General features: G+C 37.8%; 2 protein-coding genes across 3 annotated transcripts; one reads left to right on the top strand and one right to left on the bottom strand.

The window, feature by feature from the left end:
- Positions 1–14104: 14104 nt before the first annotated feature.
- RPP30 (ribonuclease P/MRP subunit p30) lies at positions 14105–47821 on the top strand. The gene is made up of 11 exons (XM_079138266.1): positions 14105–14229; positions 18156–18211; positions 18838–18894; positions 19532–19606; positions 21708–21779; positions 32944–33033; positions 41419–41535; positions 42075–42104; positions 42501–42538; positions 43050–43129; positions 47630–47821. Exons 1-11 carry the CDS (start codon positions 14148–14150, stop codon positions 47737–47739), a joined length of 807 nt encoding a protein of 268 aa, XP_078994392.1. The 5' UTR covers positions 14105–14147; the 3' UTR covers positions 47740–47821.
- A 12303-nt stretch (positions 47822–60124) lies between these two features.
- Positions 60125–68831, bottom strand: ANKRD1 (ankyrin repeat domain 1). Of its 2 annotated transcripts, none has more exons than XM_079137477.1 (9): positions 68560–68831; positions 67724–67903; positions 66695–66832; positions 66437–66544; positions 65309–65407; positions 64117–64215; positions 63821–63919; positions 63586–63684; positions 60125–60989 (listed from the first exon to the last, which is right to left on the bottom strand). In XM_079137477.1, exons 1-9 carry the CDS (start codon positions 68584–68586, stop codon positions 60879–60881), a joined length of 960 nt encoding a protein of 319 aa, XP_078993603.1. In that variant the 5' UTR covers positions 68587–68831; the 3' UTR covers positions 60125–60878. The 2 variants fall into 2 exon arrangements, with proteins under 2 accessions (XP_078993603.1, XP_078993604.1); XM_079137478.1 differs by lacking the exon at positions 68560–68831 and adding an exon at positions 68057–68083.
- Positions 68832–72089: the final 3258 nt, after the last annotated feature.

Genomic DNA, 72089 nt, shown 5'->3' with positions numbered 1-72089 from the left:
TTAGGAAGTAGATGAACAGGAAAGGGAGAATGGAGGCTACTTCAAGAGTGAGAAGTCCCTGCTTGGGTTGTGGCTCCAATATTTATAGAGGACCAGTAGTTAGAGGCCCGAGTGGAGGTAGAGTCAGGTGGAAACACACGATCTTACACCAGTTTTCCCTGTGTTTGGGCATTTCCCTCATTTTATAAAGATGTGAGCCAAGAGCATGTCACTAAGTTACAATTCTTCCTGAATGCTCTCTGCATCTCAATGGCTCATGACCATTTCCTCCAAGACTCAGTATATCTCTCTCTGCATCCTAAATCCCTATCTCATTTTACCTTGTAATTTTACGTTGCATGCGTCATGCAACATTATCAAATCTACAACAAAACTTATATCTGAAGTCATTGAGCGTTTGAGGATAGTGGTTGAGTGGGATTCTTCTCATTCTGAAAATAAAAAATCAATCTTCCAACTAAATTTGAAACATCAAAATAAAACTTTACCCCTCCTAAACCACTGAATTAATATATGGTAGGGCAAACCAGGATAGTCAACTTCTGTTTCTGACAAAAAAAATCCATGGAACTGATAATGAATGAATTCATGGTTGGCATTACTTGTTATATGACATTAAAAGTATTTTTCAACCATTTAAAAATGTAAGAATGATTCTTGGCCTGCAAGCCATAGGAAAACGTGGCAGACTGGAACCCTTGGACCCTTGGACCACAGTTTGCTAATCTCTAATTAGGGTAAAGATAATGCAAGATATTGGTAAAATTCTTGTATTCCAATATTTTTATTTTTATGTACTGCAATTAAAAACCTCCCTTTGCAATTTTCATTCACACTAATTGTAGTAATTAAAATACAAAATTAAGCAATCTGATCATAAAGTTCAAAGGGTCAAATCTGAGTACTTTTTTGGATCATAGTCTTTTTTTTGTAGTTTATTTGTTTTTTCTGTATATTCTTTTTTGTTGTTCTCTTTAATTATACACAGCAGTAGGATGGATTTTTGTAACAGTGGTCCACTTCACCTTTTTTTTAATTAATTTTTTTTTTATTTTTACAGACTGCATTTTGATTCATTGTATACAAATGGGGTACAACTTTTCATTTCTATAGTTGAACGCAATGTAGATGCACATTCATGTAATCATATATATACATAGGCTAATACTATCTGTTTCATTCTACTATCTTTCCGTCCCCCAACCCCTCCCACCCCATTTTCCTGTATACCATTCAAAGTTCCTTCATTCTTCTTATCCCCCTGCCACTCCTCCTCGTTATTTATCGTCATCCACTTATCAGAGAAAACATTTGGTCTTTGGTTTTTTGGGCTTGGCCTATTTCATTTAGCATGATATTTTCCAACTTCATCCATCTACCAGCAAATGCCATAATTTTATTCTTCTTTATGGCTAAGTAATATTCCATTGTGTATATATAACACAATTTCTTTATCCATTCATCTGTTGAAGGGCATCTAGGTTGGTTCCACAATCTAGCTATTGTGAATTGAGCTGCTATGAACATTGATGTGGTTGCATCACTGTAGTATGCTGATTTTAAGTCTTGTGGGTTTAAACTGAGGAGTGAGATTACTGGGTCAAATGGTGGTTCCATTCCAGGTTTTCTGAGGAATCTCCACACTGCTTTCCAGAGTGGCTGCACCAATTTGCAACTCTACCAGCAATGTATGACTGTGCCTTTTTCCCCACATCCATGCCAACACTTATTATTGCTTATGTTCTTGATAATAGCCATTCTAATTGGAGTTAGAGTGGTTTTAATTTGCATTTCTCTAATTACTAGGGATGATGAGCACTTTTTCATATATTTGTTGATCAGCTGTATATCTTCTTCTGTGAAGTGTCTGTCCAGTTCCTTAGCCATTTATTGACTGGGTTCTATGTATTTTTGGTGTAAAGTTTTTTAAGTTCTTTATAAGCTTTGGAGATTAGTGTTCTGTCTGAAGTGTGTGTGGAAAAGATTTTCTTCTCCTCTTTAGGCTCTCTTTTCACATTATTGACCATAGTCTTTAACTCCACAATTTAGTGCTACAACATGAAGTTAGTCCATAATTTTCATTATGAACTAATTTGATAATTAGTACATAATTTGCAAATGGTTTCATCTAGAAACCATTTGCACTGCAGAAAATGGGTTAGATTATTCCTAATCAGATGAGTTTCCCAAAGATACAATTTTACTATATATAAACAAATCAGTTTGTATATTTCTTTGAAAAGGAGACTATTTGGAGTATTTAAAGGGGTTATATACCATCAACCGAAAGAATCAAATCCTTCATTCATTCTTCAGAGGTTTGCTGAGCTGAAGATTTTATCTTTGATGACATTTATAAGTAAATTTCTTTCAACTGTATAGACTTTGCTCAGCATCCACTATAGATATTTGGAACATGAATTATGTGTGAGCTGTGGTTAATGCCTTAGCTCTTTATTTGTATGTTTTTTAAATTTAGCGTAGTTTTTGGTCAGTGGTATAATAAATTAGCTAAAATTTGTGTCTTAACAAAATCTGGACACAAAAATAATCTGGACACATTGTGCTTATGTTTCATAAGTCTGATGTGAACCCTGACTCCTGTAAAAATCTGATCTGTAGTCATGGTTACCAATTCTGACAAGTGTACTTTAGAATTCTCAAAACTGTTCTCCCTACACAAAAATAAGCTGCTTCCTAATGTCATGCCTTTTTGGAGCACAATTCCCAAAAGATTTTTAGTCGTGTTAAAATTCTCAACAACACAAATCGCTTTTAGGTATCTATTCACTTACCAACTGCAATGAAAAATGCCAGAAATAAATGAGCTTTTTCATGTAATTTTTCCAGCAAGTAGTAAGCCATATTACAATACACTAAGCAATAGAACTTAAACGATCACGTTTGTAAACGCTAGTTTCCATTTGGGACCTATTCTTTCTTTTACCTTCAATAAGCATTCTTTGTAAGCTTGTCTGCAGTGAAAAGCTTTTGTTTTCTGAGCAATATTTTTTTTTTTCACTTAATACACAACAGTATCACTGTGATGGTTAATTTTATTTGTCAACTTAACTCACCCCTGGAGGCCCAGATACATAGCTATTATTATTATTCTGGATGCAACTGTAAATGCATTTTGGGATGAGATTAGCATTTTGATAAGTAGACTGAGTAAAGCAGGTTGACCTCCTTAAGGTCTATGGCCTTCATCCAATCAGTTGAAGATGAGTACAATGAAAAGAGAATTCCCTCAATAAGAGGGAAAATTCCTCCTGCTTGACTGCCCTGGAGCTGGAATATTAGCTATTCCCTGCCCATTAGACTTCAACGGAAATGTCAGCTCTTCCTGGGTCTTCTGCCTCCTGCCTTGCCTGGACCAGAACTGCACCATCAGCAATCCTGGTTCTCAGGTCTTTGGGCTCAGACTGGAGCTTGCACCATCAACTCTCTTAGGTTGCCAAGATTGCTGACTACAAATCTTGGGATTCATCAGCCTCCATAATAACTTCAGCTAATTCCTTATAACACATACACATGCACACACACATACACACACACACACACCCCACACTACTGGTTCTGTTTCTCTTGAGAATCCTAATATCATTACTTATTTTACTTGCATCAAAAAAAAAAAAAAACTGTTAAAATTTCAATCCTTTTCTCTTCACCCACTAAGATTATCATCATATATCTTTCCCACATACCACCATAGTTCTTCCTTTGATTTTCTCTTTTTAAGTTGTATTTTTTTTTAATCATGAGTATATATACTATGCATCTTAAAGAAGTAGGAATCACCTCTCTTTTCATAATCATAGCATGTTCTCATGCCAATTTTTTATAACATACAGGTCTTCATCTGTCATTTTCCAAGTTTTAACATTAACATAGGTATAAAAATACTTTGCTTTCAAAAAATACTTCACTTTCATCTTAATCACACTTGGGCAAAAAAGCCTCTAACACTATAAACAGGGGTAGACTACTCCAGCACATAAAGTGAGAAAATTATCACTGACCTCATTATTAATGACACCAGGTCAATAACAGAAGTTTCTGAGGGAAGGCAAGAATGTGAAGGAAGAATTACTCCTTGAGTGATGTGAGAGTCCCAGCAGGGTTCTAGGTTTAGGTCTCAGGGCAAGTCCTCTGATAGCTTTTTCAGGGTCTCTGGGAAAGGTTGGGAACATACTTGACTTCACAGACTTCCCAGCTATGTGGTAATTAGATCAAATGTAATATCTGCCTAGAAGAAAGGAATCTTTTCTTCAGCCTCCCCAAGAGCTCCTATAAATGCCCCATCATTTGGGATAGAAGAGGATGATTTTGAGTTGCTGCACATCATGCCAGTGCAGCATATGCATAGTTCAGTGACTTCCTGGCTAAATCATTACATAATTTAATAATCCAATAGTGCTGCAATTGTACTGACATGGGTATGAAGCTGAACAGAAGTCTTGGTTTTGTTTATTCAGTTAATGATTTTTGACTAAGCACCACCTGCTTTGATGCACCCTAGACCTCAGCATCATGTAACTTCTCAACTCCATGCAGTAAAATTTAAGCATTACTTTTTCCAGGAAATCATCCTTTTCTCCATCCAAGTCTTCCAAACTTCCTCCTCAATCTGGGACAGAAAACCCTGCCTAGTGCTCCCAACATGCCTGGCAAATCATGTTAAAATGGTGCTTTCATGCCTGGCTCCTCCTCAGCCTTAAGCCACAAGAGGACACTGAACTAGTGGCTTCTTGGCCCACCCAGGAAGAATGAACCATATGAAAGGGGAAGAAGACTAAAGACTAACCAACATCTATGGGTCAGTCCAATAAAGCAAAGTCTTCAGGGAAGATTTACTTTACTTTTTTTGTTTACTTTGGATACAAAAAGAAGAAAGAAAGAAAGAAAGAAGGAAAGAAAGAAAGAAAGAAAGAAAGAAAGAAAGAAAGAAAGAAAGAAAGAAAGAAAGAAAGAAGGAAGGAAGGAAGAGAGGGAGGGAGGGAGGGAGGGAGGGAGGGAAAAGAAAAAGAAAGAAAGAAAGAAAAAGAAAGAAAGAAAGAAAGAAAGAAAGAAAGAAAGAAAGAAAGAAAGAAAGAAAGAAAGAAAGAAAGAAGGAAAGAAAGAAAGAAAGAAAAAAGAAAGTCGCCTTCTTTCTAAGCTTCCATGGAAGAGGAAACCACCTGATAGTCATCTTTTCTGAACCTAGGAATTCTTGATACAACAGAAATAACAATATATTTCTCATGGCCTGTTGTGAGAATACTTACAGTGATTGTATGGTACTGTTGCCTTGCAGTCTGAGGTTTCCCGGGTTGTCTTCAAACTCCAGATCCCCGCTGTCTCAGTCACATCTCCAGGATGATTTCTGACCCCTCTCCCTTGCTCACTTCCTCCTTCTCATCCTGTCTTTTTCCTCTTCCTGCTCCTGCAAGGAGCTCTTCCACCTCCTTCCTTTCCTTCCCTCTTCCCCTCTGCTCACCCTTTCGTCTCCTCTTCTCTGGCCTTTAGTCCTCCCTTATCTTCTTCCTTTGTTTCTCATCATTCTTCCTCCACAACTCTTCCTCTCTGCTAACTTTGCTCAGAAGTATACCAGGCAAGAACTGAACCAAACTCCCTCCAACCACCTTATTACCTAAACTTTACATTTTTTAGATTGGATGTTGATTTTTTAAAAAATGGTACTCAACACCTAGATGCTTTGAAAATTAGTAAGATGTATACACACATGGTACTTTGCAGATTGGTTGACCCTTAGTATAGTGTGTAATGATTTTTACTATTCACTTTATTTCTTGATCTTTCTTTTCTTCATTTAAGTTCAAAGGAAAAAGAAAGCTAAAGGGTGCAGTCCACAGCAATAGCACCACAACTTTCAAAGAAAGAAGGCAGCTTTAAGTCTAATGCTGACATCGAATAATTAAATTGTCATCTTAAACACTTTCACTACACGTTGGTCCTATTTATGATTTGCCTAGATTTTGTGATCATATGGGCAAATGCCTGTACATGCCCACAAAAATTTACACTATATTTTCGTCGCTGGCTCTTTGTGGTTCCAAAATCCGTGGATATTTGTCACCGCCTGCAGCAACAACTTGCACGGGTCTTATGGGTGGTGGAGTGGAAACTGAGGCACTTCTATCTTTCTCTTTGGTGCGCTGCTTTCTTGCTTGTTCATAGAGGATAGAGGAAATGAGGTTTACTTGCTTTGAGAGGAGAGAGAGACCCCGCTTATCAGAGAGAAAGAGACTTTGCTTAAGAGAGAAACTTTGAAAGAAAGACAGGCGTCTCTCCGTTCCGCGATCTGCCTTCCGCCGCTGCCCCTACTCGCACGTGTGTCCTTCTCCTGCTTTTCTGCTAATGGCAGCTGTGGCGTGTCTTCTTCTCTGGCTACTGCCGCGCCACGTGTCTTCTGCTACTGCTTTTCTGGTAATGGGCTGCTGTGCGTGTTTTTCCCTCTGGCTGCTTCTAATGGTTGCTGTGTCTGTCTAGCTCTGCCTACGCTTATATCACCTCCAGGAGGCGGAGAGCAGGGCCACACCTCTTACGCAAAGATTAGGCGGCGATCGGAGCAGGCAATTAGGGCTCGAGAACACATGCGCATACATTGTGTGCGTGGACGAGAAAATCACCTGAGTGTGCTTATGTCAATTAACCTCCTCGCTGCCAATGTGATCAGGTGCCATCCTGGGGCCGCCAACATGGCACAGCCCCCAACATATTTTTCTGACAAAAATCAATGGGTGATCTTTTCCTCATCCTTCTCTCTCCCTACTCACTTTCTCTATCCTCCTGGCTTTCACACTCTTTCTTGCACGTGCCCTTTCTCATTCCCTTTCTTTTCCTCTCATTTTCTCTCTTACGCTTCAGGGAGACACTCTGTTTGCTTAATAAACTCCCTTATGTGATGTCCTGTGTACAGCATGGTTTCCGTGGGATCCCTTACATTGGTGCTGCGACTCGGGATGGGATCTTCCACTGTCTCTTAAGCTAATGGAACCCCATCTGAGCCCCAGTGCCCCCCGGACACAGCCCCACCTTCCGTTCACCTGAACACTCAGCTTTTTGCATGCAGCACCTGACTTAAGATTTTTAAGTTCCCTTAGACGGGTCCCCACTATAGACCACTTAAACACACCTCTGTTGACCTGAGAAGTGACCGTCGAGTGTCCGGGGCTCTCGAGGTGGCTGAGGGGTGGGGGTACCCCCAGCCACAACTTTTATAATTACAGTAGGCCCCTATAGTTGGTCTTATCTGCTGGGTGGATTCCTGATTTTAAGGTGGAGATCTCTCTCAGGGTTGAGGCTCATCTCGTACTTGCATTCGCAATTGAAAATCCTGATATCAGGACCTCAACTCTTCTTGGCTTTTGCCTGGCCCCATATTGATGCATATTGATGTTTGTGTGATGACACCATCTATGTGCCGCCTTCTCGTCTCCAGTCCACTACTCTGTGGCCTCGGGACGCCCTGGCCACAGACTTGGTTGTATCAGTCCCCATCATGGAATCTGGGTCCTCCAATCTGGCAGATTCAACCCTGGGAACCCTTCACCCGACCCCGGAACTTAAAGCCATCAAAATCCGTTTGTGTAATGGCACACAGCTTCCGTGAGCGAGTGGGCAGATGAAAAGGGATTCCTTATCTTCAAGTCTCTTCTTTCTTGCTTCTTGGCTCTTCCTGCAGACTCAAACGCCTCCAGACCCTGCTTCTCCATCTTCCCCTGCTTCTCCATCTCCTTTACCCCTTTCTGTTTCTGCTTCCATTCCCCGGCTCAGCCCACCTAGTCCTCCTGCCACGAGATCCCACATACGCCGGTGTGGAGGGAGTAACCAGCCCAACCATCAGTGGCATGTCCCAGTAAGAAGTATAATATAAGCAGCCCCATCTCCCCAAGTAGTGGGAGATAATTGCTTGACAATTTTCTGCATCCAAACCTGAATTAATTACTAACTAGGAAAAAGGGTTAATATGCCCTAAGCATCAAGTTTCTGCTAGAACATTTTAGCCCCTTTCAGATCCAAATCTCAGTTAAGACTTACATTAAAATGTAAATGGAGGAAGCCAGAATACTCAGTGGGAGGCCAGCCTCAAACCCAAGGAAAGAAAGTGTCCATTTTGAATTTCTCCTGGGCAGCAACTCAGAATACTTTTCTCCCTTTTACCTCTTCTCTCTTTCTCATTTTCTCATGCTATAATTAATGACCATTATCATTTTTCTTTCAGGACTTTTGTTTTTCTTAAGTGCTATATTTTTGAGCTCACAACTTTGATCCTACATACCTAGGTTAATGATTTTTGATCAGTTCTTTTTATCCAACTCTAGAGTTATTTTTGAACATCTGTTACATTGCAATGGATATAAATATTACAAGGCCTTTGCTTTTGTGTTAAATATAAGCATGCATAAAAATTAAAATTTTAAAAATGGATCCAAATATTTTTAATTCACGTGATTTAAAGAGGTTCAATTTAAATTGGGTAAACTAATAGAAGTAAAATGTTTTTAAAATTAACTCACAAGTCTCTAGGTGCTCACACTAATAAAATTTGATGTTTCTAAAAAGTCTAACATCAATTTTTCTAGGACTTTTCTTCAATAGGAAAGAGATGGCAAATACTGTTGGTACACTTGTCTGATATCTTGATTTTTTTACAGTAAGATGAGTAAGTTAGAGTTGACATGTATGGGATTACTCAATGTGTTTGTTAGAGACATCTAATTAATTTACAAAGTTATTCCATGGAGTAACATACTTAAAAACATTATTCTTTGTATATTAAATGTGTTCATATTTTCCAGGTATATAAGCCTTTAAAGCAGAAAATTTATCAAGCTGCTATTCTCCAAATTAAACTTGTCTGTAATGGTAATTTTAAAGTCATCATTTAATGTTCTATATAGGACCTGTCATCAATAGAGTATATATAAAATTTGTTAAATGTATTTCTAAAAATTATTGAGAGCCTGATTTGTTTACAGGTTAAGCATGAAAGCATTTTACCACTTTGCCACACAAAAGGAAACTTAAAAGCGCTCTCAGCCTTTCTTTAATTCATGTTTTAGATATAATGTTAAATTGTGTTAACTAGTGTTCATATAGACTCAGGAGTCAATATATGTAAACTTCTTAAAATGACATTTAAGAAAGAGTGTAATGCGCAGTAGCAAAAATGGGACAACAGTGACTGAGATTGGGGTCTCTGATGACCTCATGGCTGTGGCATGCCTGGTGCCTGGGAGTGCTCCTGGGCAGGGGCACAAGATGCCTAACTGTGTGGCAGTACATTGATCTCAGGCACACAGCTCTTCGGCAGACAGGAATTCTTTTGCTAGATAACCAGTGTTTCATCAGCTCCCTTCTCTGGTTCCTGCCCACCTTACAGTAACTTTGAACAGTGGACTTCCTTGAGAGCTACACAGAGCTCCTAACATTGCACTTTGCAGCTCTGAAAAAAGTTATGTTAATGTCCTAGTCTCTGTAACTTTCCTGAAAACAAAGAATAATGCTTACATACATATAAAAAGATTGCTGACATAACTCTTTAGATCTGCATTTCCAGCAGAGAACAGAGCTCCATCTGATCTCAGCTTAATCTTCAAAAATCTGTGTTTATAAACCTTTATTTTCTAATACTCCTTTGCCCCTCACTGAACTTGAGAATTTGGTCATTGCTGGTCATGGCAAAAGAGGAAAAATTAGCTTCAGGATTAGAACATTTTACCTAAGATTTGTGAAAAGTCCCGCCTTACCTGAGATAAGGCTCTGCCTCACAACCCTGCTGCACGTTAGAATGGCTCCAAAGTAAGCCAGACTTTAACTCATTTAAAGTTGTGTTCAAAAGTTTGATGTTTGTTGTAAAGATTACTGTGATCTCAAACAGAATATAACTCAGCCAAAATTCAAGATAGCTATTGCACAAACTGAATGTTTTACTGTTGGTGATTCCATTTTGTATTTTCCTTGTAAACTCTAACTGTTGCCTGATTAATATTTGGCAGAAGTACACCATAAATTAACTTGAAATAGTAAGCCATCACCTATAGGACAGATAATGTAGACCCCAATTAGATAAAAGGGGGTAAATAACTAAAGTTATAGATATTGAAGTTAAAGCCCAGTACTCTTGCTTTATGACTAGTGAGACTGGCTTGCTTGATGATTAAGATCAAACTTAGAGATTGAGATTAAATACAGAGGTCAAGAAAAGTTCATATTTGGGTCTTTCCCTCAAAGTCAGCCTGAACCCAGGGAACAAGAGGATTTCTCTAAGGAGCTTTGCAATCCTGGTTGGGTCACACAACCCCCTGATCAAGGAGATTGATGAGGCCACTAGAGAATGAAAAGCCACTCAGTGCACCTGCTGCAGAGGAGGGTCATGGAAAAAGGGAGACACCCCTAATGCTTCCAAGGGAAGCCACCTCATTGGAGACCCTGCCTAAACAATGGCACTAATGGAGCTAAGAAGTTGCTCTTAAGTTCTCTATGAGTGACCCCTGTGGGAACTCAGCTGACTCTTTAACACACAGGAGCAGGTCACTTTGACCAGCTTGATCTTGAACACCTAGCAAAATAGTTAAAACCAAAATATAGCCATTCTTGGGCATTTAAAAGAAATGATAGTTAAATGTAACTTAAGATGTACACTTGTGTTAGCCCACTAGAATAAAGACTAAAAGCTACAATAGAGAGATTCTTAGGCAAATGTGCCTGATAACTACCAAGAGAAACTGCCAGAGTCAGAAGTTTTAGTCAATTTAAGGCCTACAGAAACAGGTAGGCTTATACAGAGTGGGAGAAAATCTTTACCAATCATACTTCAGATAGAGCACTAATCTCCAGAATCTATAAAGCACTCAAAAAATTCTACACCAAGAATACAAATAATCCAATCAACAAATGGGCTAAGGAAATGAACAGACACTTCACAGAAGATCTACAAGCAATCAACAAACATATGAAAAAATGTTCAACATCTCTAGTAATAAGAGAAATGCAAATCAAAACCACCCTAAGGTTCCATCTCACCCCAATTAGAATGGTGATTATCCAGAACACAAGCAACAACAGGTGTTGGAGAGGATGTGGGGAGAAAGGTACACTCAATACATTGCTGGTGGGGCTGCAAATTAGTGCAGCCACTCTGGAAAGCAGTGTGGAGATTCCTTAGAAAACTTGGAATGGAACCACCATTTGACCCAGCTATCCCACTCCTTGGCCTATACCCAAAGGACTTAAAATCAGCATACTACAGAGATACAGCCACATCAATGTGCATAGCTGTTCAATTCACCATAGCCAGATTGTGGAACCAACCTAGATGCCCTTCAATTGATGAATGGATAAAGAAGCTGTGGTATATATATGCAATGGAATATTACTCAGCCATAAAGAATAATAAAATTATGGCATTTGCAGGCAAATGGATGAAACTGGAGAATATCATGCTAAGTGGGAGATAAGCCAATCTCAAAAAACCAAAGGACGAATGATATCGCTAATAAGTGGATGATGACACATAATGGGGGGTGGGAGGGGTTAGTGTTAGGGTTAGAGTTAAGGTTAGGGAGGGGGCAAGAATGGAGGAAAGAAGGACTGTATAGAGGGAAAAGAGGGGTGGGAGGGGTGGGGGGAAGGGAAAAATAACAGAATGAATCAAACAACATTACCCTATGTAAATTTATGATTACACAAATGGTACACCTTTACGCCATGTACAAACAGAGAGACAACATGTATCCCATTTGTTTACAATTAAAAAAAAAAAGAAACAGGTAGGCTTAATCTATGTTTGCTAGAAACAGAAGTATAGAGATCTCTACTAAATGATGTGTTTACATTCCTGATAACCTGGACAATGTTAAAGTTCCCAAATAAAGGCCTTGTCCTCTCCAGCTTTTGCTAGGCCTTGTTATGGGAACAACTTCTCAGTTCTTCCACCCCCCTGGTGAGGAATTATTGACTTCTGTCATCTTTATGATATTCATTGGCATGTTCCAGATTCTGCAACATTTACATTGTATCAATCTCATTTCAGTACTCATGTCTTTTTGTTCTTCTCTCATAGAAGTATCCATCCCCTGATGCCTTTACAACCTGCTCTTCCCCATCTGGACTTCTACCATGGACCCCTCAATTGACCTGATTTCTAAAAAGGGAACTCCAAACTGCTTGCCCCACGCTGCCCGCTTCCAGCTCAAAGAAGCCAGATTGGTCATCACCCCCTTTCCCTATAGCAGTGAAGGAGTTCCTAAAATTAGAGGGGTGAATGAAGCCAGAATTGGGGACAGGCAGTTAATGTAGAACAAGGGATTAGTCAAATTGAGGAAATGAAGTCCATGAAAACCATCTGCCTTGGGAAGTCTGGAAGGAAAATAGACTTTTTACATCTCACCTGCAAAACCAGCCCCAGTCACTTAGGCAGGAAGGGGAGAGAAGGCTTCAGAAAGAACTGGAGAACAAAAGATTTTCTTATAAAAACAGAAAAGGGGGGAATGTAATGTACAAAGCTGCTACCCCACCCCACACCTTTCCAGTGCAGCCATTTTCTCCGCCTCCCGACTACTGTCAGTCTGTGAACATCCTACCTAGCTATTGGTTCATCTGTCAGCTTGCAAGTATCCTTCTCCGTTATTGGTCCCCTGTTAGCCCAGCGCAATTCAACTGCTTCACAGTAGCTACCCCGCCATCTTTTCCTCATCCTTCTCTCTCCCTACTCACTTTTTTTATCCTCCTCACTTTCACACTCTTTCTTGCACGCACCCTTTCTCGTTCCCTTTCTTTTCCTCTCATTTTCTCTCTTACCCCGCAGGGAGACACTCTGTTTGCTTAATAAACTCCCTTATGTGAATAAATAAATAAATGAATAAATGGGCTTGTTTTTTGATCTTGTTCTATTTGTGGAAGTAGTATTTTCCTCCGTTCTTACTTAGGAAATATCAAGTATTGGAAAAGACAAAATACTACTTCTTTACTAAAGTTATTCAAGAGGAAAAAAATGTTTCCACAAGAGACAGATTCCTCTTTAAACTCTCTTCTGAAATCAATAAGGAAATCAACTGAAACCAATAAGTAAAGGAGTACTACATCAATGTGTGGTCCACAGACAGAAGATTACTTGTGTACTGTTTGTGATCAGTAAACAGAGAATGTGAAAATGTTTAGAAGCGTTACAGCTCTGATGCATCCTCCCAACATACAAGTTGGCTGCTCTTATTTCAGCCGGGTAGCGGGCAGTTCAGATGATGTCACATTGAAGAGTCGCAAAAGGTTGGAACTGCATACTGGTAATGAATAAAAGACCACAGACTTGCAGGGGAGAGAGAAGGAGACTGGCCCTTTGTTGCAGAGAGTCTGTGAAGCACTGACAGTAAACTATACTATAGTTCCACACTTTTATGTTGTCGGATAATTGATCTACCAATCTTCAAGAATTCATTTACACGAAATTCAGAAAAGTGGAAGCATCAATTGTGTGGGATATACCTTGTACCTTTCTCAGATGGAAAACTGTAAAAACATTTGAGTTTTGTGACTGTCAATCTTGTCTGGCTAGGCCAATGTTGGCGCTAACCGCCCATCCCAGGGAGAGCCCTGCCATCTTGTGGTGGAAATTGGTAGCGGTAACAGAGAAGCGCCTGCCAGTTCTGCCTGCAAAAATACCCTTCTCTGCGCAATCCTCTTTTGAGGTCTTATGATTTGTCACACACACATACAGACCTTCCCATGAAGTCTATTTTAAATTTAAAATTCCGTTTTATAACTGTGGACTTTGGAGAAAGGAAAGAAAAACGGATTCTTTACTACTCTTTAAAAGGCGCTTCCGGTCCGTGGCAGAAATGTAACGGGTTCATTTCGAATGAGCCACTTTCTACATGGTAAGAGGGATGTTGAGAGATTTGAACCCCTCCAGAGAGAAACAAATATTCTCATTCACAAGACAAAGAAGGACTGAAGTGAGGCTGTTGATTTGAACACGCTAATTTTTGCTGGGGCTTGAAAGCAAAGAAAGTCCCTGCACATCATTGAAGTAGTCAACCCGAGAGTGGGGCGGGCGGCAGCTGTGAACCACAACTCCCAGCATGCCCCGGGAAGGGCTGGCGGCTGCGCAGGCGCGCGCGCGCGGGGCCTCGTGGGACTTCAGCATGGCGGTGTTTGCAGATTTGGACCTAAGAGCGGGTTCCGACCTGAAGGCTCTGCGCGGACTAGTGGAGACAGCCGCTCACCGTGAGTCTCCCTGGCCGCGCAAGCCACAGCGCCTACCCCTCGCTGCCCCCAAACCATCAGGCCTTGCTCGATAATTCTGCCAGTCCTCGTTCAGGTCTCCTAGGGTCTCTGGGATGTCACTAGCCTGATGGCAGCCCCATGTTGCCCTGATCCCAGGCACGAGAAACTCAGAGATTCTAGAGAACTTTTAAGTGGTCCTGCTCCTTTTTTCTGAATATTGAGGGAACAAGCCCAACAAGGACGAGGGATTTGCGTAGGGCCCCACAACTGATGTATGCAAATACCAGGGCTTGAGTCCGAGTGTACCTAAGTTACCTGAACCAGTACTTTTAGTTAGTCCTTTCTGACTTTCAGTACAGGGTCTAAGCAAGTGCTGGAAACTGGGGCACAGTGAGTGTGGAGATTCAGGGAATGGGAGGGACATAGGAGTTTAAGTTTGGAACAATTATACATAAGAGGGAAGGTAGGTTGGGCGCAGGACATACCTGACAGGAAGGAGTGGGCAACATGGCTTGAATGTCAGAATGTTATTCATGTTTGAATCAAAGGGCACCTAAAGCCCAAGAGATGAGACTGTTTTAATTATTAGAGTTTGTCACGGATTTGGTCTCCCTTAGACTGTAAAGTATGGGCATAGAGGAGACAAAGAATAAAGAGGTTGATGCAGTAACATCCGTTCCTAAGAAAACAGTCTCATCTTCTTGTGAGAGCTGATTATTGATATTTCTCAGAGTTAATGCTAGAAACAATCACACATCCTCCTGCGTACTGTAAATTTTCTTTAGATTGCTTATAATAATATAATGTAAATGCTATGTAAATAGTTGGTATATGTATTGGCTAGGACATTATTATAAGGGGGAAAAGTCTGTATGTAGTACAGTCACAGTCCACCCCCCACCCCATTTTCTGACCATAGTTGAATCACAGATGAAGGACCACTGTATCCACAGAAAAAAGACCATCTCTTTCCATTGCAGCTACTAATTAACATTTCTTCTCTGTACTTTGCTCATCAGTAGAATGAAGAAGGTATACGTGGTGACTGGGACCATTGAGCACTGATATTCTTTGGAAGTTTCTATAAAATGAATTTTCGTGGATGTAACTCCAAGTATTACCTTCTTAGTGAAGCTTTTCCTGATGTTCTCCACTTATTGAATATATGAGCTTCTTTAGAAATGGACCATGTGTTCTTCTATTACCTTATTATGCCCAATACTGTCAATCAGCAGGCAGTGAGACATGATGGCTACTCAGTAGTACTAGTGGAATAAGTAAACTGAATATCTTTTTATAAAAATAGACACATAAAAGTTATTATTTCTTTAGAAAATTACTTGGTTTAAAATATGCTTGAAAGACATGTCAAGTGTATGCATTGTTAGTCTCTATGTCTTTTTATTTTTTAATGTTTTTATTGGTGGCTTTTAAGTTATAGTGGGGTTCATTTTGACATCATCATAAATGCATAAAACAATTTGCTCCATTTAAGTCCTCAGTAATTCCTCTTTTCCTTCCTTCCTCCCTCCCCCGATATACTTCCTCTACTCCGTTGGTTTTCCTTCTATTTATTTATTAGTGTTTTTTTTAGTTGGTGCATTATAGTTTTACATAAAGTGGAGTTTATTATGATTTATTCATACATTCACATATAGTTTAGTCAACTGCAGTTCCTCCCTTTTCTAATCCCTCTTCTCTCCCTTTGATCTCCTTCCTTCCTTGACTCCAATGTTCTCCCTCTGTCTTCTTGAGATCCTTTTTTTAAATTCCTTATTTCTTTCTAGCTTCCTCATAAGTTTTTTTTAAAAATGAAATGAAAGACTGGGTGCAGTGGTGCACATCTGTAATCCCAGTGACTTTGGAGGCTAAGGCAGGAGGATCACTAGTTCAAAGCTAACATCAGCAACTTAGACCTTGTCTCAAAATAAAAAGGGCTGGGGGATGTGGCTCAGTGGTTAAGCACCCTAGGTTCATTTCCCAGTATTGGAAAAGAAAAAATAAAGAAATACAAAGTCATCTCAGCTTATGAGTCAAAAGGCAAAAGACTGCTTTTTAGCCAGTGGAAAGCCCCCAATTTTAGTTTATGCTGTGATATAAGAAACCAATGATAAGCTTCAGATATATGCGATATGAATTTTTAAAAATACACCAAAGACTGATTAGAGGTTTACTCCTAAGAGACTGGATGAAGAGTACTTCTAGGAGAAAGTTTTGTGGGAAAACAGTCTTCTTGACATTTCCGAAAGACAAGGACATTGTTTAGTAGCCAAATGATATCCTAAATATCAAAACAAAAAAAGTTTAGCATAGACCTGGGAGTGGTAAAGAAAAATGGGAAGGAAGTATGGTTGGTTGATTTGACTGGGTGAAAGGCAAAGACCAAAGTACAGGCATATTTCTCTTTTCTATTCTGTTTTCAAACGTCACCTTCTCCAGGGACTCTTTTCTGCTCCAGTCCTGCAACCACATTTCATTCTACTGGGTCTTCCACAGAATCTTTCCTTAATGACAACAAAAAAAGTGTTTATGTATGATAACTTGTTTAATTGCCTTAATTCTCTAATGAAACAAGCTCCTTGAGGATGAGGACTGTTTTATTTACGTTTTGTGTTCAGAGCTTGGCTTAGGGCTTGTCAAGTAATGAAAGTTCGATAAATACTTGAAGGAGGAAGGAAAGAAGGACATTAGACAAACTGATATTAGGGAGGACCACAGTTCTGTCATTGCTGTGCCTTATCTTTGAATATTAATAACTTGTTATCCCACTGGTGTTTAGATGACTTAAAGATTAGAGGTATGATTTAGATGCATCTTTAGTGGACCAAATGTCCAGAGCAGTGCTAACTCTGGGAAAGAAGATAAATCAAGCTGCTGGCCTCAAAGAGTTCCCAATGTGCTGATGGCGGGCAGCTGCTCAAAAGGAGAAGAGGGTGGTGGTGAGAGGGAGTTATTACTCCATTTCTCCTTAGGAAAGGGAGGAAATAGGGTAAAAAGCAAAAAGAAATTAATGATAAGTAAAGGTAACAGTGAAAGGTATTAACTTGGTGTGATGAAAATTAACATAGGGACATCAAAGAGAGTGTTGATTAGAAAGAGCACAGAGTTAAGAGGCTTTAGTGTCATGCCACCAAGAAATCAGAGTAAAGCCCTGACTATGTGACTGGCACTGTTATTAAACTCTTTGCATGTATTATCTCATTTAATTCTCATGATAGGCATATTAAGCAAGTGCTACTATTATCACTATTTGACAGATGAAGAACCTGAAATTTACTGTTAAGTAACTTGTAAGAGGTAGTGCTTAGATTTGAAAGGAGACAAAGTTCCCACCCATAATAGCTCTGCTAAACTGCCTTCTAGTCTTTTCTTTTCCTTCTCCCATACCCAACCCTGGGGCTGAGATTCAAACCCGTGTGTATGACCAAGTCTTTACTTTGCATAAATGAAGAGCTGATAGATGTTTCAAGGCAGTTTTTCATAGAAACGTATACAAGTTGAATATCCCTTATTGGAAATGCTTGGAATCAGAGTGCTTTCATTTTGGAAGAATTTTGGATTTTGAAATATTTGCATAAACTTTACCGATTGACATTCAAAAAGTTTCACATTTTGGATTAGGGAATGTTCAACCTATAGTCTCTTCTCTTTTGTCCTCAGCTCTCAACCCCCATACCCTCACTAAAGAGCATTGTGCTTTTAAATTGTGACCTTCTCTCCTAGTTCTGCCTCCAGTTATGGTTCAGCATGTGTAAACCCATCACCTACAATATAGACCTGCTCAAGGCAGCAACCAATTCATTTGTGAACAAGTTGGATCCCAGCAATGTGTTTAAGAGCACTCCTAGTCTTGACATAGAACCAGAATGGACCTGTATGTATAGGAAAGAAAATACTTAACAAGAATATTCTGTTTTTCTTTTCAGTTGGCTATTCAGTTGTTGCCATCAATCATGTTGTTGACTTTAAGGAAAAAAAACAGGTAAAATAAGATTTCTGAAGTTAGTAAGTTAATAAATTATTTGTGTTCACACTGGAAACATGGAAGCTGCAAATTGCATTTTTCTTAAATGCACTGTCTTCATGCACTATTATTTTGTGTTAACAATCGAGCTGATGTTTATTTGTACAAATGATTGAGATTTCTGTGAAGTATTTTAGCATGGTGTAAGGATTCATAAACTTGATTTGATGTTATTTAAGTAACTATCAATGTTTAAAAGTACATTGTTATCAACTGAACTGTAATCATAATATTTTATCTTTTATTGTCTTAAATTATTAAGCACACTAGTAAACATGTATATTTCTCTTTAAGCCAAAAACTGTATCTTATAGATTGATTACTTCTATCTAAAAGTTAGTTTTTATCCCTTTTATTCACTGATATTCTTAGCTGCTTCTCTGCTCTTTTGTTTCCATTTAAGAAAACAGACTAGGTAGTCTTCCTGAATACAAGAAATCAGATTTCTTTCTTTAAAACAGTGTGTGTGTGTGTGTGTGTGTGTGTGTGTGTGTGTGTACTGAGAACCCCATGGCAGGTTTTCCATTTTGCCCTGTACTTTTTAACATGTGTAATCTAAGATGACTATTTGTCATTTGTTGTAGGAAATTGAAAAACCAGTAGTTATTTCCGAGCTCTTCCCAACTTTGCCAATTGTACAGGTAGGTTTTTTGTTGTTTAAGAAGTATAACATCACCGGCATGCCTGTAATCCTAGTGACTCAGGATCCTGAGACAGGAGAATTGCAAGTTCAAGGTCAGCCTCAGCAACTTAGTGAGGCTCTCAGCATCTTAGTGAGACCCTGTCTCAAAATAAGAAATAAAAATGGACTGGGGATGTGACTTAGTGGTAAAATGCCCCTGGGTTCAACCCCTACTAACGAAAAAAAAAAAAAAAAAAAAAAAAGAAAAAAGAAAAGAAAAGAAAATTGAATATGACAAAGAAGTGTATCTATTCAAACATACCCAGTTAGGGATGCCATTCCCTAACCTGAACTGTGCCTTCCTTTACCTTTGCATCAAGGCTCAGCTCTTCATGAAATGTTCTCTAACTATCGATTTGGTACTTCTTTCTTTGTTGATATTCCTTCCTGAAGTTGTAGAGTTTTAAAATTATCTCATTATGTAGTTGGATATGCATACATCATATTTTTCTCTTTCTGAATTAAACTCAGAGAAAGAGAACTAGGTTCTATTAATCTTGGCAATTCCTTACAGCTAGTCCCTTCTAATCAGTTCTTTCTACTGGTAAGGAGGAAAATCAGTTTTACTTTATACTTTTTGATATTTTTATTTATAGGGAAAATCAAGACCAATTAAAATTTTGACTAGATTGACAATTATAGTTACAGATCCATCTCACTGTAATGTTTTGGTAAGTTAATTATTTCTTCCTTTTCTTTTGGCCTTGTAAGCTGTATTGATTAACATTCAACATTGCTGCATTTCATCTTACCCCATTCTTAGATCTCCCCACCACATCCATGACACCTACCTGCTTTCCTTATTCTTAGAATTCACACAGTATAACATGTTATATGTTACTTGTGGTAAATGTATGAAGATAACACAATTAAGAATTCCCTGTCAGCTGGTAGTCTTTGAACTCATCATATGAACCAGACATAAAGTGGGTGCTAGGGATATTATTATGAGCAATACAGACATAGTCCTTGAATTTATAAAGCTTATAATTTAATTGGCAAGACAAACACTGAACAAGTAATTATTACAGATGTGAGGAATGCTGTTTAAAGGGAAGTGGCAAATAAAGATACTCTTGGAGTGTATAACCAGAGTAAGTTGATGTTAAAACTGGAGCCAGAAGAATCAGTGTTACATAGGTGCCAAACAGGAAAGAGAGTTTCTGCAGACAGCATACAATGGCCATAAAGCAAAGAAAAACTTTGTTCTAAGAAGTGGAAAAAGATCAGTAGGACTGAGCCTTGTGAGCTGGCTACCTGTTAGGGAGTTAGGCAGGTAGGCTTAGGTGAGGATTCCACAAGCAGCGGAAAGTCCTTGAAGCTTTTAACCAAGGCGAACAAGATTATGAGTTTTGCTTTACAGAAAATATATTACAGGAGGTGAAGAGGGGGATTTGAGAGGCACCAAGAAAGGAGGATTGAGACTCCCTGCTTTAAGTGTGATATGGTAAAAGGAACTACCCTAGAAGTAGGAAGAAATGAGGAAAGAAAATGGAAAGTGGGAACAAAAGGTGAGTAGCATCAATATACCAGAATAGTCAAGCAGGAGGAGGGCTTTTTTAGAAAAGTCAGTTGGATTTATTAATGAGAAAGTCATTGACTGCCTGAGCAAAATCATTTCCATGGATAGGAGGGAGATAGAAGAATATGCAAATAGTGTGTGCTATTGACTTTACTTAGGAATTTGGCCCCAACAGAGAACAGAAAGCCTAGGGTAATTGGTGGAAGAAAACTTGCTATATAAGGAGATTTTGTTAAATGGTAGAGATTTGAGTGATAAGAAATATCAAGTAGCAGGGAGAGAAAGTGAATCCCTGAAAAGGTAAGCTATTTTATCTTTAGCAAGAACTGACACTTCCATCATAGAACAGGAATAATGAAGGACAGACTGACTCACTTTATAACACTTGACAAAAGAAGTTGTAAAAAGCCAAATTTTGGTATTGTGTATAGCTATAAGGTAATATTCTGGTTCTCTAGGTCCAGATAGACAAAAATAGTGCTGACTTTTGATAGGTTGTGAAGGCTTTCATTTACTCTTGTTATCATGAACATAAGCCTAGTGGCTCCTTTTTGTCTTCTATCCCAGGTAGGAATGGGCAGGTGGAGGAAAGAGAATCTTGGATCCTAGCTCTTTCCAGAACCTGTAACCTGCCCTGTCTTAGCCCAGGTTTTCACATTTAGACACACACATTATAGGTTTGAGACTTCTTTTTTAAACAATAATGCTATCTTTTACTGATATATCCTCCTGTCCTAGGACTCTCAGGTATTTTCTTGTACATGTAGCATTTTAATTTGTATTTGTTTGACAGTATTCTCTTTGTATTATATACATTGCATAGTACACATGGCACTTAGTCTTGTATATTTTTTTGTCTTGAAAAAAAAAGGTGAATTCCATTGAAGATGGACTTATGCTATAGTGATTTTGTATCCCCAGTGCCCAGCACATAGCAGGTGCTCAGTGAATGTCTGACAAGCTCCTCCACTAGTTTGTAAGATCAAATTAGTGGATACAATGTTGTATGTTAGACAATATTTGGCGTACATTTAAAGCAAAACAAGTGCGGGAAGGAGGAGAATGATTTAGTGGGTTGGGTGTTGGCATCTAAATTCTCATGTGCTTTTCTGCCAATACACAAAGCAAAACAGAAAAATCAATAGCACATTAGAAGTGTTACATGATTGAAATGTATATGTTCACTGGGCAGAATTCCACTTGTGTATATTTTTTGTTACTGTATGGTAACATTGTTCTTCTGTTACTAGAGGGCTACTTCTTCAAGAGTTCGGCTATATGATATTGTTGCAGTTTTTCCAAAGACAGAGAAACTATTCCATGTAAGTAACAGATATGTACTTATTCTATTTAACAAATTTGATATTATGCCTTTGCAGGTGACATGTTTTATCCCATCTGGAAACTGTTAGGATTTTTCATTTACACTTGAGCTCTAGAATTTCACAGGTGTATATTTAAGGGCATGTGGGGGTTTCGTTTTGTTTGTTCTCTTGTTTTTATTCATCTAGACATTTGATGGGCTCAGTTTGAAAAAGCCCATCAAGCTCTTCTCTGTTTCCTTCTTTCTTTTTCTTTTTGTACCAGAGATTGAACCCAGGGGCACTCAACCCCAGAACCACATCCCCAGCCCTTTGTATTTTTTTATTTTGAGACAGGATCTCACTAAGTTGCTTAGGGCCTCTCTAAGTTGCTGAGGTTGACCTCAAACTTTAGATCCTCTTGCCTCAGCCTCCTGAGGCACTGGGATTACAGGCATGGGGCACCATGCCTGGCTCTCCTGTTTCTTTATTTCAGCCACATTCATTCAAAACTTCTTGTAGATAAATGTTGGTCCATCACCCTCTAGCTCAAAAATCACTTCAGCTTCTGCCCATCTTATTCAACTGTTGCCTACAATGGAAGAAAAAGAGCATGAAAGTTACACCACCTCCCAACCCTGTTTCAGCTTCCACCTTTGCATGCTCTGAGGTACAACCCATATACCAGTATGATTGTCAGCCTTTAGTCTTCCAGAAATTCTTCAAAATCTACCATCTGCTATGATTTCCTTTACTCTTCTGAGAGCCTTTATGAATTGAATTCCTTTTGTACTTTAAAAATTGCCATTTGGGTGCCTTTGCAGGAGAGAAAAGAGCTTAATATGTATACTCAGTTTGTCAACTTGAGATAGAATATCCTGGGCATTTTAAATGATTATAATAAAGAAAAAAATCAACTGTAATGCAGTTTTTCAGGAATATGTTTTAATGTATAAAATTAGGTATAACTATTTTTAGAAAGTTTTGAAAATTATCTCTATCTATGCTCAAAAAAGGATCCATCTGCCAGAAGTTTATCTGCCAAAGGATATTGTGAAAAAAAAAAAAAATACTGGTCTTAGATATTTTAATTTTACATCTGTTCTTTTTTAAGCAAAATCTGTTCTAAAATTGTAGGGGTTTGTGTATGTGTATATGTGTCTAAGTTTATCTGGTAGATGGAGCTATTGACTACACAGTCTGATGTGCAATAGATTTAGTTTTCAAGGATCACTGTAAATTCTTAATTACATAAAAGGGAGAAACACCAAAACATATCCATAGGTGCCTGTTCTCTTTTGGGGAGCTTCTTTATAAAATGCAAACTTATAGTAATTCCTAATAACTTTGTATCAGTTAAAAGAATGAATAGTTTTTAGTCATCAAAGACCCCCTGTGGAAGTTTTAAACGAATCATGTTTCATTCTTACCAGTAGGTTTCCAGTTGAGTCTGGATATCTGATTTTTCAAGTTCCTCAGTAAAGTCTGATTCAGTGCAAAAATCACTGTATAAAGAGGACTGTGGGCTTTGCAAATTTGTTAAGCAGCTACAACTTAGTTTTGTTATTAAGTAGTGACTCAGCCATGGCATAGACTAAAAGTTGATGATACACTGTGTTTTTTGTTTTGTATATGATTTCTGAATTAACTTTGAAGTTCATATAACTTATGTTTTCATAACCCTTTACTGGTGATTAGGGAAACAAAACAAGGAACATTTTGGCTAGAAAATACGTACTTATATAACCTTCCAAAGACTTTTATATATTCATTTCTTTAACAGCAATCTCAGGGTAATTAGCCTGGGTATTTACTATTATCCCCATTTTATAGAGATGAAAACTTAGGTGTAGGCTAAATGATGTGCTGTAAATACCCCAGCAAGTATGTCATAGAGGTAGGACTTGGATTTTAGAATATAATTACATATGGCAGTTTTAACTTATTCATTTATCTTGTTACTTGTTTTTCTCAGACTCTTCAAATTTGAATTTGCTGAAAACATGCTTGATGGTGGTGGGTGGAACAGTCAGAAATATTTTGGAAATGGACAAAAACTACACATAATTCACACAGTAATTGAAACTGACTGATATTCCAAAAGTTACATGAGACCAGTTTTTAAAATTGGAATAGTTTCATATAAATCTTACCCATTGTTCAGTTGAAGTTAGAATTCTTCCTATTTCCTATAGAAAATAATTTAAAAAGACATCTTTCTTCTCATAAAGTTTTTGTAAGTATTTCATGGTTTGGAATCAGGTCAAGTATAAGCAGTGTGTTGTTTAATAGAATGCTTTCCATAAGTGATTTGAGTTGTTTTGTTTACAAGCTTATTATCCAGAATTCTAACAGATAATTTGTATAGAATTCTAATTGATATTCTAAAAGTTAGGTCTCTAAGATGAGTCATAAAAATGTACGAACATACACACCAATTAGAACAAATAAAAAATTAATTAAAAAATGTACATATACAAGTGTTCATGTACATTAATAGTTTCTAGTATAAAAATCTATCCACTTTTTTTTGTTTGTTTGATTCATTCTGTTATTTTTTTCCCTACCACCCACCCCTCCCACCCCTCTTTTCCCTCTATAAAGTCCTTCCTTCCTCCATTCTTACCACCCTCCTTATCCCTAACCCTAAACCTAACCCTAACCCTAACTCTAAGCCCTCCTACTCCCCATTATATGTCCTCATCTGCTTATCAGCGAGATCATTCGTCCTTTAGTTTTTTGAGATTGGCTTATCTCTCACTTGGCATGATATTCTCCAATTTCATCCATTTGCCTGCAAATGCCATAATTTTTTATCATTCTTCATAGCAGAGTAATATTCCATTGTATATATATACCCCAGTTTCTTTATCCATTCATCAACTGAAGGGCATCTAGGTTGGTTCCACAATCTGGCTATGGTGAATTGAGCAGCTATGCACATTGATGTGGCTGTATCTCTGTAGTATGCTGATTTTAACTCCTTTGGGTATAGGCCAAGGAGTGGGATAGCTGGGTCAAATGGTGGATCCATTCCAAGCTTTCTGAGGGATCTCCATACTGCTTTCCAGAGTGACTGCACTAATTTGCAACCCCAACAGCAATGTATGAGTTGGGTGCACTAATTTGCAACCCCCAACAGCAATGTATGAGTGTACCTTTTTCCCCACATCCTCGCCAACACCTATTGTTGCTTGTGTTCTTGATAATTGCCATTCTAATTGGGGTGAGATGAAATCTTAGGGTAGTTTTGATTTGCATTTCTCTTATTACTAGAGATGTTGAACATCTTTTCATATATCTGTTGATTGCTTGTAGATCTTCTTCTGTGAAGTGTCTGTTCATTTCCTTAGCCCATTTGTTGATTGGATTATTTGTATTCTTGGTGTAGAGTTTTTTGAGTTCTTTATAGATTCTGGAGATTAGTGCTCTATCTGAAGTATGAGTGGCAAAGATATTCTCCCACTCTGTAGCCTCTCTCTTCACATTACTGATAGTTTCCTTTGCTGAGAGAAAGCTTTTTAGTTTGAATCTATCCCACTTGTTGATTCTTGCTTTTATTTCTTGTGCTATGGGAGTCCTGTTAAGTAAGTCTGATCCTAAGCCAACAAGTTGAAGGCTTGGACCTACTTTTTCTTCTATAAGATGCAGGGTCTCTGGTCTGATTCCAAGGTCCTTAATCCATTTTAAGTTGAGTTTTGTGCAGGGTGAGAGATAGGGGTTTAATTTCATTCTGTTGCATATGGTTTTCCAGTTTTCCCAGCACCATTTGTTGAAGAGGCTATCTTTTCTCCATTGCATATTTTTGGTCCCTTTGTCTAGTAGGAGAAAATTGTATTTAATTGGGTTTGTGTCTATGTCCTCTATTCTGTACCATTGATCTACCTGTCTATTTTGGTGCCAATACCATGCCGTTTTTGTTACTATTGCTTTGTAATAGAGTTGAAGATCTGGTGTTGCACTACCCCCTGCTTTGCTCTTTCTACTGAGAATTGCTTTAGCTATTCTGGGTTTCTTATTCTTCCAGATGAATTTCAGAATTGCTTGCTCTATTTCTGTAAGATACATCATTGGGATTTTAATTGGAATTGCATTGAATCTGTATAGCACTTTAGGTCGTATGGCCATTTTGACAATATTAATTCTGCCTATCCAAGCACATGGGAGATCTTTCCATCTTCTAAGGTTTTCATTAATTTCTTTCTTTAGTGTTCTGTAGTTCTCATAGTAGAGGTCTTTCACCTCTTTTGTGAGATTGATTCCCAAGTATTTTATTTTATTTTTTTATGCTATTGTGAATGGGGTAGTTTTCCTAACTTCTCTTTCTGAAGATTCATCACTTATGTATAAAAATGCATTGGATTTACGAGCATTGATCTTGTAACCTGCTACTTTACTGAATTCACTTATGAGTTCTAATAGTTTTCTGGTGGAATTTCCAGGTTCCTCTAAATATATAATCATGTCATCAGCGAACAGGGATAGTTTGAATTCTTCTTTTCCAATTCGTATCCCTTTAATTTCTTTGGTTTGTCTAATTGCTCTGGCTAGAGTCTCAAGAACGATGTTGAATAGAAGTGGTGAAAGAGGGCATCCCTGCCTTGTTCCAGTTTTTAGGGGGAATGCTTTCAGTTTTTCACCATTTAGAAAGATATTGGCCATGGGCTTAGCATAGATGGCTTTTACAATGTTAAGGAATGTTCCCACTACCCCAGTTTTTTCTAGTGTGTTGAGCATGAAGGGGTGCTGTATTTTATCGAATGCTTTTTCTGCATCTATCAAAATAATCATGTGATTCTTAACTTTTAGTCTGTTGATATGGTGAATGACATTTATTGATTTCCAGATGTTGAACCACCCTTGCATCCCTGGGATAAAACCCACTTGATCGTGGTGCACTATCTTTTTAATATATTTTTGTATGCGATTTGCTAAAATTTTGTTGAGAATTTTTGCATCGATGTTCATTAAGGATATTGGTCTGAAATTTTCTTTCCTCCATGTGTCTCTGTCTGGTTTAGGTATCAGTGTGATATTGGCTTCATAGAATAAGTTTGGGAGGGTTCCCTCCTCTTCTATTTCATGGAATACTTTGAGGAGTATTGGAATGAGCTCTTCCTTAAAGGTTTTGTAGAACTCGGCTGAGAACCCATCTGGTCCCGGACTTTTCTTTGTTGGTAGGCTTTTGATGACTTCTTCTATTTCATTGCTTGAAATTGATTTATTTAAGTTGTGTATATCTTCCTGGTTCAGTTTAGGTAATTCATATGTCTCTAGAAACTTGTTGATGTCTTTGAGGTTTTCTGTTTTGTTGGAGTATAGATTTTCAAAATAGCTTCTAATTATGTTTTGTATTTCACTCGTGTCTGTTGTGATATTTCCTTGTTCTTTCCGAATTTTCGAACTTTGAGTTTTCTCCCTCTTTCTCTTTGTCAGTGTGGCTAAGGGTTTATCAATTTTGTTTATTTTTTCAAAGAACCAACTATTTATTTTGTTTCTTTTGTTTCAATTTCGTTGATTTCAGCTCTGATTTTAACTATTTCCTGTCTTCTACTACTTTTGGTGTTGGTCTGCTCTTCTTATTCTAGGGCTTTGAGCTGTAGTGTTAAGTCATTTGTTTGTTGATTTCTACTTCTTTTCTTGAATGGGCCCCATGAAATAAATCTTCCTCTAAGTACTGCTTTCATAGTGTCCCAGAGATTTTGATATGATGTGTCTTTGTTCTCGTTTACTTCTAAGAATTTTTTAATTTCCCTCTTGATGTCTTCTGTTATCCATTCACCATATAATAGTGTATTATTTAATCTCCAGGTATTGGAGAAGTTTCTGTTTTTTATTCTGTCATTGATTTCTAATTTCAACCCATTATGATCTGGTAGAGTACAAGGTAGTATCTCTATCTTCTTGTGTTTGCTAACAGTAGCTTTGTGGCATAAAACATGGTCTATTTTAGGGAGGGATCCATGTGCTGCTGAGAAGAAAGTGTATTCATTCTTTGTTGGATGGTATATTCTGTATAAGTCGGTTAAGTCTAAATTGTTGATTGTGTTATTGAGATCTATGGTTTCTTTATTCAATTTTGTTTGGACGATCTATCCAGCGGAGAGAGAGGTGTGTTAAAATCGCCTAGTATTATTGTGTTGTTGTCTGTTTGATTTCTGGAATTGAGAAGGATTTGTTTGACGTACATGGATGAGCCATTGTTTGGGGCATAGATATTTATGATTGTTACGTGTTGCTGATTTATGCTTCCCTTAAGCAGTATGTAATGTCCTTCTTTATCCCTTTTGACTAGTTTTGGCTTGAAGTCCACATTATCTGAAATGAGGATGGATACTCCAGCTTTTTTGCTGTGTCCATGTGCATGGTATGTTTTCTCCCATCCTTTCACCTTTAATCTATGGGTATCTCTTTCTATGAGATGAGTCTCTTGCAGGCAGCATATTGTTGGATTTTTCTTTTTAATCCAGTCTGCCAGTCTATGTCTTTTGATTGACGAGTTCAGGCCATTAACATTCAGGGTTATTATTGTGATATGATTTGTATTCCCAGTCATTTGACTTATTTTTGTTTTTTGACTTGATTTGGTGTCTCCTTTATTTGGCTATTCCTTTAGGCTAGTTCCTCCTGTTGCTGATTTGCATCGTTGTTTTTCATCTCTTCCTCATGGAATATTTTGCTGAGTATATTCTGTCATGCCGGCTTTCTTTTTGTAAATTCCATTAGCTTTTGTTTATCATGGAAGGATCTTATTTCATCGTCAAATCTGAAAGTAAGTTTTGCTGGGTATAAGATTCTTGGTTGGCATCCGTTTTCTTTCAGGGCTTGGTAAATGTTGTTCCAGGCCCTTCTAGCTTTTAGGGTCTGGATTGAAAAATCTTCTGTTATTCTTATTGGTTTCCCCCTGAATATAATTTGATTCTTTTCTCTCATGGCCTTTAAAATTCTGTCTTTATTTTGTATGTTAGGTATTTTCATAATAATGTGCCTTGGTGTGGGTCTGTTGTAATTTTGTATATTTGGAGTCCTATAAGCCTCTTGTACTTGGTTTTCCATTTCATTCTTCAGGTTTGGGAAATTTTCTGATATTATTTCATTGAATAGATTGTTCATTCCTTTGGTTTGTTTTTCTAAGCCTTCCTCAATCCCAATAATTCTTACATTTGGCCTTTTCATGGTATCCCATAATTCTTGTAGATTCTGTTCATGATTTCTTACCATCTTCTCTGTTTGTTCAACTTTGTTTTCAAGATTAAATATTTTGTCTTCAATGTCTGAGGTACTGTCTTCCAGGTGTTCTATCCTATTGGTTATGCTTTCTATGGAGTTTTTAACTTGGTTTATTGTTTCCTTCATTTCAAGGATTTCTGTTTGGTGTTTTTTCAGTATCTCTAACTCTTTATTGAAATGATCTCTTGCTTCCCGTATTTGCTCTTTTAACTGTTGATTGGTGCGATCATTTAATGCCTGCATTTGCTCTTTCATCTCCTCGTTTGCTTCCCTGATTGTTTTAATTATGTACATTCTGACCTCCCTTTCTGACATATCTTCTGCTGTGCTGTCATTGGGTCTTATTGCTATAGTATCTAGGTTTGTTTGGGACATTTTCTTCCCTTGTTGTCTCATATTGGTCAGATGTCAGTGGGACTCTGTGATATTGCAGAATTCTTCTATTGGCTTATAGTGTCCCTGTAGTTTTCCAGTGTATCAGCTCCCAGCCTTCAGTAGCCTGAAGTCTTGGAGTAACTTGATAATGCAGTGCTTCTGAAGAAAGCTGCCCCTAGCCCGCTACTGGTTCCAGGGCTTGGAGCTGGTTCTGCGTGGAAAGGCACTCACTGGGGGGCCTGCTCCGAGAAGCTAGCCATGTGGGAGGAGCCCACTGCCAAAGTACACACGGCTGCCTGGGGAAAACTCTAGCTGCCCTGCCCTACTCTGATAAGCCGCCCGAATCCGGGCCTGCCACCCGGGCCGAGCTTCAGCGGGTGGGGGAGACTCACCCCATGGCTCTATTTTACTCCGAGTCTCTCAATGCCTCCCCTTCTTGAACCCTGGGTCCTGGAGCAACTGGAGATGCAGTCACCCTCTAGTCTGCCATCTTGGATCCTCCAAAAATCTATCCACTTTAATTAGCATAATTTCCATAGGAAATAGCATACTGTTTTCCACAGTATGGAAGATGTCTCATAAATAAGAAACCCTGTGTCCCCTTAGCTTCTCCAGGGGATAAGGCAAAGATAAAAGATCACCACAGGGAATGAGTCCACTGACCATGCCTCCTTGGGAGTCAGGGACAACTGTGGAATATTATAGGGAGGGAGAGTAGCATAGTAGCTTCAGGATCTTCCAAGTCATTTATTTCCATTTAGAATTTAAAGTAACCGAGCAAGATGGAGGAGAATTCAGATGAGTCCAGTGGTCTCCAAACTGCTTTGATTAGGTACCCTATCAGTTTAAAAAATATCAAGCCTACTCTTCCAATATGTATATGTTTCTTGTACATTATTTTCATGTTTCATTATGCCAGTGTTCTTTGTAAAATAATATATACATATAAGACAAATTTTAGGAAAATAAATGGAAATAGAAGTACTGTTTTTTCCCTGCTTCTGAAATCTATGCCTTCCCTTTGCAGAGCACTGTCATAGAGTAGCTTTCAAGGCAATTTTCTCAGGATGTGGTATTCTACCTTTAGATTTACCTGTGATGTTTGTTAAAATGCATATCAATAGACCCAACTTATTGAATGAATCATTGGAGATGGGGCCTGGTAATCTCCACTTTCAGTAAACTTTCTCGGGGAGTTCTGTGACATCTAATGTTGAGAGCCACTGTTTATAATCATCTCTTTCCCTTGGTAAGCCTGACCTACCTTGTATACTATTAATCATAAAATTCCAAAGTGTATTAACCTGACATCCATGAAAGAAGTTTAGGGGCTGGAAGAGACTGAACCCCTATCCTCCTATTCCCTTTGTGTCATAAAGGCAAAGATGTGTACATTTTTATGGAAACATGCTTTCCTCTTCATAGAAGTTCTGGTGCGCGCGCATGCGCATGCACTCACACACACACACACATATGTATTTCACAAATATAGACGTACACATATATATGTATGTGTATGTGTATATGGCTAACTAATATGAATTTGTATGTAACCTGCCATTTTTTAAGGAAAACTATTATTCTTAATCCCAAAACTATATTGAATTTCATCTTTTTAAGTATTTAGAAAGCATTTCATTTTAGTCCAAATAGTAACACTTACTTTATGACTCTAAACATTTGGGTTAATAATAAACTAAATAACAGAGAGCTCAGTTTTGGGCATTTTAAATTCTTGGTGTCAAATATTATCTTTTCAGAAATATTTTTTACCTAATCCTTCATCCCCTTCATTCTCCCTTCTCTGTCTCCTCCTTTCCTTCCCATCTAATACCATGGTTTTTTTCCCCTTACAGTGTATATCTTGGAGGTTGTTCCATAATATCAATTAGAGATGGACTTTGTTCCCTATAAGAAGTTGGTATATTCCAACATATAAAGAGATCATAAATTATTTAAGTAAAATTGAATGATGTTTAATTGTGCCTAGTCTTGTGTGATTGGTGTTGCAATGACTATCCTTGCATTGTTGTCCTTAGTCTTTGCGTAGAGCAACAGAGTGTTTCTAGAGTCTCTATGGAATACATTCCTATAAGTGGAATTGCTAGTGTATGCATTTAAAATTTTGATAGTTATCGCTATAAAGTGCTTTTCAAGACCCTTGACTGATTTAAAACCCTTTGTCTTTTCATTCATTCTCACATCAGCAACATATTACTGAACTTTTTGATCTTTACCAGTCTGATAGTTAGAAAATGACAGAACTTGAATTTGCTTTAGTTATTATTCAGAGCTTTTCTTCATCTATTCCTAAATTTTCAATGACTCTTTTATGAGTTGAACAGCTGGAACAGTAGGGATGGGGCAGATTCTTTGTGAGCCAAGTGTTTCTGCCAAAACAACATTGCTTGCCAGGCTTACTAAGTGACCATCACTCTTAAAGCCTGGCAGTCTCTGATCATTACTTGCATCCTAAAGCCCTTGGGTAGGGTAGTAGTGACCACAGTGGGAATTCTGATGAAGGACAAGATGTGCTGTCCCTGTCAAAGCTGAAGGTTGGTACTGATCCTATAGGGCATTACTACCCTCTTTGGACCCCTCTTCCATGCTCTACCATTTCCCCCGGTGCATGTCCCTGATGATCATTTGCCAGCATAACTACCTGGGCTGTTTAAATTGTTCATCAAGTCTGTACACACCAGCGCCATCAACAAGGATTATTTTTAATACGGTACAAGACAACAGTTCTTTCTGTAAATCAAATAATGGCAAAAATCAAAGCCAAATAGGCGTCTTTGAGCAGTATGTTCTAGCTTGCATTCCATCATAGTAATCTTTCCCTAGCTTTATTTTCCTTCCCTGATTTTCTACTTAACCTGATTGCTTTATCTGTTTACTTTTTTATTTGGTATTTGGTTTTTGTAAGCACTTTGAAATCTCTTTTAGAAGTAAACGAAGACTTGTTCAACAATAGCAAAAATTAGAACAAATGAAAGGGAAATTAAAAGTTAAAAAATACATTCATTGTTATTTGGTAACAGCTCTGCTTTTACCATTTATATAAACTGTTTCTATTATTATCTGAACAAAATGCCATCAGTAGTGCCATGTTAATGTTTCATTAGCCACTAAATAGACTGATCAGAGCCACAGACCTAGGACAGTTCCTCAGTAAATTAGTTTGTGAAACAAATGTGCCATTCATACATTCCTTTTGACTTACTGCTTCCTTGGATTTCAAAACAGTTTCTTCTGGAAGAACAATCTGAAGTATTCTTCAGACAGTGAGCCTCAGTAAGCCATTCCTTTGTAGAAAACTATCTTGAGTTAGAGGGTCCCCAAGGCCCTGTCTTATGAGGAAGGTTCTGTAGACATGTCCCTCTGCTCCAGCTGGGTCACAATTAAACCATTCAAATCAAGCCTGAGGCTTTGTAATGGGTCAGATGTATTCCAACACGAACCACAATGACACACATGGAGGGAACCATACCTACCCCTGTTTTTTTCATAAGGTCTGACTATCTTATTCTTACTTATACAGATTTTCCATTTTGCCTTACCTGTTTTTTCTTCTTAATAGGTTGCTTGCACACATTTAGATGTGGATCTAGTCTGCATAACTGTAACAGAGAAACTACCATTTTACTTCAAAAGACCTCCTATTAATGTGGTAAGTGTTACCCTTTCCATTGTATGTTTGAGTCTGTAGAAACTTGCATTAGCATTTTGGAAAGAAGCAGAAGATATCAGCATTCTTAGAAAAACAAAAGCTAGGTGAGAGGAGGCAGTTGTAGAGAAGATGATTTTATTTTTGTAAGCTGACTAAAGGGAGAAAGAAAGCTTAGAATAAAAAGTAGTTAATTATCAAGATGTTTTTGAAAAGCCTTAGAAATTAAAATTTATGAAAGATATTTTTAATAGGGTAAGTAATAATAATGGGTGCTTATTACCTGAACATGGAATATTAAGAGGACAGAGTAATCCAGAAAGACAGGAAAAGAAAATAATAATGATGATAATACACAGAGTCCTTGAGGTACTAGCAAACTCAGAAGGAGTGGTAAGGAGCAAGTCTTAGAATCACCTGGGCATGGACTAGCAAATTATAATTTGCACTGAAGCATACTAGCTCTCACAAGAGCCCAGAGTTGCTTTTATAATAACAGTGTGGCCACATGTTCAAGGAACTTTTTTATTCCTCCCTGTTGCTACAGAATTTTCTTTTTCACCTTTTTCTTGTTTTCCTATACCTTTCATCTTGCATCTGTCACTGCTAAGTCTCAGTCCCCTCCCATTTCCATTCTAAAGGTGACATTATTTCATACTAGTAATTATTTTGACAGTTATGAGGTCAACAAAGATGTTAACTATTTGCTTTGGGAGCCAGAACCTAGGAATACTATTTTAGAACAGTGGCTTCCAAAACTCAGTCTTGTTCTCAAAAACTACTATCCAAGAAAAAGGTTTGGCAAATATAATCCAAATTACATACCTAATCCTTTCAGAGTTGGAATATTAATTTTTTTCAAAGTGGATAATTCCTTTTTCTTTTGTCTCTGTAGAATCATAACTCCTTGGATTGGTTTTTATTTTTTAAAATTTTGTTAGCAGTACTAGGGATCGAAACCAGGGGTGTTTCACCCCTGAGCTACATCCCCAGACCTTTTTATTTATTTTGAACAGGTTCAAGTTGCCTAGGCTGGTCTCAGCCTCCTAAGTCACTTGGATAATAAGCATGCCTCACTGCACCCTGCTTACTGCCTAGATTTTTTTCCCCTTTTCAGCTAAGGAACTGACTTGATGCCGAGAATTAGGAAGAAATATGAGGAGAAAAAAATGAATCTGTTTGGCATGGAAATTTTTAACTTGATTTATCTTCTACCCCAAAAAATGTGCTGCTAAAATCGTACTTGAAATGTACCAAAAATACAGCTCTTTTTTTGGTAAATAATGAAAGTACTGCTGAACACATAACAGTATTGGCTAAATGTGAATCATTGGTCTCCCCATGCCTGTACTAATACTTCTAAATAAATGAAGAAACTCCTGAGTTATCACATTTTGGAGTTGAAGGTCCGTGTTCTCTTGGAGCTCACTTAGCTAATGTAAGGAAAGGAAAACTAGTAAGTCATTTAACTCTTCAGTCACAGGGTTAGGGCTGTTTTGATTGGTTGCCTGTGAAATAAGACCTCTGATGTGTGTCCCAAGTAACTATGATAAAAGCCACAAATTTACACAGTACCCAAGTTTAGGACAGTCTTGTTGGCCTCATGTATGTTTCCTCTCCAGAAGTAGCAATCTGTCTTTAGAAGTTTGCCTTAGCTTTTTACCATCTTCAGTCTGCCAACCCATTCCTAGGTAAATAATATTCCCAGTTAGGCATTGTGGCCACCTGCAAATTGTTATTAAACTACAACTTTTTCACCTTTTTCTTCACCTTAATGAACTAGGAAGGCCATCTTCTAGATGGCTCTGCCTGAATAAGCTCACACATGATACTGTTTGCTTGGTTGGGAGGAGATAGTGGCATGTGATGCTGAGGCCAAGTCCATGGAAAGGACAGCAGTGCACAGCTCATAATTCCTCATGTCCTATGACAATGGTAAGATTCCCAGTGACTATTTTGGTGAGGGCTTTTAGTTGGATTTCTTACGAACTTGCCTTAAATTTAAACCAGATTGCAAGCTTCTAGAGTATACCAGCTGTGCGTAGGCCTTTTTTTTAACTACTCCCAATATCTTGCCTTAAAGTCTTTCCTGAAATTTGTTCCTTGAATTGGTGCTTGTCTAACTTAATGTATCTGGGTACAGCTTAGGAATCTGGCCTGGTCATCAGTGTTGAGCAGGAAGTATATGCAGCGAGGGAAGTAGGGCACTGAGGTAGCACAAGGAGCAGTGTGGCACTTGATGCTAAGGCACCAGGATATCCCAGCCCCTCACCATTCCATCTGGAGGTGCAGGAAAGCTGCTGTTATATGATGGGTATTTTTGGCATAATTCCCACATTTTTCAACTTAAGAATTCTGCAAGTAAAAAATTTGACAACTGGAAGGGATATGCAATATTTAACACAGTGTCTGCTTTAAAAAATCTTGTGTGAACATATTACATATGTTGTTTAATAAAAACTAGAGGATGGAGTGGAAAGAAAGGCTTGCACAAGATTATTTTTAGTTTCTTCTAGTATAGAAGTAGACTGTGGTATGAATTGGTCAAGGAACAGAAAAGTCCCTATTTATTCACTTATTTTTCATTTAAGAGAGAAAACTAAACACACAGATGTCCATTTTATTGTCCAGGGCAAACCATAGTTGTTGCATAGGTGTGTGTTTATCATTTGCAACATAATGTCTAATATTGATATGGAACTGTTGAAGATATACTCATTATGAAACCATAAAACATGTAGTGAGTATGGGTAACAGTTCAGTGTTAATTCTTGGTCCTTTCATGTTCCCATGGCTTTGAGGATAAGTTTGTCTTTAGCCATGAGAAGTTGGTAGGTTAGCTTTATAAGGATCACTTTATTCAACACATAAGAAAACAACACAGATCTAAATTTGTGCCCTTTTCTTTAATGGTAGTGAAAAGCAGGAGGGAATATTAAGATAGGTAATTCATTAGTCTTACCTTCAGTCCAAAAACCATGTGAGATTTATCAGCTCAGAAGGTTGGGATTAGGGGCACCTAGGAGTTGGAGCACCCAGCGTTTATACCAAAATACTCCATTTTTACACTTGACAGCACTCACAGCACTAGACCCTTTTATCATCTTCACCATATGCATAGGCACCATAATATCAGTTATTCAAATTTCTCCCAAATCTACAAACATCTTCTGGAATTTTGATTAACTTGTATAGGAGTCTCAGCTCTACTGTGTGATAGATGTATTTCTAAAAAAATGGCTTCAGCTCCTTTTCACGGATTATCAAGTGACTTCTTCAGCATTTTATAGCATAAGCACTTTCACACCTGCTGTGGCCCAGTAACTTTGGAGTGGGGTGGATGTTCATTATCTCCATATGCAGGTAATGGAACTGAGCCTCAGGTAGTTTGTGGCTCACAGTTAAATGTTTCTCTCAAAGGGTTGGCTAGGGATTTTTACAGTTTTGATTCCAAATCTGTCATTCCCTACTGGGAAATGCTATTTAAAGTTACTTTACTGCTTGAACTCTTTGTTAAACACAGAATAATTTCATATTTTAAAACATGATCTGTATGCATTTGTTTTGAGATTTTTGTAAGCACCACATATCTTTACTTTTGCTTTGTCTTTTTGTTTTTGTTTTTCATTGTTATTGCCATTCAACAATGACTTCAAATTATTTTTAGTTAATTGATGATTTTTTTTTTTTTTCTCTTTTTTTTGATACCAGGGGTTGAACTCAGGGACTTGACCACTGAGCCACATCCCCAGCCCTGTTTTGTATTTTATTTAGAGACAGGGTCTCACTGATTTGCTTCACACCTTGCTTTTGCTGAGGTTGGATTTGAACTCATGATCCTCTTGCCTCAACCTCCTGAGCTGCTGGGATTACAGGTGTGCACCACCACGCCTGGCTTGATAAATTTTTTTGAAAAAGGAAAAAGAATAACAATACAAAAAAATGGATTAAGAATATTAAAAAGACATCTCATAGGGAAGGAAATACAAATTGTCTTTTAAACATAAGAAAAGATGCCTAAGGGCTGGGGATGGGGCTCAGTGGCAAAGTGCTTGCTTGGCATGTAGGGTCCCTGGGTTTGATCCCCAGTATCACCAAAATAAAAAGGAAGAAAAGATACTTAAATTCACCATAATAAGACAAATTCATATTAAAATCACTTGTCTGGTTTGCCTGTACACTGTGTTGTAATGCTTTGGGAAAACAGGCATTCTCATACTTTGCTTGTAATCGTGTAAATTAGAACAATTCCTGAGAGGGCTGGGTAATTTGGCAACAACCACACTTACCCTCTAACCTAGTATATTAGTTTCTTATGTCTTCCATGACTGAGCACCACAAACTAAGTGGTTTAAAGCAACAGAAATTTAAGGGCTGGGATACAGCTTTATGATAGAGTACTTGCCTAGCATGCTCAAGTCCCTGGGTTTGATCCCCAGCAACACACACACACACACACACACACACACACACACACACAATGTCTAAAACATCAGAAATTTATTGTCTCACACTTCTGAAGAATAGAAGTCTAAAATCACGGTATCACTGGGATTGTGTTCCCCTTGAAACCTGTAGCCCACCCTTGCTTTTCTCTTCCTAGCTTCTGATGATTTTGCTAACAATCTGTGGAAGTCCTTGGCTGTTGACCACATTAAGCCTAATCTCTGCCTTTGGATTTACGGTGTGTTCTCCCTGTGTGTCTTCACATGGTCACCACCTTTTTTATATATATGAAAATCTTTATTTAATCATTAGCACGTATTGATTATACAAATTAATGATTTTCATGTGACATTTCCATACATGCGTATGACATGGTTTGATTGAATTCAATTAAAAGACTTTTTTATTTAACTCCCTGTTTTCTTCTCTTCTTCTTCTACAGCTTTGCTTGAGTTTTTATACTTGGAATTTTATTGCCATTTTCTCTTAATTCAAGTACTATACACCTGCCCTTTGTAGTATCTTTATGACTGCTATTTCTCATTAGTAAAGAAATTTGATCATCACCTATTCCAGAACCTTTGGTCAGACATGGGAACAAAAGCCAATTAGGCAGGCACTGTCATTCTTTATGAAGAGGCTATTATGAACAATCATTTGATGAGCTTACAGTGATTTACATTAAAATGGTCTTAGAAATAGGAACGCAGGTAATTAGTCTGAATTTTATCCATCTAAAGATTTTAAATAAGGTATTATGAAAAAAATGTGCACAACCTTCAATAGCACATTATCTTTTATTTTTCTTTCTCAAGAGTATTCTTAGCATTTTTAAAGTGAACTTGATTAATGTACCAAGATCAATATCGTAAGTTTTTTTAAAAGGAATTAAGCTGATAATTATATCTTTCTTTTTTTCTCCTCTACATCAGAAGGAGTTTTTATTTGCTCTGATCACCACAAGGGTGAATGAGGAAAAGAAGCAGATTCCTTAGACAAATTAGTAGTTTTAGTAAAAGAAGTAGCAAAGGAGATAGTTGATAACATGGCTAAAGGAATGTTTTTATTTATCTGTGGATTTGAGTTAACTAAACTCACCCTTGTTCTGGTCATTATCATAACCTCTTTTCCATAAGCTACCATTTATTCACTCAAAATATATTACTTTTGTATAAAAAGCAATTGTGTATTACAAAGAGGTGTTGTATAAGTGTATAAACTAAGCAGGGAGAAGGAGGTTACATTTTCTATAGCACCAGGAGTGTCATAACAAATGTTCTTAGAAATAATCAACACAAGCCGAAGATTTAGAGGTGGGGGAGATTTTTCAAATATAAGGGGAGAGGGGAAAGTTGCAGTTTAGAAAATAGTATTTAAATTCCAACTAAATTCAACATCGTTCTTGAGACTCTGGCCAGAGCAATTAGACAAACCAAAGAAATTAAAGGGATACGAATTGGAAAAGAAGAACTCAAACTATCCCTGTTCGCTGATGACATGATTATATATTTAGAGGAACCTGGAAATTCCACCAGAAAACTCTTAGAACTCATAAGTGAATTCAGTAAAGTAGCAGGTTACAAGATCAATGCCCATAAATCCAACGCATTTTTATACATAAGTGATGAATCTTCAGAAAGAGAAATTAGGAAAATTACCCCATTCACAATAGCCTCGAAAAAATAAAATACTTGGGAATCAATCTCACAAAAGAGGTGGAAGACCTCTACAATGAGAACTATACAACACTAAAGAAAGAAATTAAAGACCACCTTAGAAGATGGAAAGATCTTCCATGTTCTTGGATAGGAAGAATTAATATTGTCAAAATGGCCATACTACCTAAAGTGCTATACAAATTCAATGCAATTCCAATTAAAATCCCAATGACGTACCTTACAGAAATAGAGCAAGCAATTATGAAATTCATCTGGAAGAATAAGAAACCCAGAATAGCTAAAGCAATCCTTAGCAGGAAGAGTAAAACGGGGTATTGCAATACCAGATTTTCAACTCTACTACAAAGCAATAGTAACAAAAACGGCATGGTATTGGTGCCAAAATAGAAAGGTAGATCAATGGTACAGAATAGAGGACCCGGACACAAACCCAAATAAATACAATTTTCTCATACTAGACAAAGGGGCCAAAAATATGCAATGGAGAAAAGATAGCCTCTTCAACAAATGGTGCTGGGAGAATTGGAAATCCATATGCAACAGAATGAAACTAAACCCATATCTCTCACCATGCACGAAACTCAACTCAAAATGGATTAAGGACCTCGGAATCAGACCAGAGACCCTGCATCTTATAGAAGAAAATACCAGATATGTAGGAAAATATAAAATTTGAGTCATAGGCCCAAGGAAAAGGGAAGTTTGGAGGATGGAAAGAAGGAAATCTGTGTTAAGGAATGGAAGGTAAAAGTGGCCCTCAGTGTACACCAGAGTTAAATCAAGGTGGACTGCCAGCTCTGAAGACAAGTTTCTTCATTCCCTGTAAACACTCAGGAGTAGACTTCAGCAGTCACAACTGGACCAGTTCCAGCTCGTCCTCTGTATAATAGAAACTCATTTGCCAGCCACAGACTTGGAGCATCTGGCCCAGATCATTCCTACCATCCTTCCTTGTTCATTCCAAAGAACACCACAACTGTGTGACTTTTGCAACTGGAAGTCTGATTATTACCTCCATACTAGAAATCCTTCAGGCATTTCCTCTTGCTTTTAGGATTAATCTTTGTCACTCGCAATTAAGGCCTATACAGTTGGTCCTTCCCATCCTCTTTAGCCTCAACTCTCACCACAGGATTCCCCCTCCTCTTCTCTTTTCCACCCTCAGGCCTTCTGTTTTGTTGTTTTTGTTTTACAGTGCTGGTGACTGCTTTACCACCAAGCTACATCCTCAACCCCCTCCTTCCCTACAAGTCACCATGCTCCAACCCTACTTTTCTTTCTCAAAAAACATCGCTTCTGCTCTGATTTACTTAATTTCTCCACACCCACTTTCAGATTTTTCCTTATGTATCACAGATGAAGTTTTATATACCTTTATGTATTTGATGGTCTCCCCAAACTATAAGCTCCTAGAAGGGAGCTATTATACATAGTGGGCTTAAAACATCTGTTGCGAATGGATGAGTCACTCATCTGGGAAGCTCAGTAGCATTGAGATTCATTTTAATCTCATTTCCATCCCTTCCAGGCTTTCTTACCTGTGAATACCTATGTATTAAGAATATACTAAATGAGAAAGAACTTTTTTTCTTTCTGTGAAAAAAGGCACACTTGTATGGTAAGCTGGGTAAAATCCTCAAGGGCCTAGGCTTCTTCCATCTTTTTTGCTGGGATACGCCAGCAGTCTGAGAAATGAGCAGTCTCTGCCACAGTGTTTTATAAAGGTACCATAGGGTTAAATATATCCATAACATTCCCTTAGCACAGTGCCAGGCATCTATACAGCACTCAATGAAGCAGGACTGTTATTCTCTCATTCCACTTAGTGTAATAAATGACTTATCTGAGAAGCTTTCCCATTCTGTGGGTGTCTTTGAAATCTTCATTTGTCTCTTTCTTCGCTCTTGAGCCAAATTACTTGGTTTTTACTATGTTTGCACTTAATTTACCCTGAACGTACAGGAATACAGCTTTGTTTTCCTTTCCATAGTCCACGCTCTTCTGCCACGCTACTGGGACAGCTTTCCTTAGTCGCTTCATAATTCCTGTTTATATATAAAGTCAGCTTCCCCACAGCTATAGTAAACTCTGTGAATCAAATTCAACTCAGATCTGTTTTCTTCTTGCAGGTGAATCTGCCTTTGTTTAAGGCTGTACCTTGATGTATAGGAGATAGGTGGTAGAGGTGGAGCAGGGACTTCAGTGAAAATTAGGACAGTGTGTGTTCATCCTAGACAGTTTCTTTTCTTTATTTCCTGTGAAGGCAATTGACCGAGGCCTAGGTTTTGAACTTGTCTATAGCCCAGCCATCAAAGACTCCACAATGAGAAGATACACAATTTCCAATGCCCTCAATTTGATGCAGATCTGCAAAGGAAAGGTACGTTCCATAAATTTTTAGGATGTTTTTCACGTCTGGCAGGTTATTATTAATATACTGAAATTGTCAAATTGATTCCCTTTCCCTAAAGCAGAAAATTCTCAAGGCACAGGCATAAATTCTCCCATTTCAGTGAGCTCTGCAAGTTTTAAGGGAAAGAAAAAATATCAACGAGAACAATAACAAAAGGCCTTTATCAATTTGCAATTTACCATTATGAAAAGAGTAGTCTAGATAACAGTTGTTTGTTATCAGCAAGTTGAATTAAGGTTATATAACCTTTTCAACTAGCTTTTTAAACTTAATTCATCTCTACTAAGATTTGTTGGAAAGGCTTGTTCTGTATCTTTTTATAGGCTGCCTTTAGTTTGACATGAGGTCTTTCATTTATCACTCTTAATTATTTACCTTATCATTAGAAGAAGTTGGTATTTGAGCCTTAAATGTTAAAATGTGGTTATTGGTTGTTTATAAGACATTTTGTTTATTTTTTTTTTACACTTATCTAAGATTAATAGTGAATACTCTTTGTTTTGTAGAACATAATTATATCCAGTGCTGCAGAAAGGGTAAGTCTAGCATGAAGTACTTTGTTTTTACTCTGAGAGTTATCACACTTTGCTGAATTTTTATGGGAGAAATTAAAATAGTAATGTAATGAGTTTCATGTTTTCAGTTTTAACTGTGCATTTGCTTATAGTAATTGCTGAAAGGTAAAATTTATCCCCATTTCCTGGGCTGCAAGTTTTGTTTATATAGTTTTTCCTTTATACTGTTACAAATGCTTTCAAAGGTTCATTTATATTTTCATAAACCTAGGAAATCCATCAAAATTATAAGGATCTAAATTTATGTAATGGACTTGTTTTGGGATAATTAGGCATACTGCTAATTCACTGCAAATAAAGTCATTGAAATGTTATTGAAAAACGTCTCATATCAATTTTTTGTTCATTTTATTTTAGCCTTTGGAAATAAGAGGACCATATGATGTGGCAAACTTGTATCCTTTAGTTTTACATGAGAGCTTTCATTTTTAACTTTAATTATTTACTTTATTATGAAAATAAGTTAGTATTTTAGCTAGAAGTGTTAAAATGTGATTGTTATTTGGATTATAAGACTCTTCAATTATTTTTTTACATTAATCTAATATTAATATTGATCACTTTCTGTTGAAATTTTCTTTTATGAAATTTGAAGTGTTACTAGAGTTTAACATATTTTTCTCAACCTTTTACTGTAAGCTTACTAATTAATATCTTCAAAAATTTCCTCGGGTTGTAGAGAGCTTCATCCTTCTATATCATTTTTTATTTAGATTAATCATCAGATAGAAAATGCGAAAAGAGTTAAATCAGTCTTTTCTCAGATGCAGGTTCCAGTTGGGGTAAGAATTACTGTAGAATTCATTAGTCTCTCTCTCAATGTGACCAGGTGAGCTGGCATTTGGTATCATGTTTGTGGTAGTGTCCTGGTTGACTCTGAGTTGAGATCCTTAATGGCCCCACCAGAGGGTTGCTGTTTGGACTATCTGAAAGTGATGCCAAAGCTGCAGTGTCAACCAATTGCCGAGCAGTACTTCTCCATGGAGGTAAGTTTTTCCAATAAAAACTGAATGGTCCTACTAGAGGCAAGTCATTTTTATCAAACAGTTGAGCCATTATCTACTTTTATTATCCTATCTGCAGAGTTCCTTTGAAATCATCTTGTCTCAACCTAATTTTTTTTTAATTCCTTTTAATTAGTTATACATGACAGTAGAATGCACTTTGGTACATCATCTATTATGGAGTATAATTTCTCATTCTTCTGGTTATACATGATGTAGAATCCCACTGGTCATATAGTTATATATGTACACAGGGTAATAGTGTCTGATGCATTCTTCTATCCTTCCTATCCCCATACCCCGACCCCTCTCTTCAATTCCCCCTACCTAAAGTAACTCTGTTCTTCCCTAGCCCCCTGCCCATTGTGAATTCACATCCACATATCAGAGAAAACATTCAGCTTTTGGTTTTTGGGAATTGGCTTGTTTCATTTGGTATGATATTCTCCAGCTCCACCTATTTACTGGCAAATGCCATAATTTCATTCTTCTTTAAGGCTGAATAATATTCTCAACCTGTTTTAACCATACCTATTACATTGGGCTGTCCTTTCTGTAGTTTGTAGAATGAATATAGTTCACATTACAGAAATTAATATTGAATGCTCTTTCAAACTACACATGTGTACTGTAGCCCATTTTGTGATAACTTCTAATCTTCTTTCCTCATCCCACCTCTCCAGAGAAATAGCTTTCCTTGATGAAAATTGCTATTTTAGAGAACTGGTATGTTAGAAATATATGTTAAGCCATTTATTAGGAAAACAAATACAGTGAATACATTTTTAAAAACCCACCTAACAAAATTTGGTTTGTAACTTTCATATTAACAAACTTAGAATGTTTCTTTTTTTTTTTTTATTTTTGTTTTATACAGGCTATTTTTTAAATGTACATATTTATTTCTTCCCCTTAATTCCACTACGGAAGCCCACTAAATTTCTTGTTCATCACACAATAAAAATTGAAATAGAAGTATGACAAAATTTTGGAAAATAAGTTTTATTAATATAATTTAAATTTTTGACCTGTGGTTTTGCTTCATTCTCTTTATAATTTTTAACACTAGTTGCTGTGGTTAAGAAGCAATTCAGGTAATGGCTTCCAAATGAATCTTAAACTTCAGAATAGGTTGTTGTTACATATAGACTTAAGTTATTGGTGATAGGAATAGCTAGGTTACTGAGGGCCCGTTTTGTTTGCTTATGTGTGTGTGTGTATCTTAATGATCTGATTTCCACTTGAGAGAACTGCTTATTTTATTGGCTTAGCTAGATTACAAGATTTTTCTTTTAGTTTTAACATTTTTATTTGGAGATTTTTGTGTCATATAGTCTATACCTGATTACATGAGCTGGAATTAATTGGAATCTTTATCAAAATATTATTGAAATTAGGGAAGAGTACTTCCATTATTTTTGTATATTTTAAATGAGTGGATAATGGACTGGGAGTGGTAGTACTATAGTAAAATGCTTGCCTAGCATATACAAGGCCCTGGATTCGATCTCCAGTACTGGGCGGTGGGGTGGGGGTAGGGTGGCGGAGAGGAAAAAAGACTTTGGATAACTGATGTTCCAAATAGACTAAACAAGAAAGGTAACTGAAAGGGAAGGGAAACTAAGGGGAAATATGAAGTTACATTTCTGCATTTGACTTCAAAAGGCTTAACTACTCAACATATGATAAAGTCAGGCTTTTCTAGAGTCTAAACTAAAAGACTTGCAGGCTTCAGGTGGCATTACCAGTGTGCATAGGACAGTCATAGTTTACATCTACTGTTTCTGTAAAATTATTAACATATCTATTCATCATAAAATATAAAAAAGTATAATTAGATGATAAATTAAAGTTACCTGGTTTTAGTTGACATCAGTATGAGATAGTAGTGTGACTAATTCAACTTGGATTACATTAGAAGAGAGAAATGATTGAGACAAAAGATTCAAAGTCTCATTATACTCTCACTGATGAAATCTCAGGTGCCATCTGTATCATTCCAAGTGCTACATTTAAGAAGGACGGCACTGCACTGGAGTACTCTCAGGAGATGGCTGATAGGCGCTTAAAGGGTCTAGAAACCTCATGATGAGTGAGTCATTGAAAGCAATGCAGGAATGCTTACTTGGTGAACAATACTTTGGATATGTTGTGGCTGGTTTTCAACATTGAAAGGCTTGCCACTGGCAATCAGAACTAGACAGATTCTATGGGTTTCCAGAAAACACTGAATAGAAATTCTGAGGTGGTTGTGAGTAAAAAGGTTCAAGGGCACAGCCTTCCACTTATGACATGTCCTCAGCCATTGGACTGAAATGGACATGGTAGAAATAAGACTTTAACTCCCTTGAACAAAATAGCATACTCTTCAGTGATTTTTTTTAGAGCTAGTTGTATATTTTCCTTGGCAAGGGATTAAAGAAAATGTTCTATGTGAAAGCAAATTAAAACAAAAGCTCCACACAAATATAACTTCTTGTTACAAAGAAATTTTATTTTTAAAAGACATTAAAAGAGCTACTTTAACTGATAGCTATAAACTGAACTTATTGTTCTGTTGTTTGTTATGTCAGCTTAGTTAAGGAGCAAATATTAATGTAATAAAAATAAAAAATTTCTGAGACATAAATAATTTTAGTGAAACTAACATGTTACAAAGTGCTGGTTTTCACAATATATGTATTTTTATTTATTCAACTATCTTTAGATTATTATCAGTCATAATGATATAAAAATAAATGCAACATTTTTATTTCATTTGTCAATGAAATAGAAATCATTGACAGTTTTTTCTGATGTTCTCTCATTATGTTAGCACTTTAGTGCCCTTGAATCAGTTTCGTCTCTTTTATAAGTTAAAATGTTTTTAAAACAACTGGCAGTCCTGACAAATGTGAAGGCGATTCTTAACTCTTCTGAGCTGACTTTACTTTTATTACTTGAAATAAGAAATAATTCTTAACTAAATTTTTGTTCATCGCTTCTTTTCATTTTACCTCCTTGATAGCCAATAGGTATCTTTCTCCTTCTCCATAATCCCTTTCCATTTCTTAAGAACAAAGTTTGAGTCTCTTTTCATGACCTTTTCTAAGCTACCCTTCCAGCTTCATTTAACCTTTTTCGTGCTTCTCCTTCACACCAGCCATCTCGTCTCCTGTACATTCTTGCCCAGGTTCTTCTTACCTCTGTCTCCTTGCTTTCTTTTCCTCCCCTTGCCCCCACCTTTTTCCTTATTCCTAGTATTATCACTTTTTTAGAGAAGATAATTTATTGGTTCATCCACACAATTAATTCTTAATGGTTTTCCCCATTCCTATTGTATTTGCTCTTAATCTGTTCATTCCAGTGTATTGTAGGAAAAGCACTGTCCATTAGGCTTTTTTATGCCCTATGTGTATGACATAGTACCTGACCCATTAGTAGGTTTTTAGCAGAAGTTGACTCAATTTAAGTTGAATTCTGCTGCTAACCTGATCTGAGCATCTAAAATAATCCCTGTTTTTCTTTGCCCCTTGTCACCAACATATAAAGGATCAATAAATGTGTGTTTGAGTGGGCGTGGTGGTGCACACCTGTAATCCCAGTGGCTCAGGGGGCTGAGGCAGAAGAATCGAAAGTTCAAAGTCAACCTCAACAACTTAGCAAGGAGGGCCTAAGCAACTCAGCAAGACCCTGTCTCAAAATAAAATAATTAAAAAGGGCCAGGGATGTGGGTCTGTGGTAAAGCACCCCTGGGTTCAATCCCTGGTACCAAAAACTGAGTAAATAAATAGATGCGTGTTTGGTTTTGTTCATTTACTCAACAAGCATTTATTGGACACCTGTTATATAACGAGGATATAGGTGGTACAATACAGTTGATTGTTCAGAGATACATTCACCTTGTGAGCGAGAGAGATGGCATATGCTATTAAATGAGGTGAGCATACCCCCTGCTATGGGAGCAATACAGTTAACTGCTGTATTTGCTCTCATGATTTGTTCAGCTTTCTACCAGACATACAGCACTCACTATACCAGTGCCTGTAATTTGGGTTCTGGCTGCATGGGATGCTACAGACAGACCATGACCATTAAAGATAAAATCCTGGACTGGGGTTGTGACTCAGTGGTAGAGCACTTGCCTACAATGTGTGAGGCACTGGGTTTGATCCTCAGCACATTAAAAAAAAAAAAAAAAAAAAAAAAAAAAAAAAGAAGACAGTAAATCAAGTTATTAAAAAAAAAAAAAAAAGATAAAATCCTATTCTGAGGTTTTTACCCATGAGGTAATTCTTAGGAATAAATTAGATGTTGATAATATATAATTTGTATATATTGGGGGAAAAGATAATGCCCATAAATGCCATCAGCAGTCATAGCAGTTGATTGCAGTTTTATCATTTGCTACTACTATCAACCAAAGACACATGGTGATACTTGTTAAACCACTTCCCTTTAAATTGCGTCTTTCCTTCAAACACTGATTTCTCTGTTTTACAGAAACTAGAAAAACTGCTTTTGGAATTATTTCTACAGTGAAGAAACCTCGGCCATCAGAAGAGGGTGATGATTCTCTTCCAGCTTGCAAAAAAGCTAAATGTGAGGGCTGAAAAGAATGGACCAGTCTTTGTCAGCACTACTTTCTTCCTTTTTATAGGTCATCAACCGCAACAAAATAAAATTTTTGCATGATTTGCTGTTTTGATTTGAAGCTAGAAACAAATGGTCTATAATAATAGTTTTATATTCAAGTCATTAAAACAACAAACAAAAGCTAGTGATGCCAAAAAAAAAAAAAAAAAAAGCAGGCTACCAGCTTAATGAACTTAGGTATATTTTAAAAGAAAAACAGACTAGTTTGTTTATCTTCTGTGTAAGTGAAAAATAACAGAGACAAAAGTTTCAGCTGGACATAGTGGTGCACACCTGTAATCCCAGCAGTGTGAGAAGCTGAGGAGGAGGATCCCAAGTTCAAAGACAGTCTCAGCAACCTGTGAGGCCCTAAGCAACTTAGTGAGACCCTGTCTCAAAATGAAAAATAGGGTTTAATCTCTCCTACCATAACAAAACAAATGTTGCAATGTTTCAAGAGATTCTAATATTTTTTAAATTTTTATTATAAACAAATGGGATACATGTTCTTTCTGTTTGTACATGAAGTAAAGGCATACCATTTGCGTAATCATACATTTACAAAGGGTAATGGTGTTTGATTCATCCTGTTATTTTCTCCTCCCCCCACTCCTCCCACCCCTCTTTTCCCTCTATACAGTCCCTCCTTCCTCCATTCTTGCCCCCCTCCCACCCCCCATTATGTGTCATCATCCACTTATCAGCGAGATCATTCGTCCTTTGGTTTTTTGAGATTGGCTTACTACTGGGGTCCAGCCCTAGCAGGAGTCCATGGGTTCCACACTGGTAAACGGGACGCGGGGAGACAGCGTCGGCGATGGATGGAGAATGAAAGACACAGACTCTAGTTCTGGTGCAATCAATCCCACTTTTATTCTGGGGAATGCTGGGTTTATATACATTTTTCTTCAGGCTATGATGACAGGCTTATGATTAATAAAATCAAAGAAGTTTCCAAAGCATAGGCAGAAATTGTTTTTACTGAAAGATTATGAGAAAACAGTAACCTTACAGATTATCCTTACTTAATCACAATTATTTTAAGAATATCTAACTATGTCAATGAGCAATTACAATGTTTATTTCCTTAATATCTAAACTCCATATGACCTAAGACTATTTTTATTATTTTTGCGGTAAAGCGATAGACAAATAATGTCACGTGACCATTTATACTAGGTCCATCTGGTTAATATCTAAATTGCTGAGTTAAGGGCTACAGGAGGGCAGCAGTCCCAGTGGTTATTGTGTACCAACGTTTATTATAGGGGTGACATATTTTTTTGTAGGAAGGAAGGAATGTTATGAAACTTTATCCTTCTACCTTACCACCACACATAAACACAACCATCATCTGGATTAAACCACCCTCTAGGAGACAGGGGGAGATCTATATCTACCTTCTCTAAGGGCTTGCCTTTAGGGGGGTACCAGGGCTTGCCATAGATAAAATAAGCTAGTCCATATCTAGTAGCTACTGTGGGAGGTGCTTTGTGCTTAGAACTTGGGGAAACATTGTTATATATAAATTTCTGTGCCCCAACAGGTTCTGGCTGTGCCAGTAAATGCAGTGTTTGATTTTTAACATAATAAAAACATTCTCCTGTAGTGAGGTTAACATCACAGGGTTTCAACATGTGTTTTGTCTCCGTGATGTTTTTCTGGAAATTTGTAGAATTATTCCCCTCACCTCTAGCAAGATCCTCAGACTGAAGTGAGTAATATATTATTAGGAAAACTCCACAGAATAACATCCAAGCTAGGGAGGCATACATCTGGCTACAATCCTTTTAGGATGAGTCTCTGCAATCATCCTTGAGTGGAACTCTGTCAAGCACTGCAAGGAGAGCCAGGTGCCCCCGCAGCTTACCTCACTTAGCATGATTCTCCAATTTCATCCATTTGCCTGCAAATGCTGTACTTTTATTATTCTTTATGGCTGAGTAATATTCCATTGTATTTATATACCACAGTTTCTTTATTCATTCATCAATCGAAGGACATCTAGGTTGGTTCCACAATCTGGCTATTGTGAATTGAGCAGCTATGCACATTGATGTGGCTGTATCTCTGTAGTATGCTGATTTTAAGTCCTTTGGGTATAGGCCAAGGAGTGGGATAGCTGGGTCAAATGGTGATTCCATTCCAAGCTTTCTAAGGAATCTCCACACTGCTTCCCAGAGTGGCTGCACTAATTTGCAGCCCCACCAGCAATGTATTGAGTGTACCTTTTTCCCCACATCCTCGCCAACACCTATTGTTGCTTGTATTCTTGATAATCGCCATTCTAATTGGGGTGAGATGGACTCTTAGGGTAGTTTTGATTTGCATTTCTCTTATTACTAGAGATGTTGAACATTTTTTCATATATCTGTTGATTGCTTGTAGATCTCCTGTGAAGTGTCTGTTCATTTCCTTAGCCCATTTGTTGATTGGATTATTTGTATTCTTGGTGTAGAGTTTTTTGAGTTCTTTATATATTCTGGAGATTATTGCTCTATCTGAAGTATGAGTGGCAAAGATATTCTCCCACTCTGTAGGTTCTCTCTTCACATTGTTGACAGTTTCCTTTGCTGAAAGAAAGCTTTTTAGTTTGACTCTATCCCACTTGTTGATTCTTGCTTTTATTTCTTGTGCTATGGGAGTCCTGTTAAGGAAGTCTGATCCTAAGCAGACATGTTGAAGATTTGGACCTACTTTTTCTTCTATAAGATGAAGGGGTCTGTAGTCTGATTCCAAGGTCCTTGATCCATTTTGAGTTGAGTTTTGTGCAGGGTGAGAGATAGGGGTTTAGTTTCATTCTGCTGCATATGAATTTCCAGTTTTCCCAGCACCATTTGTTGAAGAGGCTATCTTTTCTCCATTGCATATTTTGGCTCCTTTGTCTAGTATGAGAAAATTGTATTTATTTGGGTTTGTGTCCATGTCCTCTATTCTGTACCATTGATCTACCTGTCTATTTTGGTACCAATACCATGCCATTTTTGTTACTATTGCTTTGTAGTGTAGTTGAAGTTCTGGTATTGCGATACTCCCTGCTTCACTCTTCCTGCTAAGGATTGCTTTAGCTATTCTGGGTTTTTTATTCTTCCAGATGAATTTCATGATTGCTTGCTCTGTTTCTGTAAGGTACATCATTGGGATTTTAATTGGAATTGCATTGAATATGTATAGCACTTTTGGTAGTATGGCCATTTTGACAATATTAATTCTGCCTATCCAAGAACATGGGAGATTTTTCCATCTTCTTAGGTCTTCCTCAATTTATTTCTTCAATGCTTTGTAGTTTTCATTGTAGAGCTCTTTTACCTCTTTGGTTAGATTGATTCCCAAGTATTTTATTTTCTTCGAGGTTATTGCAAATGGAGTTGTTTTCCTCATTTCCCTTTCAGATGTTTCATTGCTTGTGTATAAAAATGCTGTGGATTTTTGTGTGTTGATTTTATAGCCTGCTATTTTGCTGAATTCATTGATGAGGTCTAGAAGTTTTTTGGAGGAGTTTTTTGGATCCTCTAAATATAGAATTATGTCATCAGTAAATAGTGACAACTTAAGTTTCTCTTTTCCTATTCGTATACCTTTAATTTCTTTTGTGTGTCTAATTGCTCTGGCTAGTATTTCAAGAACGATGTTGAATAGAAGTGGTGAAAAGAGAACATCCCTGTCTTGTTCCGTTTTTAAAGGGATCTAATATTAACGTTTCTTGTTCATTTAGAAACTAATGCTAGCTGGATGCAGTGGTGCACACCTATAATCCCAGCAGCTGGATTTCAAGTTCAAACAGGATTTCAAGTTCAAACCCAACCTCAGCAATGACATGGCGCTAAGTAACTCAGCGAGACCCTGTCTCAAAATAAAATACAAAATAGGTCTGGGGACGCAGCTCAGTGGTCAAGTGCCCCTGAGTTCAATTCCAGATAACCCCCTTCAAAAAAAAAAAAAGAAAAGAAAAAGAAAACTAATGCTTTTCTACTTGATATACATGGCTTATTATTTTAAAAAAATCTTACAACTCAAAAAGTGATTATTTTGAAGATCATTACAACTTATATTCAGGGGGTGACTTTTGGTTGATCTATTCATGTATTCATTATCAAAGTTCTTTCTAAAAGGAATTGAAGGAGAGCAAGTGTGCCCATAAAATTACACTTGACCTCTTCTTTTACTGCTTTTTCTCTTTATAATATACATGAAATAGATTCCTTCCCTTTAATTGGAAACACCTGAAAACCTAATAAGTGATTTTCCTAACAACTATATTTAAGACATCAAAGCATCTGACTCAAAACACTTTGGAAACAATTTTTTCTAATAGGATCATCATGTTAAATAGAAGCAAACTTTCTTTTAAATATCTGCATTTATGCTATATTGATATAAGGACCCCAAAACCTAACGGAATAGAGCAGGAGGTCCAACTGAATTTTTAAAAAATTAAAGAAAAATAAAAAGCTTAGAAGAAAACACCATTTCAAGAGTCAAAGGTAATATTTAAAAAAGAAAGCTTTATACTCACAAATATAAATGCCTAAATAAAATATTAGTAGAAACCATTGAAACAACGACGTGACCCAGTCAGAGTTATTCCAGGAATGTAAGGACAGTTTAGTTCTGAATGTTAGGATATTTCAGTTCTTCCTAGTGCAGCATACTATATCACATTAATCAATCAAATGAGAGAACTATATCACATTAATGAGTCAAATGAGAAAACTTAGAATCTTTAATAGATACCAAAAAGGCATTTGATAAAATGTAAAATCTGCTTATTTTATGAATAGCAATGAAACCTTTGGCAAAATGAAAGTAGGAGAATATTGCCCGAGTACACATGTGTTTATACTACACACTCACATTTATATTAAGCATGATGGTTCTAAAATTAAGGCATCATCGACTGACACCCCTTGGTCAATTTGATGGACTAGTATACCCATTGCCTCTAACTGATGGTGCTGCAGCTGCTGCATCCATATACTAGCTCTGCCCCTTCTCCGCCAGTGTGCTTCTACCTTCACGCCACGCGAATTCACCAAAAGTCAGCTGTTTATTTACAAGTCTGTTTACATCAATTGTGTTTTAATATTGTAAATTTTGTAAATTTATTTAAAAACTGTGAAAGTTGATCAACTATAAAGGTCAAAGAAAGAATCGTCATCTAAACTGATGCTTTGGAAAGGCTTGGGAAAGATGAATCATTAAAAAGAACTGTCAGTTCTCTGCTCCTCCCCATTCAACAGGACAACTGCATCTTACACAGTGGCAGCCGCCACCTTGACATAATGATGAAGGCATAGTAACTGAATACAACCATATTGGGTGCTGGGCACAAGGGCTAATTTTTAACTCTAGCAAAGTGGATATTATTGCCATCAGTGACCCCTTCATTGACCTCTACTACATGGTCTACATGTTCCATGATTCCATCCATGGAAATTCAGTTGCTCTGTCAAGGCTGAGAAGAAGTATGTCATCAATAGGAAACCCATCTCCACCTTCCAGAGGAGCTAACCTGCTAACATTAAATGGGTTGATGCTGGTGTTAAATATGTAGTGGAATTTTCTGGTGTCTTTACCTCATAGAAGGCTGAAGCTCAATAGAAGAGTGGAGCCAAAAGGGTCATCATCTCTGCCCCTTCTAATATCCCTGTGATGAGCATAAAACCCAAGATGTAGGATCACTTCCTCAATATTTTTAGCAGTGCCTCTTGCACTACCATCTGCTTAGCCTCCCTGGCCAAGACTATCTGTAACAATGTTAGCATCAGAGAGAGACTCATGACTTTAGTTCATGCCATTGCTGTCACTCAGATCATGAATGATCCCTCTGGAAACTGGCATGATAGGCGTGGTCCTGCCAAGATTGTAGACAAGGTCATCCCTGAGCTGAATGGGAAGCTCCTTAGCATAACCTTCCATGTACCCACCTCCCAGCGTATCAGTTATGGATCTGACCTGCTGTCTGGAGAAACTTGCCAAATAAGACATCAAGAAAGAAGTAAAGCAAACGTCAGAGGGCCCCCTAAAGGCCATCTTAGGCTACACAGGATCACATTTTCTCCTGCAAATAACAGTGACACCTGCTCTTTGCTGGGGCTGGCCTTGCCCTCGATGACCACTTTTTCAAGCTCATTTCCAGTTATGACAATGAATTTGGCTACAGGAACAGAATGGTGGACCTCGTGATCCACATGACCTCCAAGGAATAAGAGCTCCGTGAACCAGTAGCCTTAGCAAGAACAAGTGGAAGAAAGAGGCCCTCAGTTGTTCCAAAGTCCCTGTCCCCGCAGTCTCTTGATAGAATCTCCCCTTCTTGACAGTATCCATTCCACACCTCCTGAAGAAGGGTAGGGGCTTAGGGAACCTTACCTTGTCAAGGACTGTAAATAAAGTATGGTGTACCCAGACACTCGCCCCAAAATACAAAACCAACAACTGCTATTATGTTAGATGTGTGCAGGACACCTAAAGATCTGAAGGTTATCTAGGAAGGATTACTAAAGTCTTAAGTTCTCTAAAGGGACTGAAACTGAAGGGCAACTTCAGATTTTTATCAGTGCATCTGTAGACTTTGACCTTTCTTTTAAAAATTGGTATGTGAGTGTACATTTATGTATTTTAAGTTCAGAATATTTAAAGGGGCATATGTTCAATTTTTTTGATGTCCCACTTTAACCTACTTTATGAATTAACTATACTAGTTCCAGTCGCACCAAATATACTACTGAGGATTTTCCTGTTAAAAAGGCAAAATCATTTGCAGATGTGACTCCTTGGAAAACTCAAGAGAAGCAAATGGAAAATGAATAGAAAAACAAGTGCTTCTTGGTATATGGGCATTTGTATAATATGTTTCTGCAGTGGTGCCTACTTTCTATTTATATACATATTTGTCTCATTTTTCAAAATAAGAGGGCATGATTGATGGTCACCAGTAACAGCAAGGTTTCCTTCTAATAATTACTATTGTTAGAACATGAACCACTAATTTAGTTGCTACAAAAATATCTTTACTGAAAGTTCAGCAAGGTGGTCAGTTATAAACTAAATACACAAAAGTCAACAGTTTTAATTAATAACCTGTTATATTACAGGTTATATATACAATTGTAAAAAGCTGATCGTATTCACAAATTATCAAGAAATGTGTTAGACCTCCCTAAAGAAAACTCTTAATATAAACAATTAGAGAATATAGATGTTTTAGTCAACTTTTTTGCGTGACCAAAAGCACATGATCAGAATAATTATAGAGGAGGAAAAGTTTATTTGAGGGCTCACAGTTTCAGAGGTCTCAGTCCATAGACAGCAGGCTCCATTCCTGGGGGCTTGAGGGAAGGCAGAACATCAAGGTGGAAGAGTATGGTGGAGAGAAGCAGCTCACATGATGATCAGGAAGCAGAAAGAGACTCTACTGTCCAGATACAAAATATATACCCCCTAGCCACACCCCCAATGAACCGCTTCCTCCAGCCACACCCCACCTGACTCCAGTTACCAGTTAATCCCATCAGGGATTAATTCACTGATTATGTTGAGGCTATAACCTAGGACTGGGGATATAGCTTAGTTAGTAGAGTGCTTGCCTTACAAGCACAAGGCCCTGGGTTCTAATCCCTCAGCCTTCCCCCCCCCAAAAAAAAAAAAATAAATAAATAAAAGACTATAACCCAATCATTTCTTCTTCAAGCCTTGCATTGTCTCCCACATGAGCCTTTGGTGCACACACCTCACATTCAAACCATAACAATAGATCACAAAAAGAAGTTAGTGAAAACTGGAATAACATGGAGAGAGATTCTGTTTTTTAATGAGAAAAATTATAAATCATATTCTCAAGTCTATGAATTTAACAAAATCAAAATCAAAATGCCACAGATGTTTTTATGTTTCAGTTTGGGACTTGGCTTTCTGAAAGAATATGAACATATCAAATTTTTTGGAGAAAAACCTAATGAGACTTATACTGATGAATAGTGTAGCCTACAATAAAACTCTAGTAATTGGTTTGTAAATTCAGAGAGGTCAGTGAAAGAGTAGAGAATCTAGGATCACACTCCAGTTACAAGAAGAAATGATGAATTGTTCAGTATGTGATATTGAAACAGTTGGGTATCTTTTTGTCTGAGCCAGCACAGCATAGTTAAATGCATAGAAAGACAAACTACATGCATTAAAATCTCAACTTGCTGGTATTTACTAGCTGTGATCTTGAGCAAATTATGTAATATTTCTGTGCCTCACTTCATATCATTGCAAGGGTTAAGTAGATTAATATTTGCAGAAGGCTTGCTTAGACCAGGGCCTGTTATTTAGAATGTACCTACCACATATCAGCTGTAATTGCATTATTTAGGGAAAAACTCAGTCAAGTCTTTATCTTACACCCAGTACACATGCACAGAAAATTGAGTCAATTAAAGATTCAAATTTAAGCCAAATTTGTAAGATATTAGAGAAAAATAGAGGTAATTTTTTTTTTCTAAAAACAATAATCATGTTGGAGCCAGGTGTGGCCAGCACATGCCTATAATTCCAGTGGCTCTGGAGGCTGAGGCAGGAGGATCACAAGTTCAAAACCAGCCTCAGCAACTTAGAAAGACCCTAATCAACTTAGCAAGACCAACCCTATCTTAAAATAAAAAATAGAAAAGGGTGGGGGATGTGACTCAGTGGTTAAGTATCCCTGAGTTCAGTCGCTGGTACCAATCATATCATCATCATCATCATCATCATCAACTTGGGTTGGAATAAACTGAAATTTGATCATCAGAGTCATAAAACAAAACATTTGATGAATTTGTCTCTATAAAAATACTTCATTAGAAAAATACAAACTAGGAAATTACATCTTGAGAGGTTTAGCATCTTTGGTTTTTAAGAAATTATTTTTTAAACCACCTATCTTGAAAATACTGTTAGAATCTATCCAGATTCCCAGGGTGGCATACCTACCCTGTGGCTGCTCCAGACGTGGGTACTAATGACTTATCGTCATTCTTCACCAGACTGTTGTCCTGGGCTGACAGAAGTCACATTGCCCAGAGATGCCTGGGAGGTATTACCTACCTCTGAGGTTGGCGCATGGCCAATGACCAGTGCAAGGCATTACAGCTCAGCCTCTGACCTCTGGGATGACATTTATACTTCTGAGTACCCCAATGGATTAGGCTAAGGGTAGTTTTCTTTTAAAACCACATCTTTGCCCCTTCTGCCCTATTTCCCTCATTTCTTTACAGAGCACTCAATAAATAAATCACTTGCACAAGATTCCTTATTTCAAGAGGACCCAACTTCATCGAAAACTGGGCAAATAAAGTTGATTTAAAAAGTGTCCAATAAACATAAAGATGCTGAACTTTACTAGACATGAGGGTATACCAACCCATCAAAAATATATCTTTGGGGCTGCAGTTGTGGCTCAAAGGCAGAGGACTTGCCTAGCATGTGTGAGGCACTGGGTTTGATCCTCAGCACCACATAAAAATAAATAAAATAAAGGTCTAAAAATTTAAATATATATATTTGTTTTGCTGGTCAATTTGAAAAGATATTAAAATAGATGTACAAAACAAATACTTTCAAAATTGGGGCAGAAAATAATATTGTAGAAGGGGGTATAATTTGATATCAATCTTATAGATACTTCTGTATATTTGTCCCTTAGAAATAACTGGTTAGATCTAAAGGGTACATAGATAAATAAATATATTCACTGCAACAATGGAAAAATGGAAACAACCCAAATGCCCAGTGACTGGGTTAAATGATCCATTATACATTGAAACAAAAAAATACCCTCTATAAAGATGTCTAGAATAAACTGTCCACCTGAAAAAATTAGAAAACTAAGTGTGTTCTACCTATGAATATTGTGGACAAATAATCAAAGAATGTCATGAGATTAGGATTATGGGTGATCTTGTCTTTTTTCACAATTCACTTCTATATTGGTTTAACACTTAATAAGTACTATTGCTTGTTCAAGAGGGGAGAGTTTTGCATTGGGGAAGGCAAGGAGGGTGAAAAGCAATATGATTGACATCACAACATGGAGGGGAAAAGTACAACTGGCTCACCCCTGAGGGAACCAAAGGTTGGAGGACGGCTTCCTGGAGGAAATAGAACTAAACCAAAGGAGAAGGATGAGGAGAAGTTTTGCAATGTGGGCTGAGGTGGGGAGGATAGTATACCAGGGAGTTGCCCATAAAAATAGTTAAGTGCCTGGATTCTTTAAGGAATGAAAAAATCAATAGAGCTGAAATTTAGAGTTTAGGAAACTAATGAGAGAGAAGAATAGAGTTAGCAACAGTCAGATTCTAAGGATTTTATTATTCATGTTAAGGAGTTTTTATTTGATCCTGGGGAAAATGGGAAGCCACTGAAGGGTTTGAAAGGAGAATGACTTGATTAGATTTGCCTTTTAGAAAAATTCTTCTGGCTGCAACTTGAAAAACAGAGTACTAAGTAAGCCTAAAGGTAAATACATAAGCCTGAAGTCCAGCAGTCCTGGGGGGTGTTTGAGTACTGCAGAGGAGAAGCAGTGGTGGTCTCAACTAGGAGAGAGGCACCTAGGACCGGAGGGTAGGAACAGATTGCAGAGCTCCGAAGGCAGTGTTCTTGGTAAGACTTGGTTGATTGAAAGGGAGCAGTGAAGAGAAAGGTTAAGAATAAATTAAGAGTATTCTCCATTGGCCCATGGGATGTGCCCTTTACAGAGAGGGAACACAAGATAAAAGACTGTGAGATGTAGCTCAGTTGGTAGAGTGCTTTGCCTTAGAAGCAAAGGCTCTGGGTTCGAATCCCCAGCACTGCAAAAAAAAAAAAAAAAAATCAAAAGATTGTGAGCAAAGAGCTAGCTCAGTAGGAAGACAAGGAGCTTATAAAAATTGACTTTGTGATAGAAACTTGAAATTTTTCCTCTTCGTATTTACACTTTCACTAACAGATAAACAAAAGTTAGTCTCAGTCTAATGGGATTTATTCCTTGTTGTCTCTTATGCCCTCTACCTCTTTATTAGTGCAAATATTTCTATGTGGCAATGGAGCTCATTAACTTTCATTAAATATTTGCCTTTGACCCTCCCTGCTCTTCAGAGAGAGGGACTTGAAGAAGACACCATAAAAATTGGGTCTCATAGTAACACATCTAAGTTATGCTATGAGAGTTATCAGTAGTAGCAAGAGAAATGCCATCTGTGTTGTAAATGCTTTACTTGGAAGAAATTGAAGAACAAATTAAGTCTCTGACAAGCTGGCCAAGACCCTGTGGGGAAGGCACAGGGATGGCAAAGGGGAATTCAGAGGGAGAGAACAGAGAACATGAAACTGCCATGAAATACTCAGTGCCTTGGGAGGTGAATTCCACGGATTGGTAAGAGAGTAGATAGAAAAGTCACAAAAAATTATTTCAAACCATCCTCACAACTCTGTGTGTCCATGACTGAGTAACTGGAAGACTTTCTGGTTATACTGTGCCTGTACACTCTTCCAAAATGGTAGAGGCTTATCTAAGAGGTTAATGCCATACATTGATACTATAAGTTATTTCTGCTTATTATTATTATTACTTGGGGGGGTGCTAAAGATTGAACCCGGGGCAATTTACCGTTGAGCTACATTCCCAGCCCCCTTTTGTATTATTGTTATTATTTTGAGACAGGGTCTTGCTAAGTTGCTAGGGCCTTGCTATGTGGCTGAGGCTAGACTTGAACTTGCGATCCTCCTGTCTCAGACTCCTGAGTGGCTGGGATTACAGACATGGGTCACTGCCCCTGGCTAATTATTTTTTTAATATTCAATTGTTCCAGAAGGATAGAGCAGAGACATTTTTTCCTCCTGGGAGTTCTCAGCACCTAGGCTAGCACTTAGCAATAATATAGCTCCCATTGGAGGTCAAAAAGTCATTGACCTGGGGTGCAGGGCCACAGAAGTAATAGTTAAAGCCTTGATGAGGGGTTATGGGATTTAGAAATACTGTTGAACTTGCAGTACTCTTTCATCTCACCAGAGGTCTCTTTCTCCACACGGAGCAGAAAGAACTGCTTCCTTACGTTTTCAGTTCTCAGCCCTGATGCTCAGTGCAATTGTGGCATTCCATGGCCTCTGCATCTTCTGGGAGTCTGTCAGAAATACAGAATCCCAAGCCCCACCTGAGACCAGCTGACTCCAAATCTGCATTTTAACAAGATCCCCGGGGTGAGCTGCACACATACTGAATACTGACAGTGCTGTCATACAGGATACATCTAATCTGAAAAACTTGGAAAACAGTGAAAAAAAAAAAAAAAAAATCCAGCCTCCTAAGTGGCCTATGTCACATGGGACATTCCTATCATATTTATAGAAGAACTTAGAAGGAGGTTTAGAGTGAGTTTGCTTTTATTATGAATATAAAATATACCTACAACATAATATATATTTACACATTTACAGTTTTGCATTTCCTTTCATGCATCAGTTCTGAATGGCCCCATTGGCCAATCCTTCTACTGCCCTTCGCTTACACTCACGACATTCTTTCACTTTGGTACACTGTGTGACTTGGTTAAAACAGCAATAACAACCACCAGGCCCAGGGGTGGAATGGCTGGCTTTACCATCTTTTGTACTGAATTGCTTTCATTCTTGTTACCTTTCCTGTTTCAGCATGCCTTCCATTGCTTCATCCAAACATTAGCATTAAAAATCCAGAAGAAAAGAGGGCTGCAATAATCACCCTTGTCCTCTAAAAATACCTTAAACTTTCAATGTGAGTGAGGACACATCAGTAGGCACATAGAGCATTGTACATTTACATGGTTTAAGAACCATCTATGGAAAGACTGACAGTGTTATGCACAAATTAAGTTTTGTTCAACAAATGATGCTCATGAAAGTCAGGATAACCATGCCATTGAAGTAAATAAATAAATTAGCAGGAATAAATAAAAACAGTGAGTCTCACTAAAATAAATTTAAATAGGCGTGATAACCCTGTGCTTTCTTGAAACTTCTTTAGATATGTCTTCATAACAAGTTGACAAACAGAAGCTGGATCTTATGGCTAGTTACTCTTCTTTTGGACTATGCCTTCAAAAAACCAGTGAACAGCTACTGAAGAAGAGTCTTGGTTCTCTTAGAATGTAGCTATGCGAGAGCTTTTGTAGGAGTTCTCCTTGAGGCTGTCAAAAATTGCTTTGGTTCCATTCTGCCAGTGTAGCACCAGATCCATAGGGGTCTTTCCAGCCTAGTCAAATGAGAGGAGGAAAGTTGACTTGCAGGTGTGAGGTGTCAAATCAGTTCACACTCTCTGTGTGTATGCTAATGAGATACATGTTATCAAGGTGTTTTAAGGTTTCCACTATGAGTGATTTGCATTTTATATTCAAACAGCCTTCACTGTTTCTAACAGGAATGCATTTGATATTTTATATTAGCTTTTTTATTTTATTTTGTTCCTGTGGGATTCTCCCAGGCATTAATATCCCAGGTCCCTAGATACTGAGTGTCAAGAGCAACTCAAGTTATTTTAGAATTTAAAAAAAAAAAAAAAATGCCTGTGTATGTCTCCAGTATCCTGTGGAATGAATAGCTCCAGGAACTGGTACTATCCTTCTTGGTCCTATTGATTTGGAAAATAGTTTGGCTTTTTGTTTTTTGATTGTCTATTTTTTTGTTTTGTTTTGTTTGATCCTGGGGATTGTAGAGTACTCCTGGCTTCCTTCCCAGGGCTTTTTACTTTTATTTTGAGACAGAGTCCTGCTACAATGCCAGATCCTCCTCAGCTTCCCCAGTCACTGGGATTACAGGTGTGCCTCACTACACCCAGCAAAAAATAATTCTTAAATTGATATGAATTGGTGACAAATGAGCCACTGCAGCACCTTGGCTCAGCACTCAGGTGACTACTGTTGAAAGCAGACTTTACACAGCTTCTCAGGATTCCCACTAGGCCTTCCCAGGGAACTTAACTCTTTTTGGAGTTGATGTCAGTGACATGTGTGAGTAAATAATTTTTGATCAAAATTTGATCTCCCTTATACACGTCTCAAGATATTTACAAATATTAAAACCAAGTCACCTCTCAATAATGTCTTTAGCTATGAGAAGTCCTAAAAATTCATTCAGAAGTACTCTTAACTCAGAGATTGCAAACTGGCAGCTTTGAGATGCAAATCATTCTAGAAACCTGTTCTGTTTTGCCCAAATGAGATTTGACTTTATTTTTTTTTTTAACTTAATTGGCAATAGTTGGACACCAAGAGATTTCTCAACTGGATTTTTTTTTTTTTTTTTTTTTTTTTGCAAAAACCTGAAGAGGTGGCAACATGGCACCTGTGATCCAGGGAGTAACAATAGAACAGGTTGGGGAAAAGTCACACCAGGCCATGTGCACTGACGCCAGTAGCCACTCATCTAAGTCATTTATGTGATCTACCTGGCCCTTTGGGTATTTGAGGTAGTGACTCTAACCTTCATTTTGTAATTTCCCCACCTCTGTTGTGTCTTTCTTAAGGAATACTCATCAATAAACATGACAACAGCATTTTGAACAATGATAGAGTATTATATGTTGTTTCTAATCTCCTTAATAATAGTATCTAATGGCTTACTGGCCAATGATAAGTCAGAAACATGAACTCTATTTGTATATTTCAGATTATTCTTCCACAAATTCCTTGATCTCCTCTCTGTTAAAATTTATCTTCTGGTTTTCTCACTACTTAGAGTTTCTCCATATCTGTATGCTATTTTATGTCTGCCAGTTGTATCTCACTGCCAAAAAAACTTTGTATTTTCTGCAACTTTTTGGAGATTTCCTTGAATCTACTTTCTCTCTGGTCTTTTAAAAATTATTAAGATAAAACCAACCCTACTATCTAGCATGAGGGGAACCCCTACTGGCAACACTTTTCCATCCCAAATAGGCTCCATTTATCACCAATCTTTGTTCCTGTCACCAAGTCAGACATCTTCTTCTTCTTCTTTTAAATGACAAAATATTTCTTTCAACCTCACAGTAACACAAATAAGGGGAGGAAATTATTTGCAAGTAGAAGATGACTCTTTTCCTTTATCGTAAAGTAATTCTCCAAAATTTTCAAAATAATTTCTTCAATAATTTACTCATTCCTACTGCTGATATTTTTAATGCTTATAGTAGGTGCTGTTTGCCTGGGAATTTGGACCATAGTAAAAGTTGCTTACATTCCCTGCTTACAGATGAAGTTAATATATACTTATAACAAGAATTTTCAAGGCTTTAATATAGGAAATTATTTTGAGATACGTGCAGATAAGCCAAAATAAAGAATGAATGGGAACTTATCTGAAAAATATAGGCAAAAACATGGCTACCCCTAGAAGAAAGCAATAACATTTCGTGGTTATTTATAAGGAGGAGAGAAAGACTATTCTGAATCACCCTGATTGGATATTGATTACTTTTAGTTCATTGACTTTATTGACCCCTGTGGAATTTTAGGCCATTTTCAGGAACTAATGCAAGCTCTGCTTAGCCAGGTATGACCAAGGCAGATTGAATTTCTTTAACATAGGTGTTTGTGGAGGTGATTTATTTTGACCATTTCTTACTTTAAAGACCAAATTTCTAAAGAATTATTAGACACTGAAGTCATAGCAGTAGCTATGGCTCTTCCCATCTCTGACCACGTGACCTGAGTCTTTACCAAAATTGATAGCATCCTTATGGAAATGCGCAGGAACGTTTAAATAATCAGTGGATCCCAAAAATATAACTGTTGTGGAAATATCTTCAAGTGTTCAGGAAATTCTGGGAATTAGAAAGTCTGCAAGCTCTACCCTTTGTTTCCAGTACTTACACAGTTCTTGATGTTGAGGTCTGCGCCGTACATAATGAGGAGTCTGATCATCTTGTAACGATTCAGTCTCACGGCGTCATGCAGTGGGGTATCTCCCTCCTAGAAAAGCAGAGTAAATAGGTTAGGGATAGGTCTTAAGCCAGAAGTGTGTCAGGCAAGGGCATGCGGGCTTGCCAGAGTGATTCTGATAAACAATGAAACAAACTCAGCAGCCCTGCTTTGTCGGGCTACTCACCCTGTCTTTGGCATTGAGGTCCGCCTCACAGGCAATGAGATGCTCTGCGCACTCATAGTGACCGGTCCTCACAGCCACGTGCAGTGCTGTGCTGAGCAGCTGGAAAATGGTAAAACATTGCTGATTTGTTCAAAGTGAAGACAGAGCCTATCCTAGACCCAAGGCAGGTGCAAGGGGAGACATGACTAGCGTGTCCACACAGCCCACGTTTCCAGATGACCTCAATGGACAGGTGGGGTTGGGAAGAGGCAGGGAAGGAGGCAGGCAGAAAGGAGGGGGACCAGGAGGAGAAATACCTTATCTCGAGCACTGATTTTTGCGCCTTTGTTCAACAGCAATTTTAAGACATCCAAGTTCCCCCCACGGCAGGCCCAATGGATGGCTGTGGATTCAAGCTGTAACAGAAGGTAAAAGGTCACAACATTGTAAAGGAGAATCTGGTCAGGGGGATTTGTACTAGGTTTCCAAGGTTCAGGGGAATGCAGGTTTGCTAGGGCATCCATGATAGTACTAGGTGGTCCTCAGGTCAATTCTAAATATTATAGATGAAATTCTTGCCAAATATTTTAATTTGACTGTCTGAGTATGTTCTCTGTTATCATTTTCTACCAGGAGAGCCTCAGTACCTCAACTGCCTTCTCTTGTGATCACTGCACATTATACTTTTAGTAGATTCCCTGCTTGCTACTCTATTTCTGTCTGACCTTCCAAATCCTACACTCCTGAATTTTGGTATCTCCACATGCAAACCTTTTTTTTTTCGGCTGTTATTGTTTCTTTCATTCTTTTTCAACTTGTTTGGTTTCTAGATTCAGTTTGGGCCAAGTCCTTTGGATATTTTGATATCCCTTTTCTGCTTTTCTATAACATGAAATTGAGCTACATTTAAATAAATGAAGCCTTTTCCTAGCCCAATCTTCAGTTCATAAAATATACTGTATACTGGTCTTTGTAGAAATCGCAGTGGTTGAATTATTGAGCTCTGAATAGCAGCTACTTTCCTTGGATGCAATTCATTTAGTATGCAGTCTAGTTCCAAATCTCATCGATAGCAATTGGCATCTATCACATAAAGTGTGCAGCTAGAAAATTCTTACACGTTGCTGGCAGCCCAGGGGCCAAGAACAGGCTGCTGTGCATAATGGAAGGACAGAGGTGTTGAAAGGCAAGTGTCAACTGTATTACTTCTCAGTAATGCTACTGACTTGATAATGACCCAGCTCTCTGATGAGGTTATTGAATTCTGTTCAACAGCTTTCACTTCCTTCTCTTCCCTGGAACACTCCCCCTCCTCAGCATGTATGGCAAATACTTTCCACATGACCTAGTCCTGTCTCCCAACTTTCTTTTGTATGGAGAAATGAGCTTTTGCCTGTTTTTCTCAGATCAATTTTCAATCCAATCAGCCTAGTTTTTTAGGATAGGTTTCCTTGAGCTTCATATAGTCTACTTATTTTGGCTTATTTCCAAGCAAAGAAATATATTTACCATATCACGGAATTCAATCTGGGCTCCAGCTTCCATTAACTTCTTCACAATTGCCAAATGTCCTTCCAAGCATGCTCTGTGAAGAGCTGTCCGTTTATACTGTCAGAGATTTTAAAAAGAGATAGCAATGTATATATATAAATGTGCATAATCCTTTCAAGACGTATGAAGCTGGGGACTCTGGTGACCTAATTGATAGAAACTTGAGTACTTTCTTATGAACAGAAAAGTCAAAGTGAACAATTACAGAATTAGAATAATTATCTTACAACTATGATTGGAGCTTCCTGCCACATACACTTCTAAGTGCTCAAAGGCTTACACTGAGGGATGTGGACTTAAAAACCTCGAAACTACCTACATTTTGACATTTCCCTTTCTTGTATTTTGCACTTTTCATGTTCATATAACATTTTGTTATGCAGATCAGACAGTTTTCTTCCATTCAAAATTGTTGTTAGCTTGAATGTCAAAAAGGATTTAGTTCTTTTTCTTGAAAGAATGGGAGACTCATTTTTAGCGTGATCCCCCATTTCAGTTCATGGGGGGGAAGGATACAAAAGGATTAGTGATTTCTGGTAAATTGGTTTCATGTGAGTGAATTAATAGCCTATTAGAGCTGGAACAACTTTGGACATTATTTCACTGTAACAAACTAGGTTTACAGATTAAAGAAACTAAGCCTAAAGAATGTATTTGAGCTTGCTCAAAATAAATAGCCAAGTAGGAATAGAGCTGGAACTTGAACTCCAGTTTCCAGATTGCTTGTCTAGTATTGATGTGTTTGGGTTCAACCAAAGATGATGTTAATAATATACTTCTCCAAAAGTAACTTTTGGACCCTGCCTTGTTAAGTCTTTCCCAAGTATCTAAGAAATTAAAGACGAGCTGAAAAATCAGCCAGAATTATATGAATACAAAAAAAAAAAAAATCCATTGTATTAATCCAGAATTTTTGTGGGAGAGGAACAACTGCACTCTCCTATTATGCTTCTGGCAGATGTCACAACAGCTGGGGAAACTGTTTCAGGTGGAAAGACTTTGGCACCTTAGTCTCAAGACTGCAGTAAAGCATAAGAAACACAAAATTAATGATCTGGATTTCACAGTGCTTTGTATAAACCTTACCTCATCACAGACATCTGGATTGTTCTTGTCTGACAAGAATTTTTCTACTACTGGCAATTTATTCTCCAGGGCAGCCTTCAGAAACCTAGGCACATCCACAGGTTCAGTCTAAAGCCAAAAAAAAAAAAAAAAAAAAAATAGCATGAGAATTACTGTGAGCTGTCCAACATTCAGTCAAACCCTCCACCAGTATTTGTTCCTCTCTATCACAACACTGGATGATTGGATGTTAATATTACAAAACCAAACAGTTCTTACAATGATTTCAGGTTCCGGTTCCTTCACAACTGGAACTTTAGTTTTCTTGTATTTTTTCCTTTTTTTCAGTTGAATGATTATTTCAAGGTCTTCTAAATTTTCCAGCTTTGATCTTTGTTCTAGTTTTTTCTTTTTGAGCTAAAAAAGAAATCCAGGTGTCAAAAACATGGTGAATTCTACTTGACATGCATTCTGGTATAGTCTAAACAAAATCTGCAAGGTCTGACACAAGTATGTGAACAGTTTGAGCAAAAAAATAAAATAAATAAATCTTTGACTTTGATTTAGCAATTTCTTATTCAAGTATTTGGGGGTCTAATTTTCAGCTAATTGCCTTCATGTTTCTTCCTTTGCTTGTAGATCAGTCCTTGACTAATTGGAGACACCATCTAGTCTCTGATGATTTTATAATTAGTGACATAAACAAGCTACGGATTGCTGTAGAATTTTATCATACTCAAAAATTAAAGACTTTTTTTTTTAGCCCAAAAGAATCTAATAATAAATATTAATTTCTGAAATAACAGTGCCATTCGCTTTCAGATGGCCCACTAGTCAGGGACTACAGAAAACTAGTACACATTTTATCTGTGTTAGTGAGTAGTAAAAATTTGCTTGGCAACACAGATTGTGTCAATACAGATAACAGATACATTCTAACAATGATCCATGGATCACAAATCATGTTATTGAGAAAAAGAGGTCTCCCTTTACATGAGATTAAGTAAATGGAATATTGCATTGGAAATTTAACAGACATGATTATCTCTCCAAGTCTATTTCTCAATCAAACATGGTCGTAGCACATTAAGTCATTAATTCAGAATCCAGAGGTCATGGTCTTTTCTAAGAATTCTTTTCCCAAACCTATTCCATATATTTTGTCTCTTTAAGGACTAGAATTTGGTACAGAAAACTTCTTTGGAATGGTTTTCTTTTCTTTCTTCTCCCTTTCTTCCCTGGTACCTTCATGCCCCTCCCAGCCCCCAACCACCTTCCCCAGTAACAGATCCCATGGAAAGTTCCCACCTCTGCCTCTCGCTGTTTCTCGCTTATCCACTGTTGCTCCCCCACGTTCACATGGTGAACTGGGAGTGTCTTTAGATCTTCTTGCTTTTCCAAAGTAACAGCAGCTTCATATTCTCCATCTCTGAAATCCTCAGGAAGGAATCCCCCTGCCTCCCCATTGCCATTCTTCTTTCCTGTGACCTGCAAAGGAAGATGGCATGGTCAGAAGCAGCAGGGCCCTTCATAGGGTCATTCTCCACAGAAGATGCTACAGGAGGCCTTGGTCCTTCCTCCCGAGTAACGGTCAGCTCCACATGGTGCATTCTCAGATAGCTACAGATAACCCAGAATTACCTTCAGGTGCATGTCCTGCGCTTTCAGTTAAAGCAAGGCTCGGGGCAGGTTGAAATATTTAAATCTCCTTTGAGTCCACATAATCAGATTTCTTCTAGGTGATTCACAAACCCCTGTTTATTTAAAATTCCCTAGTTTTAGGTAATTTTGATAACTCTCAGCATTGACTTGGAAAATTTCCAGTCATACATTCTTGCTGGAAAAACAAAACAAAACAAAAAAAACTCCCCTAAGGGCATTTTGATAACGACCTATGATTCCACACTATAGTAATAAAACCAAAGGAGAAGATAATAAATAGGAAATATGTGGAGAATTCATTACTGGCAGCTCCATTATGTTCCAATTTCACTTGCTTCATCACATAAACCAACCCTTTTTTCCATACATGACATTTTCAGAGTTCCCTTGCATTATGCCTGAAAGAAAAAGGCATTTCAACTTTCAAAGAAAAAACATGATGAGCCAGCATTCATTGTGTAAAAATAATGTGTTTTACATACCAGTTCCTCTACTTTCAGCATCATCATGTTGGTGGCAGTGATCTGTGTGTCTCTCCTGTGGAATGAGCCCCTGGAGCTGGCCCTGCTGAGCCTCTCCACACCAGTCAGCTTAAATAGCTTGGGCAGGGTGAGATAATCTTCCAACCTGGGAACGCAAGTAACACCCCCGCCCCCACTAGTGGCCAACTCAGAGGCAGGTGAATTTTCATTCCAGACTCAATGTCTGGGAAGCCTGAGAGGGAGGGGATGACAAGCCCGCCCTGCTGAATATGTGAATCAGGAAGAAATGTGAGAGGGCCATTCCTTTGGCAATGACCACATTGCTCAGCAATGTGAGTCATCCTATTTATCGAGAAGCCAGGGGACAGCTGTCTGTTGGTATTGCACCACATCACTGCTCTTTTTCCTTCTTTGTCAGTTTTCATATGACTAACCTATCAAGAAAATGTGAATGCTCTGCGTATCACACTCCCAGTAATATCTTTCTGATAACCAGAATTATTGACACTTCACTTAGGGGAAGTGTTGCCTCAGGGCATCCTATTTCTGTGGGTAAACAGCATGAGAGGAAAGGATCTGGGTCCTGATGGCACTTGTCTATATCTGTTTGGAATTCTCTGGAGTGATGTCTGGGGCTAAAATGGCCCCATGACATGCCACTTTACTTACCATTATTATAAGAAATTAAAAGCATTCAGTAATGCACTTTTATTTTATAGTGTCATTGGCCATAATTAGCACATGACATGTACACTGTGTTCTAAAACAGCATACTAACTGGAGTAGTTTTCCTTCGAAATGGTTCAGAGTGGTCCAGAGATAGATTATAGGAGACCAGTTATTAGCAATAGCATGACCTTGATTTGGTTATTGAGATAGAGTTCTCAAATGCTGTGGGAAAAAGAAACCTGTGGGAATTTGTTTTTTTTAAAAAAAAGGAAAGAAAAAGAAAGAAAAGAAGAGAAGAAGCAGAAAAAAGAAAATGCAGATTTGGGCCAGGTGTAGTGGTGCACACTTGTAATCCCAGTGACTTCAAAGTTTGAGGCAGGAGGATTGCAAGTTTGAGGCTAGCCTCAGCAACTTAAGCAAGACAGTGAAATTCTGTCTCAAAAAAAAAAAAAAGAAAAAAAAAAAAAAGAACTAGGGATATAGTTCTGTGGTAAAGCAACCCTGGGTTCAATCCCCAATACCAAAAAAAAAAAAAAAAAAAAAAAATTGTATAAATACATTTGGGCAGGGTGAGATAATCTTCCAACACACAGATTTGGGGCTGGGTATGTGCCTCAGTGGTAGAATACCTGCTTAACATTAGTTGAGAACCTAGGGTTTCATCCCCAGCACTGCCAAAAAAAAAAAAAAAAAAAAAAAATGCAGGCTCTTGACCCCACTCCAAGGAATCTGGGGTCAATTTACAGTGATTCCCAGGGATCTGTCTTTTACAAAGCACCAGATGATTCTGATATAAGATTTGAGACACATGGCCAGAAGGGTGATGAGCTTTGCTTTGAAGAGGGATAAAGCAAAACAAAACAAAACAACAACCCTCTGTTTCTGGTTTCTCATATCTGACGTGTTAAATTATGAAAAAATTTTAGGTTATTATCTTCAAAGTCATTTAAAATCTTACTTTTTTGAGTAAAAGAAAGAAGAGTGAGAGAAGGGAAGTATTGGTGGAGGAGGGCAGTGTTGACTGGGATGTTAGGTTGACATCTCTCTCTCCTCAGACTCACCACTCAACAAATATGGCTGCCATTCTCATCTTCCCCCATTGAAATGCTCTGCCAGGGGATGACATCTCTGGAACTTTCAGAATGAGACAATGACTTCCAAAACCAAAATGCTGACAAAGAGGAACCCTTCCAATACCTCCTGGATCATGTGTTCTGGTCTACTAATATTCTGTCCTGAAAGGGATGTGGGTAACTAAAGGAACTCTCCCACCCCTTTTCTTTGAGGTGGACACAGCTAACACTATTTTCTTTGGTCTTTTGAAGTGAGAAATAGCAATGCAAGCTTTTCCTACATTTGGTCCTTATACCTTTTTGTCCCAGGCCTAACTCAAACTCAGGGAAATATGAAGAGATTTCTTTGAGGAAGGGCAGTGAGTTGTTTAGTAGTGTTGGATATGGATTTCCAGAGCTGTTTGTGCCTCAGAGTTTGAGCAAGAGGAGCACTCACATTTTGCAGGGAAGACTGAGGCACAGCAATGTTAGGTAACTTGCAGATTTCCTGGAGCTGGAGCCATTTCTACCCAGACCCACTCAGGACCCAAACAAAACTGGTTAACAGGCTCTTCAGTGCCCAAATCACCTCAAAGAACACAAAATGGGTAAGAAGGGCTGCCAAACTCTTTTCTCCATCTCGTCATTTAATTATCCCCCCAAACCTGGCAGATTGTATACAAAAGGCTCCAGGAAGACTTGAAGAAAACTTTTCAGAGCAGAGCACTTGAAGAATGGGTAGCAGAACCGGCTGAACTTTAAGAAAGGAGCAAGCTTGGATATGTTCAGGGCCAGCAAAATCACAGCCAGGCAAACCTTTGACCATGGTGATCTAGTTTGTCAATAAGCATGAGGGAATCTGCTTTTTTGAAAAGGGATTCTAGATACCTTTAGTTCCTTAACAACATGTAAGGCAAAATTGTATTTTAAATCATTCTTATTCATCGAAATTGAGAACAAAACTTCTCAACTGGAGGAAAGCGCCCCCACCCCCGCATCTTTTGGCATCATGGGATTGAACCCATGAGGGCTCAATGATTGAGTTCCATCTCCAGCCCCTTTTTAATTTTTCTTATTTTGAGACAGGATCTCACTAAGTTACCCAGGCTGGCTTCAAACTTGTGATCCTCCTGTCTTAACTTCTCAAGTTGCCGGAATTACTGGCATATGCCACCATACCTGGCTCCTGCTTGCCTTTATCTAGCTTTAAACCGGGCAAACCCTTTCCTTACCAAGATGAATTAACACAACAAAGTTTCTGGCTGGAATTCCAATCCTTTAGCAGTGGCAATAGCAATCACCTATGACCAGCATGAGCAAGAGAATGATCCTTGAGTCTTGCTGATATCAACTCAGGGGTCTTTTCCTCCTCTTCTCAGATTTTATGCATTTTGATAGGTAAAATGATAAATGACCAGAATTACAACCCTGATTACAGCTGTTTACAGAAGAATATTTAAAAGGCAGAAAAATAGGGCCTGAAGAACTTGCCACTGGCAACTAAGAACTGAAAGATGTACCCAAACACCACCCAGGCTCCTGTGCCATAACTCAACTCCACGGGACATTTTGTCTGTGTAAAATATGAAATATAAGGCATTGTATACCTACCCAGACTTTTTGCTTTTCTTATTATATTTTAACTATAAAAGTAAGATATTCATTGCTGTTAAAGACTAAAATAATGTTGTTCAGTTGAGATCTTATTGAGTGTTGATTTGATACTTGATTTTTTTTAACTCAATAAGAAATCTTTGAGATGGTCTTCTATCAACCTAAACAAATCTATCTCATTATTTTAAAAGATCG

Source organism: Sciurus vulgaris (assembly GCF_902686455.1).
Source record: "Sciurus vulgaris genome assembly, chromosome: 4".
In the NCBI taxonomy this organism is placed as follows: Eukaryota; Metazoa; Chordata; class Mammalia; order Rodentia; family Sciuridae; genus Sciurus; species Sciurus vulgaris.
This window is presented reverse-complemented; position numbering and strand designations above follow the sequence as displayed.

What these genes read in the sequence shown, in the direction of transcription:
- RPP30 (XM_079138266.1), top strand. Translation starts at nt 14,148, where the DNA reads ATGGCGGTGTTTGCAGATTTGGACCTAAGAGCGGGTTCCGACCTGAAG. An exon ending in ACTTTAAGGAAAAAAAACAG is followed by an intron (nt 18,212 to 18,837) that starts GTAAAATAAGAT and finishes CATTTGTTGTAG; the next exon opens with GAAATTGAAAAACCAGTAGT. An exon ending in CCATATGATGTGGCAAACTT is followed by an intron (nt 42,539 to 43,049) that starts GTATCCTTTAGT and finishes TGGCCCCACCAG; the next exon opens with AGGGTTGCTGTTTGGACTAT.
- ANKRD1 (XM_079137477.1), bottom strand. Translation starts at nt 68,586, where the DNA reads ATGATGATGCTGAAAGTAGAGGAACTG. An exon ending in TGCTGAAAGTAGAGGAACTG is followed by an intron (nt 67,904 to 68,559) that starts GTATGTAAAACA and finishes CTTCCTTTGCAG; the next exon opens with GTCACAGGAAAGAAGAATGG. An exon ending in ACCTCAACATCAAGAACTGT is followed by an intron (nt 60,990 to 63,585) that starts GTAAGTACTGGA and finishes TCATTTGACTAG; the next exon opens with GCTGGAAAGACCCCTATGGA.